Genomic DNA, 72,089 nt, shown 5'->3' with positions numbered 1-72,089 from the left:
TTGGTTGGTACATGGATGGGAGAGATGGACGGCTGTGGTCCGGGTGCAGGTTGATGGGACAAGGCAGTTTAAATGGTTCAGCATGGACTGGATGGGCCGAAGGGCCTGTTTCTGTGCTGTAGCTTTCTGTGACTCTCTGACCAGTAAGTCACACGTCAGTGGTAGGGAAGGCAGTGGAGAGGATTCTTATGGATGGGACTTCTGAGCATTGAGTGAGTGAATGAGGGACAGTCAACATCTCTTTCTGCAGGGCAGGTCATGACTTACTGCCGTGCTGGAGTTTGTTGAGGGGTTGACAGAGGTGACTGATGAAGGTAGAGCTGTGGATGTTGTCTTCATGGATTTTAGACCATAAGCTCATCAGAGAGAGGTGCAGAATTAGGCCATTCAGCCCATTGAGTCTGAAACACCATTACATCATGGCTGATTTACTATCCCACCCAGTCCCATTCTCATGTCTTCCCCTCATAACCTTTGACACCCTCATGAATGAAGAACCTATCAACTTCACTTTACATTTCTAAATGACGTGACCTCCACAGCCACTTGTGGCAATGAATTCCACAGATTCACCACCTTCTGTCTGTAGAAATTCTTCCTTATTTCTCTTCTAAAGGGAGGCTCCTGTGTTCTGAGGCTGTTCCCTCTGGTCCCAGACTCCCCCACTATAGGAAACATCCTCTCCATGTCCACTCTATCCAGGCCTTTCAATATTCGATAGGTTTCAGTGAGATCCCCCAGACGTTTGACAAGGTCCCTCATGGGAGGCTCATTCAGAAGATGAAGGTGCTGCTGTGGGGAGGGTGGGGTGGAGAGGGAGAGGGCAGCAGCTCAGTGCTGACTGAGGCCGGACCGGACCGTGGGTTGTGAACCACTGATTTACAGTGGGTCCTGATTCACATTCCCCGCTGTACTGTGGGACCGGGTACATTTTACAGTGTTTATAAATCTCATTCCAGGTCCCCATCCCAACGTGGGAGAGGGGGAGGTGACCAGGACCGTCTGCCTCACCTCTTATAACAACACCTATTTCTTGAGATGGGAGATCAGGGTGAAAAGCTGCTCCGGTTATTTTGTGTATTGGCTGAAGCCCACACCCTGGAGAAACGCTGTGTACTGTACAGGTAGGTAACCGTTCCCAGTGACACTGGGGCATTGGGGGTTTGGGGGAAATTCTGGAAGGTCCCGAGTCATTAACACACAGAGTGGGCTGTGTTTTCTAGTTTGCTGACCTGCTCGTGGTCAGTGATCACCTCCCTCATATTACCCCACCCCCGGTTCCAAGTGACGCTGCCCAGCTAGACCTGTGACGTAGAACATAGAACGGTAGAGGCCCTTCAGCCCACACTGCAGTGCTGGCCTTTTAAACGACTCTAAGATTAATCTAAACCCTCCTGCACACCTCTCAATTTTTCTATTGTCCATGTGCCTGTCTGAGAGTTTCTTAAATGCTGCTAATGTACCTGCGTTTACCGGCCGAGTGTTTCACACACAAATCACCCTCTGTGTAAAAACACCTTCCTCTCACATCCACTCGATACTTTCCTCCAAACACCTTAAAACTCTGCCCACCGGTATTAGTCACTTCCACCCTGAGAAAACAGTCTCTGTCTCTTCACTCGATCTATACCCCCTGGTATTTGTCACTTCTACCCTGGGAAAACAGTCTCTGTCTCTTCACTCAATCTATACCCCCGGTATTAGTCACTTCTACCCTGGAAAAACAGTCTCTGACTCTTCACTCGATCTGTACCCCCTGGTATTAGTCACTTCCACCCTGAGAAAACAGTCTCTGTCTCTTCACTCGATCTATACCCCCTGGTATTTGTCACTTCTACCCTGGGAAAACAGTCTCTGTCTCTTCACTCAATCTATACCCCCGGTATTAGTCACTTCTACCCTGGAAAAACGATCCCTGTCTCTTCACTCGATCTATACCCCCTGGTATTCGTCACTTCCACCCTGGGAAAACAGTCTCTGTCTCTTCACTCGATATATACCCCCTGGTATTAGTCACTTCCACCCTGGGAAAACAGTCTCTGTCTCTTCACTCGATCTGTACCCCCTGGTATTAGTCACTTCCACCCTGGGAAAACAGTCTCTGTCTCTTCACTCGATCTGTACCCCCTGGTATTAGTCACTTCCACCCTGGGAAAACAGTCTCTGTCTCTTCACTCGATCTGTACCCCCTGGTATTAGTCACTTCCACCCTGGGAAAACGGTCCCTGTCTCTTCACTCGATCTATACCCCCTGGTATTCGTCACTTCCATCCTGGGAAAACAGTCTCTGTCTCTTCACTCGATCTGTACCCCCTGGTATTCGTCACTTCCACCCTGGGAAAACAGTCTCTGTCTCTTCACTCCATTTACGTCTCTTATCAGCTTGTACTCCTGTCAATCACCTCTCATCCTCCATCGACCCAAAGAGGGAGACTCCAGCTCCCTTAAACATTCCTCATAAGACGTGCTCTCAGATCCAGGTATTGTCCTGGTAAATTTACTTTGTACCATTTCTAAAGCTTCCACAACCTTCCTAGACTGAAGTGACCAGAAACCACCACCGCCCCCCCCCCCCACGGACCTAATCTAGGACCACGTGAAGTTTTTAACGGAGGGGAGGGGATTGGAACATTGGAGAAGGGAGGGACAGAACGGGAGAGACTGGGGTGGAGGGAAGTAGGAAAGGGAGAGGAGGGGGAGTGTAGTTGGGGATGGGAGAGAGGTCTGGGATGTGGGATGAGAGTGGACAGCGGGGGAGGAGTGGTGCTGAGAGGGGTGATAGAGAGTTTGTAGGGGGGGTAACAGTAGATGTGGTGAAGAGGTATCCCGGACGTTCACAGGCCCACAACTAGACAGTGCTCGGGAATGAGAGGTAGGAATCATCGAAGGGAATGCTGCATCCCATGGTCAGTCCTAGAATTTCATCCCAATTCTGCTATTGGGAGTGTCCGGGAGTGACAGATTGTAGAGGAGAGACAGTGGAGGGAGAGAGGGACGGTGTTTCGGTGTTTCCCCCCTCCCATGTGTCTGTTCCTGTATCCACCCACATTGCAAAGACGTGCGGGTTAGTCGGCTAATTGGTCACATGGACAGCACGGGCTTGCTGGCCGGAAAGGGAGAGTGGAGGAGAGTGACAAGGGAAAGGTGAATGAGGAAGAGAGGAGGGAGTAGGGAAATGGGGCATATAGATGGACACCAGTGCAGGGGAGAGGAGAGAGTAATGAGCTGTGGGATGAAAAGAGGGGATTGGAGTGGAGGAGGGATGTTGAGAGGGGACTGGAGTGGAGGAGGGACGTTGAGAGGGGACTGGAGTGGAGGAGGGATGTTGAGAGGGGACTGGAGTGGAGGAGGGATGTTGAGAGGGGGCTATAGACAGCTGGATGTTTTCCTCCAAATTGCATATTGCCATGCCTTGGAAATACATTGCTGCTCCTTCAGTGTCACTGGGTCAAAACCCTGGAACTCCGGATCATCATTGTGGGTGTCCCCACACATCAAAGATTGCTACAGTTCAGGAAGTCAGCTCACCACATTCACCGCCACCTTCTCAGGGGCACCTCTGGTGGGACAGTTAAACACTGGCTCAGTCTCTGAAACTCTCATCCCTTTTGATGGATTAAAAATAATTATTTGTGCCCAGGTTGCTGAGAGTGTAAGTGCAGATGGGGGTTGTGGTTGGCAGAGAAAGAGGATGAGAATGTGAGCTGTACATTAACACTGAACATCGTTCTGTCCCTCAGTCACAGACTCCGCACTCGGTGATCCGTGTGTAAACCACACCGTCCTGGATCAGCCCTGGAGGAGCACGGATTGTTCCAACACTGAGTGTACCGGTGGACAATGGATGGGTGATGGAAATCTTGAAGTGGGATGGTACAGATTTAACAGGTAAAGTGAGGAGATAATCACTGAGAAACTGGACACAGATGGGGAATGTAAACAGGGGAACAAGGGGTGTGTGAATAGGAAATGAGGGAGACTGGGATCATCAGTGACTAGACTGAGATAGGGAGTAAATATAGGGAGAGGGGAGATCCCGCATTCTCAGGGTAGAGGCAAGTGGAGATACAAAAGAGAGAGAATTCCCAGGATTGGGGGGTTATTGACCAGAGACAGGGTACAGACAGGGTGACTGCAATTTCTCATCTCTCTGAGTGAATAAACTCCCTCAGATCAAGGACTGACTCTCTGATTGTTGTTTCAGTTCCGGAGGATGGAAGATACCTGAGACGGTCGTTCCACAGGGTCGCTGCTCCGGGGAGATCCCAGGCTGGTTAAACGGTAGGGTCAGAGTTTACATCAGTGGGGCTCGGTTATTTTTGGGGAGGGACAAACTGATGACCCGGATCTCTTCAGAGGGCCGTAGCATGGACACAGAATCCCATCTCCCCGAGAGGTCTCCCCACAGTCACTCAGGCCGCTCTACGGTCCTGTATCGTCATGGAGTCCGGTGGAGGAGTGACAACTTCCTGGAGTTGGGTTACAGAACTGATCTGCCCACTGACCGCATTCTGGATACGACCCAGAGGATTTTCAATGACCCCAGACTCATTTCAGTGGTGGGGCAATCTCCAGGGAGTTGGGGGAGTCTGCAGACATCATTGTTCACCAGTTAGTGGGATAAATTAATGGTTGCCTGGTAACGTAGCAGTTAGCACGTCACTATTACAGCTCGGGGTGTTGGAGTTCAGAGTTCAATTCCAGCCTCCTCTGTAAGGAGTCTCTGTCCGTCCTCCCCATGGAATGCATGGGTTTTCCCCGGGTTCTCCGGTTTCCTCCCACAGTCCAAAGACGTACCGGGTGGGTTCATTGGTCATTGTAAATTGTCCCAGGATTAGGTTTGGGTTAATTGGTGTTGTTGAGGGTCACTGGGCTATTGTGGCTCAAAGGGTCAAAAGGCCCTACACCACACTTGATTGCCAAATAGAGAAATAAATAGAATGGTCTGAACATTCAGTTCAAATGTGGAGAAAATGTTGGGAAACAGGAATTATCCTGGAAACTACACTGTGGATCGAGCTGCCTGAGCAAGTGGTAGATGCCATTTTGATTTCAATGTTTAGGAGAAGTTTGGTTGGTACATGGATGGGAGAGATGGACGGCTGTGGTCCGGGTGCAGGTTGATGGGACAAGGCAGTTTAAATGGTTCAGCATGGACTGGATGGGCAGAAGGGCCTGTTTCTGTGCTGTAGCTTTCTGTGACTCTCTGACCAGTAAGTCACACGTCAGTGGTAGGGAAGGCAGTGGAGAGGATTCTTATGGATGGGACTTATGAGCATTGAGTGAGTGAATGAGGGACAGTCAACATCTCTTTCTGCAGGGCAGGTCATGACTTACTGCCGTGCTGGAGTTTGTTGAGGGGTTGACAGAGGTGACTGATGAAGGTAGAGCTGTGGATGTTGTCTTCATGGATTTCAGACCATAAGCTCATCAGAGAGAGGTGCAGAATTAGGCCATTCAGCCCATTGAGTCTGAAACACCATTACATCATGGCTGATTTACTATCCCACCCAGTCCCATTCTCATGCCTTCCCCTCATAACCTTTGACACCCTCATGAATGAAGAACCTATCAACTTCACTTTACATTTCTAAATGACGTGACCTCCACAGCCACTTGTGGCAATGAATTCCACAGATTCACCACCTTCTGTCTGTAGAAATTCTTCCTTATTTCTCTTCTAAAGGGAGGCTCCTGTGTTCTGAGGCTGTTCCCTCTGGTCCCAGACTCCCCCACTATAGGAAACATCCTCTCCATGTCCACTCTATCCAGGCCTTTCAATATTCGATAGGTTTCAGTGAGATCCCCCAGACGTTTGACAAGGTCCCTCATGGGAGGCTCATTCAGAAGATGAAGGTGCTGCTGTGGGGAGGGTGGGGTGGAGAGGGAGAGGGCAGCAGCTCAGTGCTGACTGAGGCCGGACCGGACCGTGGGTTGTGAACCACTGATTTACAGTGGGTCCTGATTCACATTCCCTGCTGTACTGTGGGACCGGGTACATTTTACAGTGTTTATAAATCTCATTCCAGGTCCCCATCCCAACGTGGGAGAGGGGGAGGTGACCAGGACCGTCTGCTTCACCTCTTATAACAACACCTATTTCTTGAGATGGGAGATCAGGGTGAAAAGCTGCTCCGGTTATTTTGTGTATTGGTTGAAGCCGACACCCTGGAGTAACGCTGTGTACTGTACAGGTAGGTAACCGTTCCCAGTGACACTGGGGCATTGGGGGTTTGGGGGAAATTCTGGAAGGTCCCGAGTCATTAACACACAGAGTGGGCTGTGTTTTCTAGTTTGCTGACCTGCTCGTGGTCAGTGATCACCTCCCTCATATTACCCCACCCCCGGTTCCAAGTGACGCTGCCCAGCTAGACCTGTGACGTAGAACATAGAACGGTACAGGCCCTTCAGCCCACACTGCAGTGCTGGCCTTTTAAACGACTCTAAGATTAATCTAAACCCTCCTGCACACCTCTCAATTTTTCTATTGTCCATGTGCCTATCTGAGAGTTTCTTAAATGCTGCTAATGTACCTGCGTTTACCAGCCGAGTGTTTCACACACAAATCACCCTCTGTGTAAAAACACCTTCCTCTCACATCCACTCGATACTTTCCTCCAAACACCTTAAAACTCTGCCCACCGGTATTAGTCACTTCCACCCTGAGAAAACAGTCTCTGTCTCTTCACTCAATCTATACCCCCGGTATTAGTCACTTCTACCCTGGAAAAACGGTCCCTGTCTCTTCACTCGATCTATACCCCCTGGTATTCGTCACTTCCACCCTGGGAAAACAGTCTCTGTCTCTTCACTCGATCTATACCCCCGGTATTCGTCACTTCTACCCTAGAAAAACGATCCCTGTCTCTTCACTCGATCTATACCCCCTGGTATTCGTCACTTCCACACTGGGAAAACAGTCTCTGTCTCTTCACTCAATCTATACCCCCGGTATTAGTCACTTCTACCCTGGAAAAACGATCCCTGTCTCTTCACTCGATCTATACCCCCTGGTATTCGTCACTTCCACCCTGGGAAAACAGTCTCTGTCTCTTCACTCGATCTGTACCCCCTGGTATTCGTCACTTCCACCCTGGGAAAACAGTCTCTGTCTCTTCACTCGATCTGTACCCCCTGGTATTAGTCACTTCCACCCTGGGAAAACAGTCTCTGTCTCTTCACTCGATCTGTACCCCCTGGTATTAGTCACTTCCACCCTGGGAAAACAGTCTCTGTCTCTTCACTCGATCTGTACCCCCTGGTATTAGTCACTTCCACCCTGGGAAAACAGTCTCTGTCTCTTCACTCGATCTGTACCCCCTGGTATTAGTCACTTCCACCCTGGGAAAACAGTCTCTGTCTCTTCACTCAATCTATACCCCCGGTATTCGTCACTTCTACCCTGGAAAAACTGTCCCTGTCTCTTCACTTGATCTATACCCCCTGGTATTAGTCACTTCCACCCTGAGAAAACAGTCTCTGTCTCTTCACTCGATCTGTACCCCCTGGTATTCGTCACTTCCACCCTGGGAAAACAGTCTCTGTCTCTTCACTCGATCTGTACCCCCTGGTATTAGTCACTTCCACCCTGGGAAAACAGTCTCTGTCTCTTCTCTCGATCCGTACCCCCTGGTATTAGTCACTTCCACCCTGGGAAAACAGTCTCTGTCTCTTCACTCGATCTATCCCCCCTGGTATTTGTCACTTCCACCCTGGGAAAACAGTCTCTGTCTCTTCACTCGTTCTGTACCCCCTGGTATTAGTCACTTCCACCCTGGGAAAACGATCCCTGTCTCTTCACTCGATCTATACCCCCTGGTATTCGTCACTTCCACCCTGGGAATACAGTCTCTGTCTCTTCACTCGATTTACATCTCTTGTCAGCTTGTACACCTCTGTCAATCACCTCTCATCCTCCATCGACCCAAAGAGGTAGACTCCAGCTCCCTCAAACATTCCTCATAAGACGTGCTCCCAGATCCAGGTATTGTCCTGGTAAATCTACTTTGTACCATTTCTAAAGCTTCCACAACCTTCCTAGACTGAGGTGACCAGAAACCACCACCGCCCCCCCCCCACGCACCTAATCTAGGACCACGTGAAGTTTTTAACGGAGGGGAGGGGATTGGAACATTGGAGAAGGGAGGGACAGAATGGGAGAGACTGGGGTGGAGGGAAGTAGGAAAGGGAGAGGAGGGGGAGTGTAGTTGGGGATGGGAGAGAGGTCTGGGATGTGGGATGAGAGTGGACAGCGGGGGAGGAGTGGTGCTGAGAGGGGTGATAGAGAGTTTGTAGGGGGGGTAACAGTAGATGTGGTGAAGAGGTATCCCGGACGTTCACAGGCCCACAACTAGACAGTGCTCGGGAATGAGAGGTAGGAATCATCGAAGGGAATGCTGCATCCCATGGTCAGTCCTAGAATTTCATCCCAATTCTGCTATTGGGAGTGTCCGGGAGTGACAGATTGTAGAGGAGAGACAGTGGAGGGAGAGAGGGACGGTGTTTCGGTGTTTCCCCCCTCCCATGTCTCTGTTCCTGTATCCACCCACATTGCAAAGACGTACGGGTCTGTACCCCCTGGTATTAGTTCGGGTGAAAGGGGAGTGAGGAGGAGGAATGTGGACGATTGTGGGTAGGATTGGGAGAGAGGTCTGTGGTACAAGATGGGGACTGGAGGAAGGGGGTTGATCATAGGAAGCCACAAACAGATGGTGGGTGGAGACAATGGATGCTGGACAGTCCACAGCTCAGGAATTGGTGATGGGGATCATTGAAAGGAATGCTGATCCCCGTGGTCTGTCCCAGAATTTCATCCCAACTGCGAATGACGGGAGTCACCCGTAGTGATGAAGATTTTGGAGGAGACAGTGGTGGGAGAGAGGTATGATGTTCCGGTGATTTTCTTTTTCCCATGTCTCTGTTCCTTTATCCTAGACCTGGGGATTTCTCCAAGGGAACAGGCCAAAGGGTCGTCGACTGGAGGGGCCATCCAGGAACCACCCTCTGTCCCATCGGGAGACACGTCCTCAGGTAGCAAGTCCTGTGACAGTGGGGAGAGTGGGTCATTCCACAACTCTGTGGTCTACAGGCTCTCGTGAGCTGATTCAGTGGTTATCTGTGTCTCTCAGTGGGATGTGAATGATGGAGTCCGTTCTATCCCCACTGACAATCTCAGGAGTACATGAGCTCTCCGGAAAGGGTGATTCACTCATCCGGAATGACCTGCCTTGGATGGAAGCCGGTCTGGAAGACATGTGGAGACGGCTCAGTGACAGAGCAGGGGGGCTGAGACCTGGTGCTCAGGGGTGGAGGAAATGAAAGTGTCCGGTGGGTGAGGTTTGGAGTGACGTTCAGGCAGGATATTTTCACTATTTGTTTAATTGTTACCACCGCTGTCTGTAAGGAGATTGTACATTCACCCTGTGAACGTGTTGGTTCCCTCCCACATTACAGAGACATCTGGGTTAGTAGGTTAATTGGTCACATGGGTGGTGGGGCTCGTGGAGCCGGTTACTGTGCTGAATCTGTAAATAATTGAAGGCCCAGTCCATCACGGATAAAGCCCTCCCCACCATTGAGCATATCGACATGGAGCGTTGTCAGCATTCATCATCAGAACCTCCACCACCCAGGACATGCTCTCTTCGTGTTGTTGCCATCAGGAAGAAGGTACAGGAGCCTCAGGACCCACACCACCAGGGTCAGGGACAGTTATTACCCCTCAGACATCAGGCTCTTGAACCAGAGGGGATAACTTCACTCAACACTTATCCCATCCCTAAACTGTTCACACAACCTATGGACTCACTTCCAAGGACTCTCATCTCATGTTCTCAATATATATTGTTTATATTTTTTTTCCTCTTTTGTATTTGCACAGTTTGTTGTCTTTTACTCAATGTTTGCCCACATGGGTGTGATAGGGCAGCACGGACTTGTTGGGCCGAAAGGACCCGTTACCCTGCTGTACCTTCCTATAAATGAATAAATATTTTTAACAAATTTAAAGGAAAATTAAGTTTTGTACGGCACTACTGCTATAAAACAACAGATTTCCAGTGATGCCCGGTGGTGATAATTATTCTAATTCTGATTCTGATTCTGGGGATATATATGAACGTGTAGAAGATTACAAGAGGTGCAGATAGGGTTGACTCAGAGTCAAAGTAAGATTTATTATCAAAGTACTTATCTGTCACCAAACACTACCCTGAGATTAATTTTATTGCAGTCATTTACAGGAAAATAAAGAAATACAACAGAATTTATGAAAAACTATACAAAAACAAAGACTGACAAACAACCAATGTGCAAAAGAAGGCAAATTGTACAAATAAAATATTAAATAATACTGAGATGATGTGTTGTAGATTCCTTGAAAGTGAGTCTGTAGGTTGTGGAATCAGTTCAGAGTCTGATGGTTGTGGGTGATAAATGTTCCTGAAGCTGGTGGTGTGGGACGTCCTGCTGGAAATATTACCACTGATCAGGGTGAATATAACTAGAGGACATTGATTTATGGTCAGTGGTCAGAGATTCAGGATCAGAATTAGGTTTATTATCACTAACGTATCTTGTGAAATATGTTGTTTCTTTTGACAGCAGTACAGTGCAAGACATAAAAAAAATTCCTGTAGGTTCCAATCAAAAAACTGTGCAAAAAGAGGAATAGTGAGGTTGTGTTCATGAGTTCGTGGATCATTCAGAAATCTGATGGTGGAGGGGAAGAAACTGTTCCTAAAATGTTGAGTTTGTGTCTTCAGGCTCCTGTAACCCCTCCCTGATGGTAGCAACGAGAGGAGGGTGTGTCCTGGATGATGAGAGTCCTTAATGGTGGTTGCTGTTTTCTTCGGGCATCATCTTTCAGAGGCGATTCCAGCAGGGAGACTGAACATCAGAGGACACTCAGCAGGTCCTGATATGGGAGAGGATGTTGGCAGATTGACCATTAGAGTACACCAGATGTTAGCAATGTGACTGAGTGAGTGCTGGCCCTGGGCATCGGGGGCACGAGGAGGGTCAGGGTATTGCTGAGCAATTTAGCAGGGACTTCAGTGTGCCAGGAGGGTTGGACGCACTCCCGTGTCCCTGTTCCTTTATTCCCGATCTGAAAACTTACTCATGGGAACAGCCTAAGAGTTATCAACTGAAGAGCACACCCAGGAACTGTCCTCTGTCCCAGCAGGAGACACATCCTCAGGTACCAAGTCTCATGTCGGTCTGTGTTCATTCAGTCTCTGTCACTCTGTGAGGTTGAACCTCCCATGGACCAGTTCACCTACTGGATGTACAGTGCATTGTGGGTAGGTGTGTGAGTGGTTCCTCTCTCCTGTCTGTTGGGTTGGGTTTGGTGAGTCGTGAGGGATGAGGCTCTGTTGGGGATTGGAGAGAATGGGGTGGGAGGAATGAACAGAGGTGTGGAGAGACTGAGAGTGACACAGGAGGGAGGGGAGGAGTGGTGGAGGTGAGAGGGGAGGATGGTCACAGAGAGGAAGGGAGAAATGACTGTGAGGAGTTGCACTGACCTGTGACTGAGAGGAGGGCACGTCCTGAGTGATGGGGGAGTGACGTCAAATGAGGGATGCTGCTTTTAGGGGCATCACCTTTTGGAGGTGTCCTGGATGCTGGAGCCACTCGTGCCCATCATGGCAATGGCTGAATTGACAACTTTCTGCAGCCTTTTCCGATCCTGTACAGTGGCCCCTCCGTACCAGACCGTGATGCAAACAGTCAGAATGCTTCCCATTTCTGATCCCACACACACGGTTGTGTGTTCCCTTGACTTACCCTTCCTGAAGTCCATAATCATTTCCTTGGTCTCATTGATGTTGAGTGTAAGGCGGTTGCTGCAACACCACTCACCCAGCTGATCTCTCTCGCTCCTGTACGGCTCCTCGTCACCGTCTGAAATTGTGCCGTTGAGTAGTTGTGTCGTCAGCAGATTTACAGATGGCACTGAGCTGTGGCTAGCCACACAGTCGTGGGTGTAGAGAGAGTGGACCAGTGGGCTAAGTATGCATCCATGAGTTGTGTCAGTGTTGATCATCAGTGAGGAGGACACGTTATTACGGATCTGCGCAGACTGTGGTCTCCCAGTGTGAGGAAACCAAGGATCCAGTTGCACAGGGAGCTACAGATTCTGGAGCTTCCTGATTGTGTTGAATGCTGAGCTGTAGTTGATAAACAGCAGCCTGAGGTAAGTATTACCACTGCCTAAGTGAAGCAAGGCTGAGTGAAAAGCCAGGGAGATTGCACCTTCAGTACTCCTATTGTGGGGATAGGTAAATTGCAGCTGGTCCAGGTCAGGAGTTGATTCTAGCCATGAGTGATTAAGTATGTGGACAGAAGAAAGTGAGTAAAAACACGGAAGGAGAGAGGGAGGTGGTATGCTTGACTGGGAGGAATGGGGCAAGTGGAGATTGAGTGATGACTGTGTGAGGAGAGATGGTCAGAGAGATCAGTGAGAGTGATGCTCCAACTGCAGAGAAGGAAGGAGTGATTGACAGAGTGATTCAGATGGAGTGAACGCAGAGAGAGAGATGAGTCATGAGGCGGATTCGGGAGGCAAGGATTAGAGATATTAAAGAGGTAGGAGAGGAGGGTGTGGGTATTGCAAAGGGCAGATTTGACCAGGAATTGAGACTCCTGTTCCCAGCCACTGACTTCCTCTCTGATCTGATGTAGGATGTGTTTACTATTTTACTTCTTATTACAGGTTCCCAGTTGGACACAATTCAGGAACAACAGCAATCAGTGATGGGAGAACCTGGTTCAAGGCTGACCACTGGCCTAACAGGGTCTGCGAGCTCAGTGACAGATTCCCAGTCAGACACAACTCAGAAAACACATAGATCAGTGATGGGAGTGACTGGGCCGGGTTTGACCACCATCCCAGGGATGTCTGTGAGCTCAGGCACAGATTCCAAGTCAAACACAACTCGAGAAGCCCAAGGATCAGTGACAACACAACATAATCCAGATTTGGCCAATAGCCCAGAAATGTCTGTGAGCTCAGATACACAGACCCAGTCAAAGACAACTCGGGAATCCCAGGGATCAATGAGAGGAGAATCCGGTCTGGCTTTTTCCACCACCCCGGCAGGGTCTGTGAGCTCGGGTTCAGATTCCCAGTCACACACACCTCGTAAAACTCACAGATCAGCGACGGGGATGTCTAGGCCGAGTCTGACCTCCCCCACAACAGGGTCTTCGAGCTCAATGACAGGTCCCCAGTCAGTCACAACTCAGGAAACAAACAGATCAGTGACTGGAGAACCTGGTCCGGGTTTGACCACCACCCCAACAGGGACTGCGAACTCAGTGACTGATCTCCAGTCAGACACAACTCATAAAACCCAGATAACAGTGACTGGAGAACCTGGTTTGAGTTTGACCACCACCCCAACAGGGACTGCGAACTCAGTGACTGATCTCCAGTCAGACACAACTCATAAAACCCAGATAACAGTGACTGGAGAACCTGGTCCGGGTTTGACCACCACCCCAACAGGGACTGCGAACTCAGTGACTGATCTCCAGTCGGACACAACTCATAAAATCCAGATAACAGTGACTGGAGAACCTGGTCTGGGTTTGACCACCACCCCAGCAGGGACTGCGAGTTCAGGTACAGATTCCCAGCCTCACACGACTCAGGAAACGCAAGGAGCAATGACCAAGGAACCTGGTCCGGGTTTGACCACCAGCCCAGCAGGATCTGCGAACTCAGTGACTGATCTCCAGTCAGACACAACTCATAAAACCCAGATAACAGCGACTGGAGAACCTGGTCCGAGTTTGACCACCAGCCCAGCAGGATCTGCGAACTCAGTGACTGATCTCCAGTCAGACACAACTCATAAAACCCAAATAACAGCGACTGGAGAACCTGGTCCGGGTTTGACCACCAGCCCAGCAGGGACTGCGAGCTCAGTGACTGATCTCCAGTCAGACACAACTCATAAAATCCAGATAACAGTGACTGGAGAACCTGGTCCGGGTTTGACCACCAGCCCAGCAGGGACTGCGAGCTCAGTGACAGATCTCCAGTCAGACACAACTCATAAAATCCAGATAACAGCGACTGGAGAACCTGGTCCGGGTTTGACCACCAGCCCAGCAGGATCTTCGAGCTCAGTGACTGATCTCCAGTCAGACACAACTCATAAAATCCAGATAACAGCGACTGGAGAACCTGGTCCAGGTTTGACCACCAGCCCAGCAGGGACTGCGAGCACAGTGACAGATCTCCAGTCAGACACAACTCATAAAATCCAGATAACAGCGACTGGAGAACCTGGTCCGGGTTTGACCACCAGCCCAGCAGGGACTGCGAGCACAGTGACAGATCTCCAGTCAGACACAAGTCATAAAATCCAGATAACAGCGACTGGAGAACCTGGTCCGGGTTTGACCACCAGCCCAGCAGGGACTGCGAGCACAGTGACAGATCTCCAGTCAGACACAACTCATAAAACCCAGATAACAGTGACTGGAGAACCTGGTTTGAGTTTGACCACCACCAGAGAAGGGTCAGCCAGCTCTGGTACGTTTTCCCCGTCATACAAAACCGGGGAGGCCCAGGGATCAACAACTAGAGAACCTGGTCCAGGTTTGACCACCAGCCGAGCTGGGTCTACAGATTCACAGTCACGTACCACTCGGTTACCCCAGGGATCAGTGACCAGAGAACTTAGTCCAGGTTTGACTATCAAAGAAGCTGGCTCTGTGACATCAGGTACAGATTCCCAGTTGGAGACGACTTGGAAAGTCCAAGGATCAGCGACAGGAAAACCTGGTCCGGGTTTGACCACCACCCAAGAAGGGTCTTCGAGCTCAGTGACTGATCTCCAGTCGGACACAACTCATAAAACCCAGATAACAGTGACTGGAGAACCTGGTTTGAGTTTGACCACTACCCCAGCAGGATCTTCGAAGTCAAGTACAGATTCCCAGTCAGACACAACTCGTAAAACCCACAGATCCGCGACGGGAATGTCTAGGCCGAATCTGACCTCACCGACAGCAGAGTCTTCGAGCACAATGACAGGTCCCCAGTCAGTCACAACTCAGGAAACAAACAGATCAGCGACAGGAAAACCTGGTCCGGGTTTGACCACCACCCCAACAGGGTCTGCGAACTCAGTGACTGATCTCCAGTCGGACACAACTCATAAAACCCAGATAACAGCGACTGAAGAACCTGGTTTGAGTTTGACCACCAACTCAGCAGGATCTTCAAGCTCAGTGACAGATCTCCAGTCAGACACAAGTCATAAAATCCAGATAACAGTGACTGGAGAACCTGGTCTGGGTTTGACCACCAGCCCAGCAGGATCTTCGAGCTCAGTGACAGGTCCCCAGTCAGGCACAACTCAGGAAACTCACAGATCAGCGGCGGGAGTATCTGGTCCAGTATTGACCACCACCAGAGAAGGGTCAGCCAGCTCTGGTACGTTTTCCCCGTCATACAAAACTGGGGAGGCCCAGGGATCAACAACTAGAGAACCTGGTCCGGGTTTGACCACCAGCCGAACTGTGTCTGCGGGCTCAGGTACAGAATCCCAGTCAGATCCAACTCGGTTACCCCAGGGATCAGTGAGCAGTGAACCTGCTCCAAGTTTGACTACCACCGAAACCGAGTCTCCGACATCAGGCTCAGATTCCCAGGCAAACACAACTCGGGAAGCTCAGGAATCAGTGACGGGAAAGCCTAATCTGGGTTTGACCACCACCCCAACTGGAACTGTGGGTTCAGGCACAGTTTCCCAGTCGGACACAACGCAGGAAGCCCAGGGATCAGCGTCGGAAGAACCTGGTCGGGGTTTGACTACAAATGCAACAGGGTCTTCGAGCTCAGGTGACGATTCCCGGTCACAATCATCTCGGGAACCCCACGGGACAGCGATGGGAGAGTCTGCTCTGGGTACGAATATCACCACAGGCACGTCTGTGAGCTCAGGTACAGATACCGTGTCGAACACAACTCGGAAAAGCCAGGGATCAATGAGAGGAGAGTCTGGACGGGGTTTGACTTCCACCACAGCAGGGTCTTCGAGCTCAGGTACAGAACCCCAGTCGGACACAACTGTGGAGCTTCAGGAATCAGCAACGAGAGAAGATGATCCAGGTTTGACCACCAACCCCACAGGACTGGCGAGCTCAGGTACAGTTTCCCCGTCATACAAAACTGGGGAGGGCCAGGGATCAGCAACCAGAGAACTTAGTCCAGGTTTGACCAGCAGCCGAGCTGGGTCTACAGACTCACGTACAGACTCACAGTCACGTACCACTCAGTTACCCCAGGGATCAGTGACCAGAGAACTTAGTCCAGGTTTGACCACCAGCCGAGCTGGGTCTGCGACATCAGGTGCAGATTCCCAGACAAACTTAACTCGAGAACCTCAGGGATCAGTGACAGCAAAGCATAATCGGGATTTGACCAGCAGCCCAGAAGCGTCTGTGAGCTCAGGTACACAGACCCAGACAAAGACAACTTGGAAAGTCCAAGGATCAGCGACAGGAAAACCTGGACCGGGTTTGACCACCACCCAAGAAGGGTCTGCGAGCTCAGTGACTGATCTCCAGTCGGACACAACTCATAAAACCCAGATAACAGTGACTGGAGAACCTGGTTTGAATTTGACCACCTCCCCAGCAGGGTCTGCGAGCTCAGGTACAGATTCCCAGCCTCACACGACTCAGGAAACGCAAGGAGCAATGACCAAGGAACCTGGTCCGGGTTTGACCACCAGCCCAGCAGGATCTGCGAGCTCAGGTACAGATTCCCAGTTGGAGACGACTTGGAAAGTCCAAGGATCAGCGACAGGAAAACCTGGTCCGGGTTTGACCACCACCCCAACAGGGACTGCGAACTCAGTGACTGATCTCCAGTCGGACACAACTCATAAAACCCAGATAACAGCGACTGGAGAACCTGGTCCAGGTTTGACCACCAGCCGAACTGTGTCTGCGGGCTCAGGTACAGAATCCCAGTCAGATCCAACTCGGTTACCCCAGGACTCAGTGAGCAGTGAACCTGCTCCAAGTTTGACTACCACCGAAACCGAGTCTCCGACATCAGGCTCAGATTCCCAGGCAAACACAACTCGGGAAGCTCAGGAATCAGTGATGTTAAAGCCTAATCTGGGTTTGACCACCACCCCATCTGGATCTGTGGGTTCAGGTACAGTTTCCCAGTCGGACACAACGCAGGAAGCCCAGGGATTAGCGTCGGAAGAACCTGATCGGGGTTTGACCACAAATGCAACAAGGTCTTCGAGCTCAGGTGACGATTCCCGGTCACAATCATCTCGGGAACCCCACCGGACAGCGATGGGAGAGTCTGCTCTGGGTACGAATATCACCACAGGCACGTCTGTGAGCTCAGGTACAGATACCGTGTCGAACACAACTCGGGAAAGCCAGGGATCAATGAGAGGAGAGTCTGGACGGGGTTTGACTTCCACCACAGCAGGGTCTTCGAGCTCCGGTACAGAACCCCAGTCGGACACAACTGTGGAGCTTCAGGAATCAGCAGCGAGAGAAGGTGATCCAGGTTTGACCACCAACCCCACAGGACTGGCGAGCTCAGGTACAGTTTCCCCGTCATACAAAACTGGGGAGGGCCAGGGATCAGCAACCAGAGAACTTAGTCCAGGTTTGACCAGCAGCCGAGCTGGGTCTACAGACTCACGTACAGACTCACAGTCACGTACCACTCAGTTACCCCAGGGATCAGTGACCAGAGAACTTAGTCCAGGTTTGACCACCAGCCGAGCTGGGTCTGCGACAACAGGTGCAGATTCCCAGACAAACTTAACTCGAGAACCCCAGGGATCAGTGACAGCAAAGCATAATCAGGATTTGATCAGCAGCCCAGAAGCGTCTGTGAGCTCAGGTACACAGACCCAGACAAAGACAACTCCGGAAGCCCAGGGGACAGCGTCAGGAGATCTTGATCTGAGTTTGACCACCACCCCAGCAGGCTCTGCGATCTCAGGTACAGATTCCCATTTGGAGACGACTTGGAAAGTCCAAGGATCAGCAACAGGAAAACCTGGTCTGGGTTTGACCACCACCCAAGAAGGGTCTTTGAGCTCAGTGACTGATCTCCAGTCCGACACAACTCGTAAAACCCACAGATCCGCGACGGGAATGTCTAGGCCAAATCTGACCTCACCGACAGCAGAGTCTTCGAGCACAATGACAGGTCCCCAGTCAGTCACAACTCAGGAAACTCACAGATCAGTGACTGGAGAACCTGGTTTGAGTTTGACCACCACCCCAACAGGGTCTGCGAACTCAGTGACTGATCTCCAGTCGGACACAACTCATAAAATCCAGATAACAGCGACTGGAGAACCTGGTCCGGGTTTGACCACCAGCCCAGCAGGGACTGCGAGCTCAGTGACAGATCTCCAGTCAGACAAAACTCATAAAATCCAGATAACAGCGACTGGAGAACCTGGTCCGGGTTTGACCACCAGCCCAGCAGGGACTGCGAGCACAGTGACAGATCTCCAGTCAGACACAACTCATAAAATCCAGATAACAGCGACTGAAGAACCTGGTTTGAGTTTGACCACCACCAGAGAAGGGTCAGCCAGCTCTGGTACGTTTTCCCCGTCATACAAAACCGGGGAGGCCCAGGGATCAACAACTAGAGAACCTGGTCCAGGTTTGACCACCAGCCGAGCTGGGTCTACAGACTCACAGTCACGTACCACTCGGTTACCCCAGGGATCAGTGACCAGAGAACTTAGTCCAGGTTTGACTATCAAAGAAGCTGGCTCTGTGACATCAGGTACAGATTCCCAGTTGGAGACGACTTGGAAAGTCCAAGGATCAGCGACAGGAAAACCTGGTCCGGGTTTGACCACCACCCAAGAAGGGTCTTCGAGCTCAGTGACTGATCTCCAGTCGGACACAACTCATAAAATCCAGATAACAGTGACTGGAGAACCTGGTTTGAGTTTGACCACCACCCCAGCAGGATCTTCGAGCTCAGTGACAGATCCCCAGTCAGACACAACTCAGGAAACTCACAGATCAACGGCGGGAGTATCTGGTCCAGTATTGACCACCACCAGAGAAGGGTCAGCCAGCTCTGGTACGTTTTCCCCGTCATACAAAACTGGGGAGGCCCAGGTATCAACAACTAGAGAACCTGGTCCGGGTTTGAACACCAGCCCAACAGGGTCTGTGAGTTCAGTGACAGATCTCCAGTCACACACACCTCGTAAAACCCAGATAACAGTGACTGGAGAACCTGATTTGAGTTTGACCACCAGCCCAGCAGGGACTGCGAGCACAGTGACAGATCTCCAGTCAGACACAACTCATAAAACCCAGATAACATTGACTGGAGAACCTGGTCTGGGTTTGACCACCAGCCCAGCAGGATCTTCGAGCTCAGTGACAGGTCCCCAGTCAGACACAACTCAGGAAACCCACAGATCAGCAGCGGGAGTATCTGGGCCAGTATTGACCACCACCAGAGAAGGGTCAGCCAGCTCTGGTACGTTTTCCCCGTCATACAAAACTGGGGAGGCCCAGGGATCAACAACTAGAGAACCTGGTCTGGGTTTGACCACCAGCCGAACTGTGTCTGCGGGCTCAGGTACAGAATCCCAGTCAGATCCAACTCGGTTACCCCAGGGATCAGTGAGCAGTGAACCTGCTCCAAGTTTGACTACCACCGAAACCGAGTCTCCGACATCAGGCTCAGATTCCCAGGCAAACACAACTCGGGAAGCTCAGGAATCAGTGACGGGAAAGCCTAATCTGGGTTTGACCACCACCCCAACTGGAACTGTGGGTTCAGGCACAGTTTCCCAGTCGGACACAACGCAGGAAGCCCAGGGATCAGCGTTGGAAGAACCTGATCGGGGTTTGACCACAAATGCAACAGGGTCTTCGAGCTTAGGTGACGATTCCCGGTCACAATCATCTTGGATACCTCACGGGACAGCGATGGGAGAGTCTGCTCTGGGTACGAATATCACCACAGGCGCGTCTGTGAGCTCAGGTACAGATACCGTGTCGAACACAACTCGGGAAAGCCAGGGATCAATGAGAGGAGAGTCTGGACGGGGTTTGACTTCCACCACAGCAGGGTCTTCGAGCTCCGGTACAGAACCCCAGTCGGACACAACTGTGGAGCTTCAGGTATCAGCAGCGAGAGAAGGTGATCCAGGTTTGACCACCAACCCCACAGGACTGGCGAGCTCAGGTACAGTTTCCCCGTCATACAAAACTGGGGAGGGCCATGGATCAGCAACCAGAGAACTTAGTCCAGGTTTGACCAGCAGCCGAGCTGGGTCTGCGACAACAGGTGCAGATTCCCAGACAAACTTAACTCGAGAACCCCAGGGATCAGTGACAGCAAAGCATAATCGGGATTTGATCAGCAGCCCAGAAGCGTCTGTGAGCTCAGGTACACAGACCCAGACAAAGACAACTCCGGAAGCCCAGGGGACAGCGACAGGAGATCTTGATCTGAGTTTGACCACCACCCCAGCAGGCTCTGCGATCTCAGGTACAGATTCCCAGTTGGAGACGACTTGGAAAGTCCAAGGATCAGCAACAGGAAAACCTGGTCTGGGTTTGACCACCACCCAAGAAGGGTCTTCGAGCTCAGTGACTGATCTCCAGTCGGACACAACTCATAAAACCCAGATAACAGCAACTAGAGAACCTGATTTGAATTTGACCACTACCCCAGCAGGAACTGCGAGGTCAAGTACAGATTCCCAGTCCGACACAACTCGTAAAACCCACAGATCCGCGACGGGAATGTCTAGGCCAAATCTGACCTCACCGACAGCAGAGTCTTCGAGCACAATGACAGGTCCCCAGTCAGTCACAACTCAGGAAACAAACAGATCAGTGACTGGAGAACCTGGTCCGGGTTTGACCACCACCCCAACAGGGTCTGCGAACTCAGTGACTGATCTCCAGTCGGACACAACTCATAAAATCCAGATAACAGTGACTGGAGAACCTGGTCCGGGTTTGACCACCAGCCCAGCAGGGTCTGCGAACTCAGTGACAGATCTCCAGTCAGACACAACTCATAAAACCCAGATAACAGTGACTGGAGAACCTGGTCCGGGTTTGACCACCAGCCCAGCAGGGACTGCGAGCTCAGTGACAGATCTCCAGTCAGACACAACTCAGGAAACCCACAGATCAGCAGCGGGAGTATCTGGGCCAGTATTGACCACCACCAGAGAAGGGTCAGCCAGCTCTGGTACGTTTTCCCCGTCATACAAAACTGGGGAGGCCCAGGGATCAACAACTAGAGAACCTGGTCCGGGTTTGACCACCAGCCGAACTGTGTCTGCGGGCTCAGGTACAGAATCCCAGTCAGATCCAACTTGGTTACCCCAGGGATCAGTGAGCAGTGAACCTGCTCCAAGTTTGACTACCACCGAAACCGAGTCTCCGACATCAGGCTCAGATTCCCAGGCAAACACAACTCGGGAAGCTCAGGAATCAGTGACGGGAAAGCCTAATCTGGGTTTGACCACCACCCCAACTGGAACTGTGGGTTCAGGCACAGTTTCCCAGTCGGACACAACGCAGGAAGCCCAGGGATCAGCGTCGGAAGAACCTGATCGGGGTTTGACCACAAATGCAACAGGGTCTTCGAGCTTAGGTGACGATTCCCGGTCACAATCATCTTGGGTACCTCACGGGACAGCGATGGGAGAGTCTGCTCTGGGTACGAATATCACCACAGGCACGTCTGTGAGCTCAGGTACAGATACCGTGTCGAACACAACTCGGGAAAGCCAGGGATCAATGAGAGGAGAGTCTGGACGGGGTTTGACTTCCACCACAGCAGGGTCTTCGAGCTCCGGTACAGAACCCCAGTCGGACACAACTGTGGAGCTTCAGGAATCAGCAACGAGAGAAGGTGATCCAGGTTTGACCACCAACCCCACAGGACTGGCGAGCTCAGGTACAGTTTCCCCGTCATACAAAACTGGGGAGGGCCAGGGATCAGCAACCAGAGAACTTAGTCCAGGTTTGACCAGCAGCCGAGCTGGGTCTGCAGACTCAGGTACAGATTCACAGTCACGTACCACTCAGTTACCCCAGGGATCAGTGACCAGAGAACTTAGTCCAGGTTTGACCACCAGCCGAGCTGGGTCTGCGACAACAGGTGCAGATTCCCAGACAAACTTAACTCGAGAACCCCAGGGATCAGTGACAGCAAAGCATAATCGGGATTTGATCAGCAGCCCAGAAGCGTCTGTGAGCTCAGGTACACAGACCCAGACAAAGACAACTCCGGAAGCCCAGGGGACAGCGACAGGAGATCATGATCTGAGTTTGACCACCACCCCAGCAGGCTCTGCGATCTCAGGTACAGATTCCCAGTTGGAGACGACTTGGAAAGTCCAAGGATCAGCAACAGGAAAACCTGGTCTGGGTTTGACCACCACCCAAGAAGGGTCTTCGAGCTCAGTGACTGATCTCCAGTCGGACACAACTCATAAAATCCAGATAACAGCGACTGAAGAACCTGGTTTGACTTTGACCACCAACTCAGCAGGATCTTCGAGCTCAGTGACAGGTCCCCAGTCAGACACAACTCAGGAAACTCACAGATCAACGGCGGGAGTGTCTGGGCCAGTACTGACCACCACCAGAGAAGGGTCAGCCAGTTCTGGTACGGATTTCCAGTCATACAAAACCGGGGAGGCCCAGGGATCAACAACTAGAGAACCTGGTCCAGGTTTGACCACCAGCCGAACTGTGTCTGTGGGCTCAGGTACAGAATCCCAGTCAGATCCAACTTGGTTACCCCAGGGATCAGTGAGCAGTGAACCTGCTGCAAGTTTGACTACCACCGAAACCGAGTCTCCGACATCAGGCTCAGATTCCCAGGCAAACACAACTCGGGAAGCTCAGGAATCAGTGACGGGAAAGCCTAATCTGGGTTTGACCACCACCCCAACTGGAACTGTGGGTTCAGGCACAGTTTCCCAGTCGGACACAACGCAGGAAGCCCAGGGATCAGCGTCGGAAGAACCTGGTCGGGGTTTGACTACAAATGCAACAGGGTCTTCGAGCTCAGGTGACGATTCCCGGTCACAATCATCTCGGGAACCTCACGGGACAGCGATGGGAGAGTCTGCTCTGGGTACGAACACCACCACAGGCACGTCTGTGAGCTCAGGTACGGATACCTTGTCGAACACAACTCGGGAAAGCCAGGGATCAATGAGAGGAGAATCCGGTCTGGCTTTTTCCACCACCCCGGCAGGGTCTGCGAGCTCGGGTTCAGATTCCCAGTCACACACACCTCGTAAAACTCACAGATCAGCGACGGGGATGTCTAGGCCGAGTCTGACCTCCCCCACAACAGGGTCTTCGAGCTCAATGACAGGTCCCCAGTCAGTCACAACTCAGGAAACAAACAGATCAGCGACTGGAGAACCTGGTCCGGGTTTGACCACCACCCCAACAGGGACTGCGAACTCAGTGACTGATCTCCAGTCAGACACAACTCATAAAACCCAGATAACAGTGACTGGAGAACCTGGTCCGGGTTTGACCACCACCCCAACAGGGACTGCGAACTCAGTGACTGATCTCCAGTCGGACACAACTCATAAAACCCAGATAACAGCGACTGAAGAACCTGGTCTGGGTTTGACCACCAACTCAGCAGGATCTTCGAGCTCAGTGATAGATCCCCAGTCAGACAGAACTCAGGAAACCCACAGATCAGCGGCGGGAGTATCTGGTCCAGTATTGACCACCACCAGAGAAGGGTCAGCCAGCTCTGGTACGTTTTCCCCGTCATACAAAACCAGGGAGGCCCAGGTATCAACAACTAGAGAACCTGGTCCGGGTTTGACCACCACCCCAGAAGGGTCTGCGAACTCAGTGACTGATCTCCAGTCGGACACAACTCATAAAACCCAAATAACAGCAACTAGAGAACCTGGTCCGGGTTTGACCACCACCCCAGCAGAGACTGCGAGTTCAAGTACAGATTCCCAGCCTCACACGACTCAGGAAACGCATGGATCAATGACCAAGGAACCTGGTCTGGGTTTGACCACCCGCCCAGCAGGATCTGCGAGCTCAGGTACAGATTCCCAGTCAGACACAACTCATAAACCCCAGGTAACAGCGACTGGAGAACCTGGTTTGAGTTTGACCACCACCAGAGAATGGTCAGCCAGCTCTGGTACGGATTTCCAGTCATACAAAACTGGAGAGGCCCAGGGATTAACAACTAGAGAACCTGGTCCAGGTTTGACCACCAGCCGAGCTGGGTCTGCAGGCTCAGATACAGACTCACAACCACTTACAACTCGTTTACCACAGGGATCAGTGACCAGAGAACTTAGTCCAGGTTTGACTGCCAAAGAAGCTGGCTCTGCGATATCAGGTGCAGATTCCCATTCGGACACAGCTCAGGAAACCCACAGATTAGCAACGGGTGTATCTGGGCCGGGTTTGACCACCATCACAGCAGGGTCTTTGAGCTCAGGGGCAGATGCCCGGTCAGACTCAACTACGAGAGTACAGAGATCAGTGACAGGAGAATCTGGTCCTGGTTTGACTACCACCCAAGCGACCACCAACCCAGCAGTGCTGGTGAATTCAGGTACTGATTCCCAGTCATACAAAACTGGGGAGGCCCAGGGATCAGCAACTAGAGAACCTAATCTGGGTTTGGCCACCAGTCGAGGTGGGTCTGCGGGCTCAGATACAGTTTCCCAGTCATATAGAACTCCCTTACCCCAGGGATCAGTGAGCAGAGAACTTGGTCCAGGTTTCACTACCACAGTTGCTGGGTCTGTGTCTTCAGCTGCTGATTCCCAGTCGAACACAACTGGGAAAGCCCAGGGATCAGTGACGGGAGAGCCTGGTCTGGGTTTGACCTCCAGCTCTGCATGGCTTGCGCTCTCAGATACACATTCCCAGACAAATGCAACTCAGGAAGCCCAGGGGTCTGCACTGGGAGAACCTGGTGTGGATTTGACCACAAGCCCTGTGGGGTCTGCGGTTTCAGGCACAGCTTCCCAGTCGGACACAACGCGGGAACCCCAGGGATCAAAGACAGGAGACAGCGGTTGGGTGTTGACCACCAGCCAAGCAGGGTCTTGGATTTCGACTACAGATCCCCAGTCGAACACAACTCGGGAACTCCAGGGATCAGCGACGGGAGAAGATGATCCAGGTTTGACCGCCACCCCCCCGGGGTTGGCAAGCTCGGCTACATATTCCTTGCTGGACACAAATCAGGAAGCCCACAGAACAGTGACTGAAGAACAAAATCTGGATTTGAACAACAGACCAGAAGGTATACATACCCAGTCAGACACAGCTCAGGAAGCCCAGCGATCAGCGACAGGAGAGCCAGGTCCGGCTTTGACCACCACCCCAGCAAGATCTGCGAGCTCAGGTATGTATTTCCAGTCTGATGCAGGTTGGGAAGCCCAGGGGTCAGTGATGGGAGAATGTGGTCTGGGTTTGACCACCACCACAGCAGGGTCGGTGACGTCAGGTACAGATTCCCTGTCAGACACATTTCGAGAACCCCTGGCATCAGTGTCGGGTGAATCTGGTCCAGGGTTGTTCACCACCCAACCAGGGTCTGTGAGCTCTGGTATCCGTGGTGGGGTCATGTTTCCCTCCTTCTGTCCTCAATATGCATCTGGGCTCTGACTGAGAGTAGTGACTGGTCACAGACATTCACGAGGGAGAGTTGCTGGACAGGGACTGGATGGTTTTGGTATCTCTTCAGATCAGAGACCTCCTTTCCAAATTGTTGCCCCAGTGGCTACCCGTTTCAATTCAACTCCCCATTCCCATTCCCACGTGTCTGTCCAAGGACTCCGCCACTGACATGATGAGGCCAAAATCAGATTGGAGGGGCAACATCTCATATTCCATCTGGGTAGCCTCCAAACTGATGGCATGAACATTGGTTTCTTCAACTTCCTGTAATTCCTCTCCCCTTCCACTTCACTCTACTGTATTTCCATTCCCATCCCAGCTCACCTCTTCGCCCTTCTCTTCTCTCCACCTGCCTGTCACCTCCCTCTGGACCCCTCCTCCATTCCTTTATTCTCTGGTCCTCTGTCCTTTCCAATTGGATTAGTCCTTCTTCAGCCCTTTACCTCTTCCACATATCACCTCCCAGCTTCTCAAATCACCCCCTCCCTCACCCACCCACCTTCCCACTCACCTGGCTTCACCTATCACCTGCCAGCTGTACTCCCCACTTCTTTATTCTGGCTTCTGCCCCCTTCCTCTCCAATGCTGATGAAGGGTCTCAGCGCAAAACATTCACTGTTTATTCCCCTCCAGAGATGCAGCCTGACCTGCTGAGATCTTCCAGCATTTTGTGTGTGATGCTACGGATTTTTGTCTTTGTGAATTATTGTCCATGTTGTGTTGTTTAATCTCTGCCACTCTCCCATGTCTCTGTTACTTTGTTCCAGATCTGAAGGTTTCCACAATGAATCAGACCGAAGGATTGTCTACAGGACAACCCACCCCATCACCATCCTCTGTCTCAGCGGGAGAGAGATCCTCAGGTATCAGGTCTCGTGTCCATTGGGGTTTTTCAGTTTCTCACTCTGTGACATCGAACCTCTCATAGACTGACTCACCTGCTGGATGTGCGTCCTGGTGAGGTGATAGTGTTTGTTCAGCTGATCCTTCTCTCCATCTTGCATCAAATTCCACCAACATCCACCGGCTCTCCAAAGGCAGTGAGTGTTGTTGTGGAGAACAGTCCATGGGGTTGGTTGCTATAAGATGATAGCCAGAGATCTGTCGAGATCTTAGCCCCCCCCCCCCATGATCAGGGTCACGGGAAGGTGTGGGAGCAGGTACTGGATGGTTGTATGAACAACTGGTGCATATCACATATGGTTAAAGTCAGAAGTTTACATATACCTCAGTCAAATACATTTAAACTCAGTTTTTCACAATTCCTGACATTTATTCCGAGAAAACATCCCCTGTCTTAGGTCAGTTAGGATCACAACTTTATTTTAAGAATGTGAAATGTCAGAATAATAGCAGAAAGAATGATTTATTTCAGCTTTTGTTTCTTTCATCATATCCCCAATGGGTTAGAAGTTTACATACACTTTGTTAGTATTTGGCCTTTAAATTGTTTAACTTGGGTCAAATGTTTTGGGTAGCCTTCCACAAGCTTCTCACAGTAAGTTGCTGGAATTTTGTTCCATTTCTCCAGACAGAACTGGTGTAACTGAGTCAGGTTTGTAGGCCTCCTTGCTCGCACACGCTTTTTCAGTTCTGCCCACAAATTTTCTATCGGATTGAAGTCAGGGCTTTGTGATGGCCACTCCAATGCCTTGACTTTGTTGTCCTTAAGCAATTTTGCCACAACTTTGGAGGTATGCTTGGGGTCATTGTCCATTTAGAAGACTCATTTGTAACCGAGCTTTAACTTCCTGGCTGATGTCTTGGGATGTTGCTTCAATATATCCACATAATTTTCCTTCCTCATGATGCCATCTATTTTGTGAAGTGCACCAGTCCCTCCTGCAGCAAAGCACCCCCACAACATGATGCTGCCACCCCCATGCTTCATGGTTGGGATGGTGTTCTTCGGCTTGCGAGCCTCACCCTTTTTCCTCCAAACATAACGATGGTCATTATGGCCAAACTGTTCAATTTTTGTTTCATCAGACCAGAGGACATTTCCCCAAAAAGTAAGATCTTTGTCCTCATGTGCACTTGCAAACTGTAGTCTGGCTTTTTTATGGTGGTTTTGGAGCAGTGGCTTCTTCCTTGCTGAGCAGCCTTTCAGGTTATGTCGATACAGGACTTGTTTTACTGTGGATATAGATACTTGTCAACCTGTTTCCTCCAGCATCTTCACAAGGTCCTTCGCTGTTATTCTGGTATTGATTTGCACTTTTCGTGCCAAAGTACGTTCATCTCTAGGAGACAGAATGTGTCTCCTTCCTGAGCAGTATGATGGCTGCGCGGTCCCATGATGTTTATACTTGCGTAGTATTGTTTGTACAGAAGAACGCGGTACCTTCAAGTGTTTGGAAATTGCTCCCAAGGGTGAACCAGACTTGTGGAGGTCCACAATTTTTTTCTGAGGTTTTGGCTGATTTCTTTTGATTTTGTTTGTAAACATCTGACTCACTGGAATTGTGAAACAGTATTGTCAATTAAAAGTGAAATAATCTGTCTGTAAACAATTGTTGGAAAAATTATTTGTGTTGTGCACAAAGTAGATGTCCTCAACGTCTTGTGAAAACTATAGTTTGCTAATATGAAATTTAAAAGCAATGCTACCAAATGCTAGCAAAGTGTGTGTAAACTTCTAATGGCTGGAGCCACCCATCCTGTGAAGACACTGCGCAGATGAAGGCAATGGCAAACAGCTTCTGTCTCACCACCCAGAACAATCAGGGTGATGGACAGACCCTGATCGCCCACGTGATATGATACAGCACGCAATGATAATGATGTCGGAGAACAAGGACTGAGAGGTGCAGTTTGGTGGGTGAGAGGTTTTCCATACAAAATGCTGGAGGAACTCAGCAGGCCAGGCAGATAAAGATGGTCAATATGGTGTCTAGGGAGTGTTGTACAATCAATGGTGAAGATAGTGTCTGGGTAGTGTTGTACAATCGATGGTCAAGATGGTGTCTGGGGAGTGTTGTACAATAGATGGTCGAGATGGTGTCTGGGGAGTGTTGTACAATCGATGGTCGAGATGGTGTCTGGGGAGTGTTGTACAATAGATGGTCGAGATGGTGTCTGGGGAGTGTTGTACAATCGATGGTCAAGATGGTGTCTGGGGAGTGTTGTACAATCGACGGTCAAGATGGTGTCTGGGGAGTGTTGTACAATAGATGGTCGAGATGGTGTCTGGGGAGTGTTGTACAATAGATGGTCAAGATGGTGTCTGGGGAGTGTTGTACAATAGATGGTCAAGATGGTGTCTGGAGAGTGTTGTAGAATAAATGGACAAGATGGTGTCTGGAGAGTGTTTGTACAATAGATGGTCAAGATGGTGTCTGGAGAGTGTTGTAGAATAAATGGACAAGATGGTGTCTGGGGAGTGTTGTACAATAGATGGTCAAGATGATGTCTGGGGAGTGTTGTACAATAGATGGTCAAGATGGTGTCTGGGGAGTGTTGTACAATCGATGGTCAAGATGGCTTCTGGTGAGTGTTGTACAAACGATGGTCAAGATGGTGTCTGGGGAATGTTGTACAATCGATGGTCAAAATGGTGTCTGGGGAGTGTTGTACAATCAATGGTCAAGATGGTGTCTGGAGAGTGTTGTAGAATAAATGGACAAGATGGTGTCTGGAGAGTGTACAATAGATGGTCAAGATGGTGTCTGGGGAGTGTTGTACGATAGAACCAGTGTGGATAATGTCAATATTTATCTCAGTATTTCTTAAATACCACTACCCCTGGCAGGACGTTCCATGCATCCATCACTCTCTGTATGTTAAAAAAAATAAAGAAAAAAACTTAGCTTTGAAAATTATGGCCCCTGGTATTAGCCACATCCATCCTGGGAAATAAATAGCTGGCTGTCCATTCGATCCATTCCTCTTCCCATCCTTTACACCTTTATCAAGTCCCCTCTCATCCTCCTTCACTCCAGTGATAAAAGCCTGAGCACACTCTCGAAAGCTTCCACATCCTTCCCATAATGAGGTGAGCAGAACCACCCAACCCAGTCTGCCCTGACACACATGGGGAGCAGGGAAACATTGTAAAGGCCACGGTGGGGAGGAAGGGAATGGGGAAGAGTGGAGGGGTAGGAGGGGAAAGACTGGGGTGGAGGGAATGGGGAAGAGTGAAGGAGAACAGAGGGGTAGGAGGGGAAAGAGTTGGGTGGAGTGAAGACCATGGGGAGAGGAAGGAGAGTGGGGAGGAGACATCAGGGGAAGGGAAAGTTGAGGGAGACCGGAGGTGGGGAATAGGATTAAGGTCTGGGGTGTGGGATGAAGCGAGGTGATTGGAGGTGGGGGGGGGGGTCATCCCCCTCTTACCCCTCCCTTCTTCTCAATGTCCCCTCCCCTCTTCCCTTTACGATCTTCACATGCTCATTATGTGTGACAGGGTCACAGGTCACCTCATTGTAGGAAGGATGTGGAAGCTTCAGAGAGAGTGCAGAATAGATTTACCGGGAAGATGTCTGGATTAGAGAGCAGGTCTTGTGAGGAGAGGTTGAGTGGGCAATGGCATTTCTCTTTCGAGTTAAGGAGGATGAGAGGTGATTGGTGGAGATGTACAAGATGGTAAGAGGCATAGATCAAGTGGACAGCCAGACTTTTCCCCAGGGAGGAAGTGGCTAATACCAGGGGGTGTAATTTTAAAGTGACTGGAGGAAAGTATAGGGTGGATGACAGAGGTAAAGTTCTTTACCCAGAGAGTGGTGGGTGTGTGGAACACCCTGCAAGGGGAGCTGGTACAGACAGATACATTAGGGGCATTTAAGAAACTCATAGGTACATGGATGACAGAAACATGGAGTGTTATGTAGGAGGGAAGGGTTAGACAGACAGAAATACTTTATTAATCTCGAGGGAAATTGGGTTTCATTACAGCCGCACCACCAAGAATAGTGAAGAAATATTGCAATATAAAACTATAAATAATTAAATAGTAATAAGTTAATCATGCCAAGTGGAAAAATTAAATCCAGGACCAGCCTATTGGCTCAGTGTGTCTGACACTCCGAGGGAGGAGTTGTAAAGATTGATGGCCACAGGTAGAAATGACTTCCTATGACGTTCAGTGTTACATCTCGGTGGAATGAGTCTCTGGCTGAATGTACTCCTGTGCCTAACCAGTACATTATGGAGTGGATGGGGGTCATTGTCCAAGATGGCATGCAACTTGGACAGCATCGTCTTTTCAGACACCACCGTCAGAGAGTCCAGTTCCACCCCCACAACATCACTGGCCTTACAAATGAGTTTGTTGATTCTGTTGGTGTCTGCTACCCTCAGCCTGCTGCCCCAGCACACAACAGCAAACATGATAGCACTGGCCACCACAGACTCGTAGAACATCCTCAGCATCGTCCGGCAGATGTTAAAAGACCTCAGTCTCCTCAGGAAATAGAGACAGCTCTGACCCTTCTTGTAGACAGCCTCAGTGTTCTTTGACCAGTCCAGTTTATTGTCCACTCGTATCCCCAGGTATTTGTAATCCTCCACCATGTTCACACTGACCCCTTGGATGGAAACAGGGTTAGATTGATCTCAGAGTAGGTCTGCACAGCATTGTGGGCCGAAGGGCCTGTGCTGTGCTGTACTGTTCTGTGTTCTATGATCTCTGTCACAGGTCAGACTGGGCAGTTTCATTCTGACCCTGGTGTGAAGGAGGATACGGGAAAGGTGATCACAGACCACGGGCAGGACAGCCGACTGGAAAACTCAGCCCATGGTGTGTGTTGGTGACTCAGGACGTCCCAGAATTTCCCCACAACTACCACACTGCTGTGTCACTGGAGAACGGTGACCTACCTGTACAGTACACAGCATGTCGCCAAGGTGTCGGCCTCAGTTGATACACAAAGTAACCGGAGCAGTTTTTCACCCTGATCTCTTGGCTCCCGGAACAGGTGTCTTCACCCACAGTGAAGCAGACGGTCCTGGTCACCTCCCCCTCTGCCACGTTGGGATGGGGACCTGGAATGAGATTTATAAACACTGTAAAATGTACCCGGTCCCACTGTACAGTGGGCACCTCCGGTGGGGCAGTTAAAGCCTCTGAAACTTAACGTCCCTTTGATGTGTAGAAATAACTAATGTTGCCCAGCGGTAGCTGAGGGTGGAAGTGCAGATGGGGGTTGTGGTTGGCAGAGAAAGAGGATGGGGAATGTGAGCTGTACATTAACACTGAACATCGTTCTGTCCCTCAGCCACAGACTCTGCACTCAGTGATCCGTGTGTAAACCACACCGTCCTGGATCAGCCCTGGAGGAGCACGAATTGTTCTAACACTGAGTGTACCGGTGGACAACGGATGGATGATGTAAATCTTGCAGTGGGATGGTACAGATTTAACAGGTAAAGTGAGGAGATTATCACTGAGAAACTGGACACAGAAGGGAAATGTAAACAGGGGAACAAGGGGTGTGTGAATGGGAAATACAGGGAGACCAGGATCATCAGTGACTACACTGAGATGGGGAGTAAATACAGGGAGAGGGGAGATCCCACATTCTCAGGGTAGAGACAAGGGGGAGGTACAACAGAGAGGGAATTCCCAGGATTGGTGGGGTTATTGACCAGAGACAGGGTACAGACAGGGTGAGTGTAATTTCCCAAGTCTCTCTGAGTGAATAAACTCCCTCAGATCAGTGACTGACTCTCTGATTGTTGTTTCAGTTCCGGAGGATGGAAGATTCCTGAGACGGTCGTTCCACAGCATCGCTGCTCTGGGAAGGCCCCAGGCTGGTTAAACGGTAGAGTCAGAGTTTACAACAGTGGGTCTTGGTTATTTTTAGGGAGAGATAAACTGACAACCTAAATCTCTTCAGAGGGCCCTAGCATGGACACAGAACCCCATCTCCCTGAGAGGTCTCCCCACAGTCGCTCAGACCGCTCTACGGTCCTGTATCGTCATGGAGTCCGGTGGAGGAGTGACAACTTCCTGGAGTTGGGTTACAGAACTGATCTGCCCACTGACCTCATTCTGGATACGACCCGGAGGAGTTTCAACGACCCCAGACTCATTTCAGTGGTGGGGCAACCTCCAGGGAGTTGGGGGAGTCTGCAGACATCATTGTTCACCAACTAGTGAGATAAATTAATGGTTGCCATGGTAACATAGCGGTTAGCACATCGCTATTACAGCTCGGGGTGTCGGAGTTCAGAGTTCAATTCCAGCCTCATCTGTAAGGAGTCTCTGTCCGTCCTCCCCATGGAATGCATGGGTTTTCCCCGGGTTCTCCGGTTTCCTCCCACTGTCCAAAGACGTACCGGGTGGATTTTCCCCGGTTGCCTTCCACTCCCACTGAGTTAATTGGGCATTGTAAATTGTCCCATGATTAGGTTTGGGTCAATAATATGGTTGTCGAGGGTTACTGGGGTGGTGTGGCTCAAAGTGTCAGTAGCTCCTACTTCACGCTTGATTGCCAAATATATAAGTAAATAAGAATGCAAAATGGACTGAACGTTCAGTTCAAATGTGGAGAAAATGACAGGAAACTGGAATAATCCTGGAAGCTACAGTGTGGATCGAGCTGCCTGAGCAAGTGGTGGATGCCATTTCGATTTCAATGTTGAAGAGAAGTTTGAATAGGTACATGGATGGGAGGGGTATGGAGTGATGTGTCACCAGGTGCAAGTTGATGGGACTAGGCAGTGTAAATGGGTCAGCACGAACTGGATGGGCCGAGGGACCTTTTTCTGTATTCCAGTTTTTTATGACTCTATAATTCTGTGACAACAAGTCTCATGTCAGTGGTAGGGAAGCTAGTGAAGAGGATTCTGAGGGACTGGACTTATGAACTTTTGGAAGTCCCTGGGTGAATTAGTGACAGTCAACATTTCTTCTTGAGGGACCAGTTGTGACTCATTGACTTGTTTGATTTTTTTGAGGGGTTAACAGAGGCGATTGATGAAGTTAGAGCTGAGGTTGTTGTCCTCAAAGACTTTCAACCATTAGTTCATCAGACAGAGGAACAGAATTAGTCCACTTGGCCCATTGAGTCTCAACGCCATTCAATCATGGCTGATTTACTATCACTCTCAGTCCCATTCTCATGCCTTCCCCTCATAACATGTTTGACAAGGCCCCTCATGGGAGGCTCATTCAGAAGATGAAGGTGCTGCTGTGGGGAGGGTGGGGTGGAGAGGGAGAGGGCAGCAGCTCAGTGCTGACTGAGGCCGGACCGGACCGTGGGTTGTGAAGCACTGATTTACAGTGTGTCCTGATTCACATTCCCCGCTGTACTGTGGGACCGGGTACATTTTACAGTGTTTATAAATCTCATTCCAGGTCCCCATCCCAACGTGGGAGAGGGGGAGGTGACCAGGACCGTCTGCTTCACTGTGGGTGAAAACACCTGTTCCTGGAGCCTGGAGATCAGGGTGAAAAACTGCTCCAGTTACTTCGTGTATCGGCTGGGGCTGACACCCTGGCAACATGGTGTGTACTGTACAGGTAGGTCACCGTTCCCCAGTGACACAGCAGTGTGGTAGTTGTGGGGAAATTCTGGGACGTCCTGAGTCACCAACACACACCACGGGCTGAGTTTTCCAGTCGGCTGCCCTGCCCGTGGTCTGTGATCACCTTTCCCGTATCCCCCTTCACACCGGGGTCAGAATGAAACTGCCCAGTCTGGCTTGTGACAGAGATCATAGAACACAGAACAGTACAGCACAGCACAGGCCCTTCGGCCCATAATGATGTGCATACCTACTCTGAGATCAATCTAACCCTTCCCTCCTACATAACCCTCCATGTTTCTGTCATCCATGTGTCTATGAGTTTGTTAAATGTCCCTAAGGTATCTGTCTGTACCAGCTCCCCTTGCAAGGTGTTCCACACACCCACCACACTCTGTGTAAAGAACTTTACCTCTGACATCCACCCTATAGTTTCCTCCAGTCACTTTAAAATTACACCCCCTGGTATCAGCCACTTCCTCCCTGGGAAAAAGTCTCTGGCTGTCTACTTGATCTATGCCTTGTACCATCTTGTACACCTCCATCAATCACCTCTCATCCTCCTTCATTCCAAAGAGAAAAGCCCTCACTCACTCAACTCTCCTCACAAGACCTGCTTTCTAATCCAGACATTGTCCTGGTAAATCTATTCTGCACTCTCTCTAAAGCTTCCACATCCTTCCTACAATGAGGTGACCTGAGACTCTCGGGCTGCCCTGTCACACATAGGGACCATGTGAAGATTGTTGGGGGGAAGAGGGGAGGGCACATTGAGGAGAATGGAGGGGTCAGAGGGGAATGACTGTGTGGAGGGAGTGGGAAAGTGGAGAGGAGGGAGAGTGGTGGGGAGAGAGGAGGAATGAGGACAATGGAGGGAGATTGTGGCTGTGGATGGGAGAGAGTTCTGGGGCATGAGATGGGGACTGGAGGAAGGAGGGGTGCTGAGAGGGACTGTAGACAGTTGTGGGGGTGGTGGGGGGGAGAGACAATGGATGCTGGACAGTCCACAGCTCAGGAATTGGTGGTGGGGATCATCGAAGGGAACGCTGATCCCTGTGGTCAGTCCCAGAATTTCATCCCGACTGCGAATGACGGGAGTCACCCGTAGTGATGAAGATTTTAGGTGAGATTCAGTGGCAGGAGAGAGGTACGATGTTCCGGTGATTTTCTGTCTCCCATGTTTCTGTTCCTTTATCCTAGACCTGGGGATTTCTCCAAGGGAGCAGGTCAAAGGGTCATCGACTGGAGGGGCCACCCAGGAAGCACCCTCTGTCCCATCGGGAGACACATCCTCAGGTAGCAAGTCCTGTGACAGTGGGGAGAGTGGGTCATTCCACAACTCTGTGGTCGACAGGCTCTCGTGAGCTGATTCAGTGGTTATCTGTGTTTCTCAGTGGGATGTGAACGATGGAGTCCGTTCTATCCCCACTGACAATCTCAGGAGTACATGAGCTCTCCGGAAAGGGTGATTCACTCATCGGGAATGACCTGCCTTGGATGGAGGCTGGTCTGGAAGAGATGTGGAGACGGCTCAGTGACAGAGCAGGGGGGCTGAGACCTGGTGCTCAGGGGTGGGGGAAATGAAAGTGTCCGGTGGGTGAGGTTTGGAGTGACTTTCAGGCAGGATATTTTCACTATTTGTTTAATTGTTACCGTCGCTGTCTGTAAGGAGATTGTACACTCTCCCTGTGACTGTGTCGGTTTCCTCCCACATTACAGAGACGTCTGGGTTAGTAGGTTAATTGGTCACATGGGTGGTGGGGCTCGTTGGGCCGGTTACTGTGCTGAATCTGTAAATAATTGATGGCCCAGTCCATCACGGATAAAGCCCTCCCCACCACTGAGCATATCGACATGGAGCGTTGTCAGCATTCATCATCAGGAACCTCCACCACCCAGGACATGCTCTCTTCATGTTGTTGCCATCAGGGAGAAGGTACAGGAGCCTCAGGAAGAGTTATTACCCCTCAGACATCAGACTCTTGAACCAGAGGGGTAATCTTCACTCAACACTCACCCCATTACTGAACTGTTCCCACAACCTATGGACTCACTTCCAAGGGCTTTTCACCTCATGTTCCCGATATTTATTGTTTATTCATATTACTGTAATTTTTTTTGTATTTGCACAGTTTGTTGTCTTTTGCACAATGTTTGCCCACATGGGTGTAATAGGACAGCATGGACTTGTTGGGCCGAAAGGACCCGTTACCCTGCTGTACCTTCCAATAAATGAGTAAATATTTTTAACAAATTTAAAGGAAATTCAAGTTTTCCACTGCATTGTTGCTGTAAAAAATTAGATTTCCAGTGATGCCCAGTGGTGATAATTGGTCTGATTCTGATTCTGAGGATATATAAAAATGTATAGAAGATTACGAGGGGTACAGATAGGGTCGACTCAGAGTGAAAGTAAGATTTATTATCCAAGTACTTATTTGTCACCATATACTACCCTGAGATTCATTTTATTGCAGTCATTGACAGGAAAATAAAGAAATACAGCAGAATTTATGAAAAACTATACAAAAACAAAGACTGACAAACAACCAACATGCAAAAGAAGGCAAACTGTGTAAATAAAATATTAAATAATACTGAGCTGATGTGTTGTAGATTCCTTGAACATGATTCTGTAGGTTGAGGAATCAGTTCAGAGTTGATGTGAGTGAAGTTATCCACGCCGGTCAGGAGTCTGATGGTTGTGGGGTGATAAATGTTCCTGAAGCTGGTGGTGTGGGACGTCCTGCTGGAAATATTACCACTGATCAGGGTGAATATAACTAGAGGACATTGATTTATGGTCAGTGGTCAGAGATTCAGGATCAGAATCAGGATTATTATCACTAACGTCTCTTGTGAAATCTGTTGTTTTTTGGCAGCAGTACAGTGCAAGACATAAAAAAAATTCCTGTACGTTCCAATCAAAAAAATAAATAACTAGTGCAAAAGGAGGAATAGTGAGGTCGTATTCAAGAGTTCATGGATCGTCCAGAAATCTGATGTAAGGGAAGAAACTTCTAAAAGTGTTGAGTTTGTGTCTTCAGGCTCCTGTACCCCCTCCCTGATGGTAGCAACGAGAGGAGGGTGGGTGTGTCCTGGGTGGTGAGAGTCCTTAATGACGGATGCCTTCTTGGGTCATCATCTTTCAGAGGCGATTCCAGCAGGGAGACTGAACATCAGAGGACACTCAGCAGGTCCTGATATGGGAGAGGATGTTGGCAGATTGACCATTAGAGTACACCAGATGTTAGCAATGTGAGTGAGTGAGTGCTGGCCCTGGGCATCGGGGGCACGAGGAGGGTCAGGGTATTGCTGAGCAATTTAGCAGGGACTTCAGTGTGCCAGGAGGGTTGGACGCACTCCTGTGTCCCTGTTCCTTTATTCCCGATCTGAAAACTTACTCATGGGAACAGCCTAAAGAGTTATCAACTGGAGAGCACACCCAGGAACTGTCCTCTGTCCCAGCGGGAGACACATCCTCAGGTACCAAGTCTCATGTCGGTCTGTGTTCGTTCAGACTCTGTCACTCTGTGAGGTTGAACCTCCCACGGACCAGTTCACCTACTGGATGTACAGTGCATTGTGGGTAGGGGTGTAAATGATGGAGTCAGTGGTTCCTCTCTCCTGTCTGTTAGGTTGCGTTTGGTGAGTCGTGAGGGATGAGGCTCTGTTGGGGGTTGGAGAGGGTGGGGTGGGAGGATTGAACAGAGAGGGGTGGAGTGACTGAGTGACACAGGAGGGAGGGGAGGAGTGATGGAGCTGAGAGGGGAGGATGGTCACAGAGAGGAAGGGAGGATTGACTGTGAGGAGTTACACGGTGACTGATGAGACATAGATACGACCAGAGTGGGATTTGAGTAATTCAGTACATGGACAGAAGGAAATAGGTGAAAACACACAGGAGAGAGGGATGGAGAGAGAGGTGGGATGGTGGAGTGGGAGGAATGAGGCGAGTGATGACTGTGTGAGGAGAGTTGGGCAGAGAGATCAGTGAGAGTGACACTCCAACTGGAGGGAGGGATGGAGAGACTGAAAAGAGAGTGATGCAGACAGAGTGAATGCCGAGAGAAGGAGATGTGAGGAGAGGGATTGATTAAAGAGCCAAGCGGGGGGAGTGTGTGTATTTCAGAGGAAAGATTTGACCTGGACTAGAGCCTCCTGTTCCTACCATTGAATTCCTTCCTGATCGAAGGTAAAACTTGTTACTACTTTACCCTTCCTTTGAATATCTTCTTATCACAGATTCCCAGTCAGACACAACTCGGGAACCCCAGGGATCAGTGACAGATCAACCTGGACTGGATTTGACCACCACCCCAGCAGGGTCTTCGAGCTTACGTACAGATTCCCAGTTGGACACAACTCAGGAACCCCAGAGATCAGCAACTGGAGAATCTGGACCGGGTTTAACCACAACTCCACCAGGGTCTGTGAACTCAGGTATCTGCATTGGGGAGGGGGTCATTGAAGGGAACGATCTTTCCTTTCTGTAATCCTCTATTCATCTGGGCTTTGACTGAGAGTAGTGACTGGTCACAGACATTCACGAGGGAGAGTTGCTGAACAGGGACTGGATGGTTTTGGTATCTCTTCAGATCAGAGACCTCCTTTTCTAATTGTTGTGCCAGTGGCTACCCATTTCAATTCAACTTCCCATTCCCGTTCCCACGTGTCTGTCCAAGGATGCCACTGACATGATGAGGCCAATCTCAGAATGGAGGGGCAACACCTCATACTGTATCTGGGTAGCCTCCAGACTAACAGCATAAACTTTGATTTCTCTAACTTCTGGTAATTTCTCCCCCTTTCCACTTCTCTCTTTATCCATTCCCACTCTGTTCTCCTCACCTGCCCATCACCTCCCTCTGGTCCCCCTCCTTCATTGCTTTATTCTGTTGTCTCCAATTGGATTAGTCCTCCTTCAGCCCTTTACCTCTTCCACATATCACCTCCCAACTTCTCAAATCACCCCGTCCCTCACCCACCCACCTTCCCACTCACCTGGCTTCACCTATCACCTCCCAGCTTCTCAAATAACCCCCTCCCTCACCCACCCACCTTCCCACTAACCTGGCTTCACCTATCACCTGCCAGCTGTACTCCTCCCCACTTCTTTATTCTGGCTTCTTCCCCCTTCCTCTCTAGTGCGGATGAAGGGTCTCAGCCCAAAACATTCACTGTTTATTCCCCTCCAGAGATGCAGCCTGACCTGCTGAGTTCTTCCAGCATTGCTCTGTGTGTTGCTCTGGATTTTCAGCATCTGCAGAATCGCTCATCTTTATGAATTATTGTCCCTGTTTAACCTCTGTCACTCTGCCATGTCTCTGTTACTTTGTTCCAGACCTGGAGGCTTCCACAATGGATCAGCCCGATGGATCGTCTACAGGACAACCCACCCCATCACCATCCTCTGTCTCACCGGGAGAGAGATCCTCAGGTATCAGGTCTCGTGTCCATTGGGGTTTTTCAGTTTCTCGCTCTGTGACATCGAACCTCTCATAGACTGACTCACCTGCTGGATGTGCGTCCTGGTGAGGTGATAGTGATTGTTCAGCTGATCCTTCTCTCCATCTTGCATCAAATTCCACCAACATCCACCGTCACTCCAAAGGCAGTGAGCGTTGTTGTGGTGAACAGTCCACGGGGTTGGTTGCTATAAGATGACAGAGAACTGGTGGGGTGGATATACATCTCTACCAAAGGGGGTGTAAGGTGCTCCTTCCTTCTGTTACCCTGCTAGTCAAGTGTGGCTGAAGTGTAGCAGCCCTCCTTACCCGCTCCCCATCTACCCGATCAGGGTCACGGGAAGGCATGGGAGCAGGTACTGGCTGGTTGTTGAACAACTGGTGCATATCACATGCCCCGGGTCTGCAACCACTGACACCAGACTGACAATCTCTGAAGAGTATTGATAATGGCTGGAGCAGCCATTTTCTAAAGGTATTGCCAAGTAGAAGGCAATAGCAAACTGCTTCTGTTATGGTCAATCAGGAACAATCATGGTCATCGATAGATCTTGGTCATCCATGTCGTACAACACATGATGATGATGTTGTCAGAGAACAAGGACGAAGAGGAGCGGTTTGCTGGGTGAGAGGATTTAAGTGGATGAGAAAGATCGTTGTAGGGTGAGGAAGGGTGGGAGATGGAGGAGCGAGGGATGAGTGGGGGGAGAAGTGAGGAATGGGCACTGAGTTGAGAGGAGAGGATTGAGTGAAGAGGGAGGTGCGTAGTGCCTGAGAGGATTATGTTGTGTCTGATCCAGAGGTTTGACCAGTTTCACACTGGTAGATTATAGATGTTTCTGTTCGTGATGACCACTCCCCATCTCATTTACTCTCTCCACCCTGATCCGCTGCTCGCCTGTCCCCACCCACCCTGTTTCTCTCTTTGCAGATTCCCAGTCGGACACAACTCAGGAACCCCAGGGGTCTGCGACTGAAGGACCTGGTCCAGGTTTGTCCACCACCCCAGCAGGGTCTGCAAGCTCAGGTATCCATCGTTGGGTTCACCAAAGGGAATGATTCTCCTCGGTTTCAGTCCTGGAAATTCCTCCTCACTCCCACTGAGGGGAGTCACGTGGAGTGACGGAGGTTTGAGAGAGCGAATCGGTGAAGGCACACCAAATGGTTTTGGTTTCTCCCCCTCTGTCCTGGATTGATCACCAAGTTTGGTGTCTCCTCTCCATCTCCCTCCCACGTCTGTGGTCCTTTATTCCAGTTCACTGGAATTCCACAGAGGAACAAGCCAAAGGATCATCTACTGGTGAACTCAGCCGGGAACTGCCCCCTGTCCCAGCAGGAGATACATCCTCAGGTACCAAGACCTTGTTTCTGTGGGGAATGGACAACCTCTCTCACTGGATGTCCTTGTAGCTCGTGTCTATCGCCTCCCCTGTTGGATGTGGTTTCCCGTGGGGTGGGGATCACCGGTGTCAGTGGCTCGTCCCCTGTCTGGACAATTCTCAGTCGTCCATCGTCTCCCCTGTTGGATGTGGTTTCCCGTGGGGTGGGGAGCACCGGTGTCAGTGGCTCGTCCCCTGTCTGGACAATTCTCAGTCCTGCATCGTCTCCTCTGTTGGATGTGATTTCCCGTGGGGTGGGGATCACCGGTGTCAGTGGCTCGTCCCCTGTCTGGACAATTCTCAGTCGTGCATCGTCTCCCCTGTTGGATGTGGTTTCCCGTGGGGTGGGGATCATCGGTGTCAGTGGCTCGTCCCCTGTCTGGACAATTCTCAGTCGTGCATCGTCTCCCCTGTTGGATGTGGTTTCCCGTGGGGTGGGGATCATCAGTGTCAGTGGCTCGTCCCCTGTCTGGACAATTCTCAGTCGTGCATCGTCTCCCCTGTTGGATGTGGTTTCCCGTGGGGTGGGGATCATCGGTGTCAGTGGCTCGTCCCCTGTCTGGACAATTCTTAGTCGTGCATTGAGGTCCCTTTTCCGAAAGTGGGGAGATGGACACAAATGGAAAGGGAAAAGACCATCAGATCCATGAGCAGCATTAGGCCATTCAGTCCATTGGGTCTACTCCGCCATTCCATCACATTGCATGTACTATTCCTCTCGTCTCCGTTCTCCTGCCTTCTGTAACTTTTGATGCCTTTACTGACCAAGAACCCAATGACTTGGCCTCCACAGCCGCCTGTGGCAATAAATTCCATAGATTCACCACTCTTTGGTAATAAAATTCCTGCTCACTTGTGTTCTAAAGGAACGTCCTTCTATTCTGAGGCGGTGCCCACTCTGGTCCCAGACTCCCCCACTATAGAAAACATTGTCTCCATGTCCACTCCATATCGATCTTTCAGTATTCGATAGGCTTCAATGAGACCTGCACTCATTCTCTAAACTCCAGTGAGTACAGGCCCAGAGACATCAAACACTCCTCATACAATGAGATCCCCCCCCTCATTGTTCTAAACTCCAGCGAGTACAGGCCCAGAGACATCAAACACTCCTCATACAATGAGATCCCCCCTCATTCTTCTAAACTCCAGTGGGTACAGGCCCAGAGACATCAAATACTCCTCATACAATGAGATCCCCCCTCATTCTTCTAAACTCCAGTGGGTACAGGCCCAGAGACATCAAACACTCCTCATACAATGAGATCCCCCCTCATTCTTCTAAACTCCAGTGGGTACAGGCCCAGAGACATCAAACACTCCTCATACAATGAGATCCCCCCTCATTCTTCTAAACTCCAGCGAGTACAGACCCAGAGACATCAAACACTCCTCATATACAATGAGATCCCCCCTCATTCTTCTAAACTCCAGTGAGTACAGGCCCAGAGCCACCAAACACTCCTAATACTTTTACCTTTTCAATCCCGGGATCATTCTCATCAACCTCCTCTGGACCACCTGCAATGCCAGCACATCCTTTCTCAAATAAGGGTCCGATAAACGCTCTTGACCACAAAGCCATCTATTCTGTCATCCATAGCATTGACATATAATGTGGAAAGGAGTTGTCACAGCCAAATCAAACCAAATCAAAAGCAATTGCTGCTGCCAGTGACCCTACACATTTGTTATACTTCCATGACACATCCTCACTCCAATAATTATTGCTTCAAATGTTGAGGATGTGTATTCAATCCTTTATTAGCAATTAGCAAACATGCAGTCTTGAGGCAATTAAACTTAAGTGTACCTAAGTGTAAGCTCAGCGTGATTGAGCTTTATCGAGTGATCAACAAAAGATGCGACAAACTGCAATGAACAAACCATGCAGGCGGAACTTATTCCCTTCACTTTTACCCCATCCCCACTCATGTGACTAGTTACCATAATAAACACGAAACTAAGAATAGAATGCAGATAGAGAACAGGTACATGGCTTGTAGAGAAGCCGTCCCAATATCGAACCCTATGGAACACCAGCAGTCATCGACAGCCAACCAGAAAAGGCCTTGAATCCCACTCTTTCCTTCTGTCAGTCAGCCAATCTTCTAACTACTCGTATCTTTCCTGTACTATCATGGGCTCTTGTTTAGTGGCATCATGTGCAGCAACTTGTCAAAGGTCTTCTGAAGATCCAAATACACAACATCCACTAATTCTCATTTGTCTATCCTGCTTGTTATTTCCTCAAAGAATTCCAACAGAAACGATGCTGACTATGGCCTATTTTATCATGTGCCTCCAAGTATCCTGAGACCTCATTTTTAATCATGGACTCCAACATTTTCCCTGACAATGAAGTCAGGCTACCTGGCCTATAATTTAGATAGATAGATAGATAGATACTTTATTCATCCCCATGGGGAAATTCAACATTTTTTCCAATGTCCCATACACTTGTTGTAGCAAAAACTCATTACATACAATACTTAACTCAGTAATAATATGATATGCATCTAAATCACTAACTCAAAAAGCATTAATAATAGCTTTAAAAAAAAAGTTCTTAAGTCCTGGCAGTTGAATTGTAAAGCCTAATGGCATTGGGGAGTATTGACCTCTTCATCCTGTCTGAGGAGCATTGCATCGACAGTAACCTGTCGCTGAAACTGCTTCTCTGTCTCTGGATGGTGCTATGTAGAGGATGTTCAGGGTTTTCCATAATTGACCGTAGCCTACTCAGCGCCCTTCGCTCAGCTACCGATGTTAAACTCTCCAGTACTTTGCCCACGACAGAGCCCGCCTTCCTTATCAGCTTATTAAGACGTGAGGCGTCCTTCTTCTTAATGCTTCCTCCCCAACACGCCACCACAAAGAAGAGGGCGCTCTCAACAACTGACCTATAGAACATCTTCAGCATCTCACTGCAGACATTGAATGACGCCAACCTTCTAAGGAAGTACAGTCGACTCTGTGCCTTCCTGCACAAGGCATCTGTGTTGGCAGTCCAGTCTAGCTTCTCGATCCCGATCACGATCCCGTCCCATGATCCTCTCCCTTCTCCAGCTCAGTATCCCTTTTGCCAATCACCTTTTCAGCTCTCATCTTCATCCCACCCCCTCCGGTCTTCTCTTATCAATTCGCATTTCCCCCTCCCCCCACTACTTTCAAATCTCTTACTATCTTTCCTTTCAGTTAGTCCCGATGAAAGGTCTCGGCCCGAAACGTCGACAGTGCTTCTCCTTGTGGATGCTGCCTGGCCTGCTGTGTTCCACCAGCATTTTGTGTGTGTTGTATATTAATTTGTATTATAGACCACCCAATAGTCAGCGAGAATTGGAGGAGCAAATCTGCAGAGAGATGGCAGACAACTGCAGGAAACATAAGTTGTGATAGTAGGGGATTTTAATTTTCCACATATTGATTGGGACTCCCATATTGTTAAAGGTCTAGATGGGTTAGAGTTTGAAAAATGTGTTCAGTGAAGTTTTCTCAATCAATATATAGAGTTACCAACTAGAGAGGGTGCAATACTAGATCACCTATTAGGAAACGAGTTAGGACAGGTAACGGAAGTATGTATAGGGGAACGCTTTGGTTCCAGTGATCATAACACCATTAGTTTCAACTTGATCATGGATAAAGGTAGATCTGGTCCTCGGGTTGAGGTTCTAAACTGGAAAAAGGCCAAATTTGAAGAAATGAGAAAGGATCTAAAAAGCGTAGATTGGGACAGGTTGTTCTCTGGCAAGGATGTCGTTGGGAAGTGGGAGGCCTTCAAAGGAGAAATTTTGAGAGTGTATGTTCCTGTCAGGATGAAAGGCAAAGTGAATAAGAATAAGGAACCTTGGTTCTCTAGGGATATTAGAACTCTGATAAAGAAGAAGAGAGATGTGTGACATGTATCGGAAACAGGGAGCAAATAAGGTACTTGAGGAGTACAAAAAGTGCAAAAAAATACTTAAGAAAGAAATCAGGAGGGCTAAAAGAAGACATGAGGTAGCTTTGGCAGTCAAGGTGAAGGATAATCCAAAGAGCTTCTAGAGGTATATTAAGAGCAAAAGAATAATAAGGGATAAAATTGGTCCTCTTGAAGATCAGAGTGGTCGGCTATGTATGGAACCAAAAGAAATGGGGGAGATCTTAGAAGCTTTTTTTTGCGTCTGTATTTACTAAGGAAACTGGCATAGAGTCAATGGAAATAAGGCAAACAAGTAGTGAGGTCATGGAACCTATACAGATCGAAGAGGAGGAGGTGCTTGCTATCTTGAGGCAAATCGGAGTAGATAAATCCCCAGGACCTGACAGATTAAATCCCTTGGACCTTGAGGGAGACTAGTGTTGAAATTGCAGGGGCCCTGGCAGATATATTTAAAATGTCGGTATCTGTGGGTGAGGTGCCGGAGGAGGATAGCTCATGTTGTTCCGTTGTTTAAAAAAGGCTCTAAAAGTAATCTGGGAAATTATAGGCTGGTAAGTTTGACGTCAGTATTAGGTAAATTATTGGAAGGAGTACTAAGAGATAGGATCTACAAGTATTTGGATGGACAAGGACTTATTAGGGAGAGTCAACACAGCTTTGTGCGTGGTAGGTCATGTTTAACAAATCTATTGGAGTTTTTCGAGTTGGTAGCCAGGAAAGTGGATGAAGGGAAGGCAGTGGATGTTGTCTACATGGACGTCAGTAAGGCCTTTGACAAGGTCCCACATGGGAGGTTAGTTAGGAAGATTCAGTCGCTAGGTATACATGGTGAGGTAGTAAATTGGATTAGACATTGGCTCAATGGAAGAAGCCAGAGAGTGGTAGTGGAGGATTGCTACTCTGAGTGGAGGCCTGTGACTAGTGGTGCGCCACAGGGATCAGTGCTGGTTTCTTTGTTATTTGTCATCTATATCAATGATCTGGATGATAATGTGGTAAATTGGATCAGCAAATTTGCTGATGATACAAAGATTGGAGGTGTAGTGGACAGTGAGCAAGGTTTTCAAAGCTTGTATTTGGACCAGCTGGAAAAATGGGCTAAAAAATGGCAGATGGAGTTTAATACAGACAAGTGTGAGGTATTGCATTTTGGAAGGAAAAACCAAGGTAGAACATACAAGGTAAATGGTAGGACACTGAGGACTGCAGTAGAACAGAGGGATCTGGGAATACAGATACAAAATACCCTAAAAGTGGCGTCACAGGTAGATAGGATATTAAAGAGAGCTTTTGGTACATTGGCCTTTATTAATCAAAGTATTGAGTATAAGAGTTGGAATGTAATGGTGAGGTTGTATAAGACATTGGTGAGGAAGAATTAGGAGTATTGTGTGCAGTTTTGGTCACCGAATTACAGGAAGGATATTAATAAGGTTGAAAGAGTGCAGAGAAGGTTTACAAGGATGTTGCCAGGACTTGAGAAACTGAGTTACAGGGAAAGGTTGAATAGGTTAGGACTTTATTCCCTGGAGTGTAGAAGAATGAGGAGAGATTTGATAGAAGTATATAAAATTATGATGGGTATCGATAGAGTGAATGCAAGCAGGCTTTTTCCACTGAGGCTAGGGGAGAAAAAAACAGAGGACATGGGATGAAGGGGCGAAAGTTTAAAGGGAAACATTGGGTGGGGGCTTCTTCACACAGAGAGTGGTGGGAGTGTGGAATGAGTTGCCAGACGAAGTGGTAAATGCGGGCTCACTTTTAACATTTAAGAAAAACTTGGGCAGGTACATGGATGAGAGGTGTATGGAGGGATATGGTCCAGGTGCAGGTCAGTGGGACTAGGCAGAAAAATGGTTCGGCACAGCCAAGAAGGGCCAAAAGGCCTGTTTCTGTGCTGTAATGTTCTATGGCTCTATGATGTGTGTGTTTTATATGTACTGTGTTTCGTTTGGTGCTAAATGTGTACTGTTGAATGACAATAAACTGAACTAGAACGTAAACTTGAAGACATTTACTAAATTTATCCACCATTTTTTGCCCCCCATTACTACTTCTCCAGTATCATTTTCCATCGATCCGATATCTACTATCACCTCTCTTTTACTCTTGATATATCTGAAAAAACTTTTTTGCATTCTCTTTTATATTATTGGCTGGCTTACTTTCATATTTCATCTTTTCTCTGCATATTGTTTTTTCAGTCACCTGCTATTGATTTTTAAGAGCTTCTTAATCCTCTAACCTCCCACTAATTCTTGCTCTATTATGTACCCTCTGTTTTGCTTTTATGCTGACTTTGACTTCCCTTGTCATCATAGTTGCATCATCCTCCATTTAAAAGACTACTTTTTCTTTGGGATTTATCTATCCTGCACCTTCTGAATTTCTCCAGAAATTCCAACCATTGCTGTTCTACTGTCATCCCTGCTAGTATTCCCTTTCAATCAACTTTGGCGAGCTCCACTCTCATGCCTTCTCTTGGAATCCAGCACCAATCTGAGTTTCCTAATCTGCTGCATATTGAAATCCCCCATGACTATCGTAACTTTGCTCTTTTTTCCTGCCTTTTCTATCTCCTGTTGTAAACTCTACCCCACATCCTGGCTACTGTTGAGAATCCTGTATATAACTCCCAGCAGGGTCTTTTTATCCTTGCATTTCCTAAACTCAACCCACAAGGATTCACCATCTTCCAATATTATTCACCTGTTTCTAAAGATTTGATTTTAGTTTTTACCAAGAGAGCCACTCCACTTCCTCTGCCTACGAGCCTGTCCTTCTGAATGACGGAGGAGGTTGGGGATGAGCAAATGGGGGAATTGGGAAGGAGTCTGTGTGTGCAGTGTGTCAGAGCGATGGAACTGAGCCTGGTGGAGAGACTGGGGGAGTGTGGTAGAAGAACAGAACTGGCTGGTGTGTGGATGTAGCAGGAAGAATCAGTCTCAGCCCTGGACCTATCCTCAAAACTCCATTTCTCACCTGGACCTTCTCTCGTCCCAGATCCGGATAGGAGGACAAGCCCCGACGCTGGGCAGGAGAAGCCGACGGATGCCACATGTGAAGCCTCTGAGATGGTCCCAGGTAACCACTGAGTTCTGATAGGGGACCGTCAGGTACTCCTGATCACAGGGACCCTTTCTGATGCATCTGGCCTTTGGGTGATTGGAGACTGCATGGAGCGACTGGCATTCCCCTCTCCCAAACCCCACCACTTTCAGCCCGGGGGGTGGGGGGGGGGGTGCGGGAGGAGTCCTTACTCTGTCTTGGTGTTTCCCAGGGCAGAAATATCTGATACCAGAGTGCATGCATTGAAGGCAAGAGGGGGTAGATTCAAGGGGGATGTGAGGGGTAACGTTTTTTTACTCAGAATGGTGGATGCCTGGAATGCACTGTCTGGTATAGTGGTAGAGGCAAATACGTTAGAGGCTTTTAGGGGACATTTAGATTGACAGATGGATGTGAGGAAGATGGAGGGATTTGGACATTGTGTGGGAAGGAGGGATTGGATTTTGTGTGTTTTTGATTTACTTTTTAGCTGGTCCAGCACAACATTGTGGGCCGAATGGCCTGTTCCTGTGCTGTACTGATCTCTGTTCTGTATGAGACCAAGGTAAACTGACTCGGCCAGTGTGTGGAAGACACCAACACTGGGGGCATAGTGGGCGTGAGGAAGGCTATCAATATCTGCAGCAGGATCTGGATGAGCTGGGGAAATGGCAGATGGAATTTAATGCAGACAAGCATGATCGCACTTTGGGAATGTAAAGCAGGCTCAGACTCACACAGGGAACGGTGCGGTAGAACAGAGGAATCTGGGAATACAGATCCAGAACACTTTGAAAGTGGTGCCACAGGTAGATAGGGTTGTAAAGCGAGCTTTTGGCACATTGGCCTTCATAAATAAAAGTCCTGACTGCATGTGTTGAGATGCTATGCTGAAGTTGTATAAGAAGTTGTTGAGGATTAATTTGGAGATTGCATGCAGTTCTGGTCACCTACCTACAGGAAAGATATCAATGAGATTGAAAGAGAGCAGAGAAAATTTACAAGCATGTAGCCAAGACTTGAGGACTAGAGTTTTGGGGAAAGGTTGGATAGGTTAGGAGTTTATTCCCGGGGATGTAGGAGACAGAGGGGAGATTTGATAGAGGTATACAAAATTGTGAGGGGTACAGAGAGGGTAAATGCAAACAATCTTTTTCCACTGAGGTTGGGTGGGACTGGAACTAGAGTTCATGGGTTAAGGGTGAAAGGTGAAATATTTGAGGGAAACCTGAGTGGGACCTTCTTCACTCGGAGGGTAGTGAGAGTCTACAACGAGCTGCCAGCAGAAGTGGTGGATCTGGGTTTGATTTCAACATGTAACACAAGTTTGGATAAGTACATGGATGGGAGGGATTTGGAGGGACACAGTCCCAGTGCTGGTAGATGGGACGAAGCAAAATAATAGTTTGGCAAGGACTAGATGGACTGAAGAGCTTGTTTCTGTACTGTAGTGCTCTATCACCCAAAGATCTAGATCCCTCTCTAGGTGTCATTACTCTCCCTGCCTGTGAGAGTAGAAGCCCCCCCACAGTATCCAACTTTCAATGAGGACTTCGGGTCAAATTTCTCTTCAATCCATTCCACTAGATGTGGTTAGTTTTACCCCTTGGGGTCAGCCTAAGTCCCCGTGCTTACACAGAGAGGCTGGTGGTGGATGGGGGAGAGACTGGTTACTGGAACGATGGGCAGGAGGGGAACCTGGGGTCAGCCTGGGTCCCCGTGCTTACACAGAGAGGCTGGTGGTGGATGGGGGAGGGACTGGTTACTGGAACGATGGGCAGGAGGGGAACCTGGGGTCAGCCTGGGTCCCCGTGCTTACACAGAGAGGCTGGTGGTGGATGGGGGAGGGACTGGTTACTGGAACGATGGGCAGGAGGGGAACCTGGGGTCAGCCTGGGTCCCCGTACTTACACAGGGAGGCTGGTGGTGGATGGGGGAGGGACTGGTTACTGGAACGATGGGCAGGAGGGGAACCTGGGGTCAGCCTGGGTCCCCGTGCTTACACAGAGAGGCTGGTGGTGGGTGGGGGGAGGGACTGGTTACTGGAACGATGGGCGGTAGGGGAACCTGGGGTCAGCCTGGGTCCCCGTGCTTACACAGAGAGGCTGGTGGTGGATGGGGGAGGGACTGGTTACTAGAACGATGGGCAGGAGGGGAACCTGGGGTCAGCCTAGGTCCCCGTGCTTACACAGGGAGGCTGGTGGTGGATGGGGGAGGGACTGGTTACTGGAACGATGGGCAGGAGGGGAACCTGGGGTCAGCCTGGGTCCCCGTGCTTACACAGGGAGGCTGGTGGTGGATGGGGGAGGGACTGGTTACTGGAACGATGGGCAGGAGGGGAACCTGGGGTCAGCCTGGGTCCCCGTGCTTACACAGAGAGGCTGGTGGTGGATGGGGGAGGGACTGGTTACTGGAACGATGGGCAGGAGGGGAACCTGGGGTCAGCCTGGGTTCCCGTGCTTACACAGAGAGGCTGGTGGTGGATGGGGGAGGGACTGGTTACTGGAACGATGGGCAGGAGGGGAACCTGGGGTCAGCCTGGGTCCCCGTGCTTACACAGAGAGGCTGGTGGTGGGTGGGGGGAGGGACTGGTTACTGGAACGATGGGCGGTAGGGGAACCTGGGGTCAGCCTGGGTCCCCGTGCTTACACAGAGAGGCTGGTGGTGGATGGGGGAGGGACTGGTTACTAGAACGATGGGCAGGAGGGGAACCTGGGGTCAGCCTAGGTCCCCGTGCTTACACAGAGAGGCTGGTGGTGGATGGGGGGAAGGGACTGGTTACTGGAACGATGGGCAGGAGGGGAACCTGGGGTCAGCCTGGGTCCCCGTGCTTACACAGAGAGTCTGGTGGTGGATGGGGGAGGGACTGGTTACTGGAACGATGGGCAGGAGGGGAACCTGGGGTCAGCCTGGGTCCCCGTGCTTACCATCACCAACACTCCAGCCCAACCACCCATCACACCGTGTGAGTCTGCTGTCTCTGGATCTGCTCTGACTGAACACTTCTCTCAATCTTCCAGTGAACGGGCTCCTTTCAGATGAGGAGTGTGAGGAGATGATCAACAGTGCCCAAGTACTGTTCATTGGGCAGAACAACCTGGGAGACCCCCGAGAGCGAGAGGCCTACCTCAATCAGGTGAGAGATGTTGTCCACATTCATTCCCAGAGGTGGAGATTCTGATTCATGTGCCTTTGGTCAGTCCAGGTCAATAATCAGTGACTCTCCCTTCCCGATGAACGGTGAAACACCCAACCCTGAAATGGTTACATCTGAGTCACCAGAGACTCCCTGTCCTCAGTCACCACCCAATGTAGGAGATAAGAACAGATTGCAGCCATTGGGCCCATCAGTCTGCTGCACTAATATTTTACTAAAATTGCACTTTCGTCCCATCATCCAAACCCTCTGACTGATCAAGAATCTATCAATCTCTGCCCTAAATATGCCCAACAACAGTGTGGTGCCTGGGGACTGCCCCACCAGCTGACAAACACCATCTCCCCCACCCTGGTGGATATCGGGCGACTCCACCCCAGTCTGTTCATGTCCCTTTCAGTTTCCTCACTGTCCCTGACTCCCTTTCACGGTCAGTATTCAGTTCAAATCGGTGACTAACCTTCTCCAGCACGCACTGTCACTGACCACCACTCCACCCCTCAGTCACAGACCACCCAACGTGCGTGACATCCTCGTAACTGACCACACCCCCGTATCACTGACCACAACCCCCTCACTGAACACATCCCTGTATCACTGACTGCAACCCCCTCACTGACCACACCCCCGTATCACTGACTGCAACCCCCTCACTGACCACACCCCTGTATCACTGACCGCAACCCCCTCACTGACCACATCCCCGTATCATCGACACCCCGTCACTGACCGCGTGCCCGTATCACTGACACCTCCGTCACTGACCGCGTGCCCGTATCACTGACACCTCCGTCACTGACCCCCCCGTGTCACCGACACCATGTCACTGACCCCCCCGTCCTTGTTCCCTTCATCACTGACAATCTCGTCCTGTTCCCCTCATCAGTGACCACCCCCCCCCCATCACTGTCCAGCACCCCACACCATTGTCCCTGACTGATGTTGGATCTTTTGTTTCTGTTTCCATTACGATTTGTTTGACCTGTCGGGGCTTTTAGCTCTGAGCTACACACCCAAATCTAAAGGACTCGTAGACCACTCTTATCTGGTCTCTACCCTTTGTCCTGTTTGGCATGGTCGACCCTACCATGAGCGAAGGCACAAGGCCCTGACTCCAAGCAAACATGGACACTGAGGCACGCAAGTCTTCAAACCACGACCAGGTTCCGGTCCTCTTGGTGGTATTTTTCGATAGACATGCGTTAAGTCCATCAGTTGTAATATAGCAACACACTTTTATACAACTATAATTGTACGCTATTATACAACACTTCGAAAGATTTACCGTTATCATTGTCCCCTCGTGGTTCCACCATTCCTCTAAATGGCTTGTTCCTGAGTACATTGGTCAGTCTCAGTGGGTGAGGAGAGTCCCCTGATCTGAGAGGGCTGAGAGGTATTTCCTGGTCTTGGGGTAAGGGTTATTCCCTGTCCAGGGACTGGGGTGTGAGAGTCATTTCCTGGTATCAGGGGATAAGGACAATCCCCTGTTTGAGGGGGTGAGCGGCATTCTCTGGTCTGAGTGTGAGGGGAAGGTTTTTTTCCCTTCGGTCCGAGGGAAAAGCTGATTCCTTTTCAGGGAAGGTCTGTCCCCAGTTTGGAGCTCTGATCCCAAGAGAACGTGGATCCTTGTTGTGGGATGTTTGGAGGAGCAGATTGTCCTGGTGAAGGGATGGGGTTTGTGGAGGGGTTGATGGTGATTTCTGAGGAATTGAATTTTCCTGGTGTATAGGGAATGTAGTTCTTGGTGTGAAGAAGGGAATCTCCTGGTGGTAAGTGATGGATTTTGTGGGTGATGAGAGGAGGGTCTCTCTGCTGTCCTGATCCCTCACACAGTGCGGTCTAACCGTGTTTCTTCACCTGTCACTCACCGTCGACATCCCTGGTCCACAGATACGTGAGATACTGAGGGAACAGCTCCCCTGCAAGCACAACCTGTCCAAGAGCAAACGCGACAAGGGAAGGAAATGAGAAGGAAGATCTCAGATTGTGTTTGTCCAACGTATCGCAGGGTGATGGACGATGTGTGAGGTGTCCATGGGTTGTGGTGGGGAGTGTGAGGTTTCAGTGGGTTGTGTGATGGCGGTGGGGAATCCAAGATTAAATTATCAATGAAATATGATTCATGAAACCCGCGGTTTCCTTGGCTGCATGAGTCTAGGGAAAACACTGTCCTGTTCCACCAAACTCATGAGATTGAGATGGCTCTCCCACCCCAAACCCCGGTGGATGCTGTGTCATCTGCTACCCTGTTACAAACTAGCGCCACAAAATAACAGACAGTACACTGCATAGGATTAAAGGAATTATATTCATGAATCTTAACTCGAGGGTTAGTAAATAAAACCAAAAAGAAGTGGGCCCGTTTTAATTAAACAGTCAAATGTGCACAAGTTGGAGCTCAAAGTTTCAGCACGTTCACTGTTCCCCGATTGATCGCGCCCCTGGCTCTGTCGAACCACGGTGCCCTCCGGGTCGAATCCTACGTTCTGTTCTCTCCAGTGGCTTCTCTCTTCACCTCCTGCCGAACAAAAGCCTCAAGGCCAATCTCAGTGTCCTTCACCAGAGAAACCTCCCCTTGGCTCTACCGTCCTAATTGGAAGGCACACATTTTTCCTCATCCCTTATCTTCAACAGTAACCCAAACAAGCTGAAAACAGAACAGACTGCTCGTACAGAACTGTTAAATGAAATACATACAGCATAACAGTAAAAATATGAACCAGAGCACGGTATTAGAATCAATCAGACTGTGTATCTGTCAATGAGAATCAAGTTTATTATCACTAACATATTACTCTTTCATCTTTCATTATTTCTCATCAATTGAATGTAATAATGGGTTTAATCCAAGCAATGAAAGACACATTCAGGTTCCTGGGATGTCTCTGTAATTGTTTCTGTATTTCCAATAGTCCACGGTTACTTTAATTAAGAATGTATTTCTGTTTTACTTCAGTTGTGATGTTAAATTCATTTATCACTGTTATTAAAAGTAATATCATAAAGACACAAAATAAATGAACATTCCCAAACAGCTTGTGGAGAAAGGAGACCATTTCTGCACAATTGGTCTTTTTTTGCACGTCAGCTGTTTGTCGGTGTTTATTTACATGTAGATTTTTTGTAAGTTGTATCATGCTTTATTTTCATGTGAATGCTTGTAAGAAAATGAGTCTCAGGGTAGTATATGGTGATGTATACGTACTCTGTTAATAAATTTACTTTGAACTTTGATTGCAAAGCTGTTCTTTTCAGAATCGGGTTTAGTAACTCTACATATAGCCAAAAGGTTCAGGAGTAGGCCATTCTGCCCTTCTAGCCAGCACCACCATTCAGTGTGATCATGGCTGATCATCCACAATCAGTACCCTGTTCCTGCCTTCTCCCCATATCCCTTGACTCCGCTATCTTTAAGAGTTCTGTCTAACTCTTTCTTGAAAGCATCAGAGAATTGGCCTCCACTGCCTTCTGAGGCAGAGCATTCCACAGATCTACAACTCTCTGGGTGAAAAAGTTTTTCCTGAACTCCATTCTGAATGGCCTACCCCTTATTCTTAAACTGTGGCCTCTGGTTCTGGACTCCCCCAACATCGGGAACATGTTTCCTGCCTCTAGCGTGTCCAATCCCTTAATAATCTTGTATGTTTCAATCAGATCCCCTCTCATCCTTCTAAATTCCAGTGTATACCAGCCCAGTCGCTCCAATCTTTCAACATATGACAGTCCTGCCATCCTGGGAATCAACCTCGTGAACCTATGCTGCACTCTCTCAATAGCAAGAATGTCCTTCCTCAAATTTGGAGACCAAAACTGCACACAATACTCCAGGTGGGGTCTCACCAGGGCCCTGTACAGCTGCAGAAGGACCTCTTTACTCCTATACTCAACTCCCCTTGTTATGAAGGCCAACATGCCATTAGCTTTCTTCACTGCCTGCTGTACCTGCATGCTTACTTTGAGTGACTGATGAACAAGGACACCTAGATCTCGTTGTACTTCCCCTTTTCCTAACTTTCCTTAATATGTCATGAAATTTGTTGTTTTGTGTCAGCAGTACAGTGTAAGGCAGAAAATACTATAAATTACAATAAGAAATGTACAGAATATAAAAGTAAGTCATGCAAAAAGAGAGCAAAACTATGTTCAAGCTGATTATCTTGCCTGCAATTTCCATTAAACACTGAAGACTGGTTCTGGATTGAATTAATATCTGCTACACTCACATAATTCCACAATTCCTGAATCATTCTGAACAGAAGCTATGTACTCTGTGTGAGTCTGAGCCTGCTTTACATTCCCAAAGTGCGATCATGCTTGTCTGCATTAAATTCCATCTGCCATTTCCCCAGCTCATCCAGATCCTGCTACAGATATTGATAGCCTTCCTCACGCCCACTATGCCCCCAGTGTTGGTGTCTTCCACACACTGGCCGAGTCAGTTTACCTTGGTCTCTCACAGAACATAGGACAGTACAGCACAGGAACAGGCCATTTGGCCCACAATGTTGTGCCTAACCAGCTGAAAATATAAATCAAAAACTACTACAGCACAAGAGGCTATGGATCAACAGCAGGTAAGAGGGATGAGTGGAGATGGGTACCTGCTGTGTTTTGTAACTACAAAACACTAAACTAATGAAAAGAATGACACGGGAGCGGGAATGTGAGTCTAACTTTTTTTTTACTTTAAGCGAGGCACACACGTATCACGTGGTAGCTTCATGACGTATGCAATGCTTTAATTTTTACAGATAATCTGTAATTATTTAAACAAAGGAGAATGTTTAAGCAATATATTTACAGAATTACTGAAATATTAAATGCACACTATTTCTACCTGCTTAGCTATAAACGCCGATTCAATGGAGAATGCATCTCAACTCTCTAATCACAGTATACTATATAATACAACTACTATAGACAGACATCCACAGCACAGTAAATTTTAAAGTGGCCTAAATTTTAATTACTAAAGATTAAAAGGCCTAAAGATTGAGACAGTATGGATGGAGGTTTTCTTACTCTGATGGGATAATGTCTTTCCTGACTGAGGGATCACTACACTTAGCAGGTGAGACTTGTGGCTGTGAAACAATCTCAGGTTCGGGGGCGCTCTCCCTGATAGTTGTAAGAGTTGACTCTGCCCAACAGATTGATGTGTTGTCTCCCGATGATATCAGACGCAATCTCCACTGCGTAGGAGAGTGGTCCCGTTCTGTCCTTCATCCTCTCGATACTCACTTTTGAAACATCAAAACTCCTTGTTTGAGGAGCCTTCAATCCGTCTCATCTGTTTGTCCTGCATACACCTTCTGAGATTGAGCTTGAGGAAATCCTAGAGTGAACGCAAAGGACGGCCCAGGGGCAGCATAGCTGCTGGGTCGTTGGTTGTGCATTGCGATAAGCAAGGAGGAAATTGGCGATATCTGGTTCAGTGTTAGTACAGTGTGTTCGCTGTGCGTTCTTCAGACTTTGGATGAACCTTCCCAGCAAGTCATTTGTAGCTGGGTTGTATCATGTCTACTCCATCCATTTTTAGGGATGACTGACACTGCCCCTCCACAATCTGTGGTCCACTGCCACTGACTGTTCTGGAATACCGGCCCCTGTAAAGAGGCTTCCCAATGCTGTTGTGGGGGCTATTGGGAACTCTTCCGGCCACTCTGTAGCTGCATCCACTAACACCAAGAAATTTGTGCCCATGAATGGGTGGGCAAAATCCACATGAATCCTCAGCCAGGGCAATGCAGGCCCTTCCCAGGGATGGAGAGGCGCTGCTCTCGGCATCCTTTGGACATACTGGCATCCTGCACAGTCCGTGGCAAGCTGCTAATCTGTTCCAGGCCACCAGACAAAGCTCTGAGCCAACCTGTTTATCTTCACCATGCCCAGATGACTGGAATAGATGATCTAGGCCTCATATGGAGCCAGTGATCATTAATGGAGAATGTGTGGAGCAGGTTAAGACCTACAAGTATCTGGGAGTACAGTTAGATGAGAACCTAGACTGGACTGCCAACACAGATGCCTTGTGCAGGAAGGCACAGAGTCGACTGTACTTCCTAAGAAGGTTGGCGTCATTCAATGTCTGTAGTGAGATGCTGAAGATGTTCTATAGGTCAGTTGTGGAGAGCGCCCTCTTCTTTGTGGTGGCGTGTTGGGGAGGAAGCATTAAGAAGAGGGACGCCTCACGTCTTAATAAGCTGGTAAGGAAGGCGGGCTCTGTCGTGGGCAAAGTACTGGAGAGTTTAACATCGGTAGCTGAGCGAAGGGCGCTGAGTAGGCTACGGTCAATTATGGATAACTCTGAACATCCTCTACATAGCACCATCCAGAGACAGAGAAGCAGTTTCAGCGACAGGTTACTATCGATGCACTGCTCCTCAGACAGGATGAAGAGGTCAATACTCCCCAATGCCATTAGGCTTTACAATTCTACCGCCAGGACTTAAGAACTTTTTAAAAGCTATTATTAATGCTTTTTGAGATAGTGATTTAGATGCATATCATATTTTTTACTGAGTTAAGTATTGTATGTAATTAGTTTTGCTATAACAAGTGTATGGGACATTGGAAAAAAGTTGAATTTCCCCATGGGGATGAATAAAGTATCTATCTATCTATCTATCTATCTATCTGAATGTAGCTCCTACAACACTTTAACTTAGCTGGGTTGCTACAATGCTGAATCCCCACATAAGGCAACCTCCATCAACGTCAAGTTCATCTCAGAGGATTGAAAACGGACCGTAGTGGTCTGAACCCATAGATCACAGCTGTCCTTTTCCATAACTACTAGGAAGCTAGTGGCATTATGATCACTAGACGCAAAGTTTTTCCCTGCTCAAACTGTACCGTCCCATTCCCTTATAGATCCTGTAATGCACACTATCTGATTGGGACTTTGATGTAGTTAAGGAAACTTTCCTGAATGCGTGATGAACTCTGTTCCATTTGGTCCTTTTACAGTATGGGAGACCCAGTAAATATGTGGAAAGTTAAAATCGTCAAACTTATGTTTCTTGCAACAGTCAGCGATCTCGCTAGAAATTTGTTCCTCTAAATCTTGCAGACCGTTGGGTGGTCTATAATGTAGTCCCTTATTGTCAGTTCCACCCATAAAACCTCACCAGATGAGCTCTCAAGTCCGTCCTGACGGAACAGTGCTGTGACATTTTCCCTGACTAGTAAGGCTGGTTTCTGGCAAAGCTGCGCTTGGTAAGTGGGAGGCCTTTGAAAATTAATATCTGAGTACAAAGCTTGTCAGAATAAAAGACAAGGGTATCAGTTTAAGGGAACCTTGGTTTTTGAGAGAAACGGAGGCCCTGATGAAGAACAGGAAGAGGAGGTGCGTAGGCAGATCGGAGCAAACGAGGTACTTGAGGATTACAAGAAATGGAAGAGAAATCAGGAGGGCTAAACGAAGGCTTGAGGTTGCTCCAACTGACAAAGTGACCAGAGAATCCTAGGGGCTTCTACAGGTATGTTAAGAGCAAAAGGGTTGCAAGGGACAAAATTGGTGCTCTGAAAGTTTAGGCTGGTAATGCATACGTGGAGACAAAAGAGATGGGGGAGATCTTAAATTGATTTTTTGCATCAGGAGACGGACTTCTGTGGACGTGAAGCAAGGCAGCTGCGAGGTCATGAACCCTGTACAGATTACAGATGTGTAGGTGTTTGCTGGCCTGAGGCAAATGAGGATGGACAAATCACTCAGGGCCCCAAGAAGTTGCACCCTCGGACCAGCTGGGACCAAGTGCAGAAACTGCAGGGGCTAAAGCGAAGGTATTTAGCTCATCCTTCGGGACAGGTGCGGCACCAGAGGATTGAAGGATGGCTAATGTTGTTCCCAGAGGCTCCAAGAATAAAAACAGAAATTATAGGCTGGTGAGTCCAACATCAGCAGTGGGAAAGTTATTGGAAGGTATTCTAAGAGAACAGAGATATGAATATTTGGTTGGACAGGGACTGATTATGGATAGTTAGCATGGCTTCAAGCATGGTAGGTTGTGTCCAGTCAATCTTACAGAGTTTTTTGAGGAAGTTACCAGGAAAGTGGATGAGGGTAAGGCAGTGGATATTGTCTACATGGACTTCAGCAAGGCTCCTGACATTGTCCTACAGTGAAGGTTGATCAGGACTGTTCAATCGCTTGGCATTCAAGATCAGGTAGCAAATTAGATTAGACATTCACTTCGTGGGAGAAGCCAGAGAGTGGCGGTAGTTAGTTGCCTCTCTGACTGGAGGCCTGTGACTTGTGGACTGATGCAAAGATCAGAGCTGGGTTGGTTGTTGTTTCTCATCTATATCAATGATCTAGATGATAATGCGGTTAACTGCATCAGCAAATCAGTGGATGACACCAAGATTAGGGGTGCAGTGGACAGCAAGGAAGACTAGCAAATCTTTCAGCAGGATCTGGACTAGCTGGAAAAATGGGCTAGAAGGTGGCAAGTGTCATTTAATGCAGACAAGTGTGAGGTGTGACCTACCATCCAGGGTAGGTCTTGAGCAGCGAGCGGGAGGGCACTGAAGAGTGTGGTAGAAAAAAGGGATCTGGGAATATGGGTCCATAATTTGTTGAAAATGGCGTCAAAGGTAGAGAGGGCCGTTAAGTAAGCTTTTGGCCCATTGGCCTTCATCGATCAAAGTACTGAGTACGGGTGATGAGATATTAAGTTGAAGTTGTTTGAGAGTTTGGTGTGATCTAACTCTGTGCGGTTTTGGTCACCTACCCACAGGAAAGATTGAAAGAGTACGGAGAAAACTAGCAAGGATCTGAATTACAATAGGTTAGAAATTTATTCCCGAGAACGTGGAAGATCAAGGTGAGATTTGATAGAGGCATCCAAAATTATGCTGGGGTGAGTGCAAGCAGGCTTTTCACAGTGGGGCTGAGTGGGACAATGAGGAGAGGTCATGGGTTAAGGGTGAAAGGTGAAGTGTTGAAGTGGAACGTCACTTCCTCTCTGAGGAAGGGTTTGTGTGTGAGCGAGAGGGAAATAGAAATGTGGTGTTCATAGACTGTTTAGAAATCTGCTGGCAGAGGAGAAGAAGCCGTTCCTGAATTGTTGAGTGTGTGCCTTCAGGCTCCTACATCTCCTCCTCGGAATACTAACATTAAACTTAAATGTATTGTATAGTTTTCTCAGATAGATCAGTCTAAAGCAAAGTAGATGTCATAACAAGGCATGATGCATCTAGTAGAATACTTTCTCTGGGTCATTGGGAAAAAACACTGAGGGTCAGAGGAGACATGCAGAATCTCCTGAGGAAGTAGAGGCGCTGGTCAGCTGTCTTAGCTCTGGTGTCCATGTGGCTGGATAGGTACGGGCTACTTGGGGAGGCTGAAGTGGTGGTCTCCAAACAACACTTGTGCCTGTGCATGGGTCTGAACTGCATGGATTTAGACCAGGCGCCACATTTCAAAGTGGTATGTTTCACTCCGTACCCCTTATGATAGCCATATCTGTTATATTAAGGCGGGTGTCTCCATCTGGGACAGGTTTGACACCATCCCATCACACACTCCAGGGGTCAGACGTGCTCCAGCTCTTCTCTGGAACCCAGAACGTTAGGGAGGCCAGGCCAGCAGGATCTGCAGATGCTGCAGGAGTGGGCAAACTGCAGGAAGCTCCAAACATTTGCACCCAGGGAAGCTACTCTCTCCAGGATTTTATCAGTGGGCCTGCATTGTTGCAATGACTATTCTATTCGCTTCTCGTTTCGGACTGCAGTACCACCGCTGCGGGTTGTCTCCCTGGAGTTGCAGACCTCCGGGGAACTACACAAAGGCGGCTGCTTCCCCCGCCCTTGAACAATGCCCTGTTTTAGTCGGTGGAGGCTGAACGCAGGCTGCAATGCCCTGTTTTAGTCAGTGGAGGCTGAACGCAGGCTGCAATGCCCTGTTTTAGTCGGTGGAGGCTGAACGCAGGCTGCAATGCCCTGTTTTAGTCGGTGGAGGCTGAACGCAGGCTGCAATGCCCTGTTTTAGTCGGTGGAGGCTGAACGCAGGCTGCAATGCCCTGTTTTAGTCGGTGGAGGCTGAACGCAGGGTGCAATGCCCTGTTTTAGTCGGTGGAGGCTGAACGCAGGCTGCAATGCCCTGTTTTAGTCGGTGGAGGCTGAACGCAGGCTGCAATGCCCTGTTTTAGTCGGTGGAGGCTGAACGCAGGCTGCAATGCCCTGTTTTAGTCGGTGGAGGCTGAACGCAGGCTGCAATGCCCTGTTTTAGTCGGTGGAGGCTGAACGCAGGCTGCAATGCCCTGTTTTAGTCGGTGGAGGCTGAACGCAGGCTGCAATGCCCTGTTTTAGTCGGTGGAGGCTGAACGCAGGCTGCAATGCCCTGTTTTAGTCAGTGGAGGCTGAACGCAGGCTGCAATGCCCTGTTTTAGTCGGTGGAGGCTGAACGCAGGCTGCAATGCCCTGTTTTAGTCGGTGGAGGCTGAACGCAGGCTGCAATGCCCTGTTTTAGTCGGTGGAGGCTAAACGCAGGCTGCAATGCCCTGTTTTAGTCGGTGGAGGCTGAACGCAGGGTGCAATGCCCTGTTTTAGTCGGTGGAGGCTGAACGCAGGCTGCAATGCCCTGTTTTAGTCGGTGGAGGCTGAACGCAGGGTACAATGCCCTGTTTTAGTCGGTGGAGGCTGAACGCAGGGTACAATGCCCTGTTTTAGTCGGTGGAGGCTGAACGCAGGCTGCAATGTGTTTTGCGCCCTGGATTCACTCCGGAGCAGTGCTCGGAGGCCGTGGAGGACCCGGTCGGAGGAGGCATTGTTTGGGCCTCTGAGAAAGAGTTTGGGAAGGCGGTGTGTTCTTCCTAAGGACTGACTGATGAGATGGTACACTGGACTCTCTGAAGGGGCCTGGTTTTTGCAGATGGAGCTGGTGATGGTTCCCACACAATGGATCGCTCTCAGGCAGACCGAACCGTTTGTTCCCAGTGAGGCCCTCCCTCTTGAGACAAGTAAGATCAGAGGCCACTGCCATCAGGCATAAGTTTAAGGGTCAGATGCTCCACAGCCTAATCTCCTTCCGGCACCAACTGCCCTGGGAGGAGGATTTCATGGGCTGGCTTACTGTCCAGTACAGAGCAGTAAACTACCAGGCGTGCTGAAGCTCCGTTTCAGTTTAAAATCCTTTTTATTAATTATTATTGACGATTAACAAAAAAAATACATGAAGTCAATATATCATTATGTACAAGAAGGAATTAAATTAGCGAATAACTGATTAACAAAGCTAAGCAACATAATAATAATGAGAAAATAAAGTGTTAAGAGTTTTTTTTTGAAAGAAGTAGGAGGGGGAAAAAAAGAACCCCTACTAACTGAAAAAAAAACAAAGAAAAAAACCCCATTGGGAGCACAACCCCGGAGCTATGCATCATACAAGCTTCCATAAAATGAAACATCAATCCGCCAACTCAAATCCACTTAAAGAAAAATCAGAAGGAAACCATATTAATTAACTCAAATCAGATGATAGTAGCGGGTGAATGAATGCCACCTTTTCTCAAAATCGAACCGAGGATCAAAAGTTCGACTTCTGATTTTCTCCAAACTAAGACATAGCATCACCTGGGAAAACCAGTGTATCAAAGTAGGAGCAGAAACATCTTTCCATTTCAACAAAATAGCCCTTCTGGCCAATAATGTAACAAATGCAATTACATTTTGGTCTGATGGAGAAATACCATTAATATATTGAGGGATTATACCAAATAAAACTGTCAACTTATTAGGTTGTAAATTAATTTTTAAAACTTTAGAAATTGTAGAAAAACCTTTTTTGATTCCTTAGACTATTATTTTGTCATATCTGTGGAAGAATAAGCGTTCTAGAATTAATAAAGTTTATCTTCAAAAATCTAAAAAAGAGGGTGGCATGGCCTTACCTAACTTTCGTTTATATTACTGGGCAGCTAACATACGTTGCACTACCTTTTGGTCTTTTTTTCTTTTTTTCAAAACTTTTATTGTGTTTTCAAGTCATTACAGAATAAAAGTGTATGAAAAAGAAAATGTATGTTATCCATCCCCCCTCCCCTTAACCCCTCCCCCCTAACATCCCTATAGAAAAAAAAGAAGAAAGAAAGAAAAAAAAAGGAATGCCTGGATATTGGAAGATCCCCACATGCTCCATGGAGTTCGTAATAACTTTAGTATATATATTTATTTCTTTCCCCAAGTAACCAATTATTTCATCTTTGGAGCACCTATATACTTAATCCTATCTTTTGTAAATAAGGGCGCCATATTTTCAAAAATGTTTCATATTTATCTCTTAAATTATAAGTAATTTTTTCAAGTGGAATACAGCCATAAATTTCTTTCTTCCAACGATCTATACTTAAATATGTATCCGATTTCCAAGTAACTGCAATAGCCTTTTTGGCTACTGCCAATGCAATTTTTATAAATTCTTTCTGATATTTATTCAATTTGGATATCGGTTTTATCCCTTCAATATCACCTAGTAAAAGTAATATTGGATTATGTGGAAGTTGTATTCCAATAATTTGTTCCAATAAAACTCTTAAATTTGTCCAAAAAGGTTGAATTTTAGAACAAGACCAAGTAGAATGTAAAAAAGTACCAATTTCTTGGTTACATCGGAAACACTGATCAGATAAATTTGGGTTTAATTTATTTATTTTTTGTGGTGTAATATATAATTGATGTAAAAAAATTGTATTGCACTAATCTTAATCGGACATTTATTGTATTTGTCATACTCTCAAGACATAGTCTTGACCAATTTTTTTCTTCAATTTTAATATTCAAGTCACTTTCCCATTTTTGTCTTGACTTATGGACTCCTTTTTTAATTGCCTGTTTTTGAATCAAATTATACATACAAGAGATAAATTTTTTAATCTTTCCTTTTTGAATTAAAGTTTCTATTTCATTGGATTTCGGTAATAACATTGTTTGGCCTAATTTTTCTCTTAAATAAGCCCTTAGTTGAAAGTAACAAAAAAGAGTGTTGTTTGATACTTTATATTTATTCTTTAATTGATCGAATGACATTAATATACCTCCTTCAAAACAATCTCCTATATATCTAATCCCTTTTTGAAACCAATTATATAAAAGTTGATTATCCATTGTAAAAGGAATGTCTATTTTGAATTAAAGATCTCTTTGCTAATAAGGATTTCTTTGTCTCATCGTCAACATTTATCTTATTCCATAAGTCAATCAAATGTTTTAATATAGGAGATTCTTTCTTTTCCCGTATCCATTTAGATTCCCATTTATATATAAAATCTTCTGGTGTGTTTTCTCCTATTTTATCTAGTTCTATTCTAATCCATGCTGGTTTATCTTTCTCAAAAAAAGATGCAATAAATCTAAGTTGATTTGCTTTATAATAATTCTTAAAATTTGGAAGTTGTAACCCTCCTAGCTCAAATTTCCATGTCAATTTTTCCAACGATATTCTTGACATCTTACCTTTCCAAAGAAACTTCCTCACATATTTATTTAGCTCTTGAAAAAACTTCTGGGGTAACTGTATTGGTAGTGATTGAAATAAATATTGTAATCTAGGGAATATATTCATTTTTATGGTATTTACTCTACCTACTAATGTTATTGGTAATACCATCCATTTATCAAGATCTTCTTGAATTTTTTTCAATAGTGGTAAATAATTTAATTTGTATAAGTTCTTTATGTCATTATCAACTCTTATACCTAAATATTTTATACCATTTGCCAGCCATCTAAATTGGGTTATTAATCGACATTGACTATAATCTCCTTTAGTAAGGGGTAAAATTTCACTTTTATCCCAATTTATTTTATAACCTGATATTTTCCCATATTCTTCTAATCTATAGGATAATTTACGCAACGAGTGCAATGGGTTTGTTAGATAAAGCAGAACATCATCAGCAAATAAGTTAATCTTGTATTCTTCCTGATTAACTCTGAAACCCTTAATATCTGGGTCCATTCTAATCAATTCAGCTAATGGCTCTATCGCCAACACAAATAAAGCAGGTGATAATGGACAACCTTGCCTAGTTGACCTTGTTAACTGAAATGGTGTTGAAATTTGACCATTTGTCACTACTTTAGTTTTGGGATTAGTATTTAAGGTTTTAATCCATTTTATAAAAGATGCTCCCAATCCATATTTTTCCAATACCTTAAATAAAAAATTCCATTCCAATCTATCAAATACTTTTTCTGCATCTAAAGCAACTGCCACGCTCATTTCCTCCCTCTTCTGCACTAAATGAATTATACTAAATAACCGAGTTACATTATCTGTCGATTGTCTATTTTTAATAAATCCTGTTTGATCCATATGTACTAATTTTGGTAAGCATTTAGATAATCTATTAGATAAGATTTTTGCTATTATTTTATAATCAGTGTTTAATAAAGAAATAGGTCTATATGATGCTGGCTTTAAAAGATCTCTATCTTTTTTTGGCAATACTATTAAAATAGCTGTCGAAAAAGATTCTGGAAGTTTATGTGTTCTTTCCGCTTGGTGTATTAACTCCATAAAAGGAGGAATTAATAAATCTTTAAACTTTTTATAGAATTCAGGCGGAAAACCATCTTCTCCTGGAGATTTATTACTTTGAAATGATCCTAGGGCTTCTTCGACCTCTTTCAATGTAAAAGGCATATCTAATCCCTTCTGTTCTTCCGTATTTAATTTTGGAAGAATTATTTGTGATAAAAACCTTTCTATCTTGACATTGTCATTTTGTGATTCTGATTTATACAACTCAGAATAAAAATACTTAAAAGCTTCATTAATTTCTAAATGTTTATAAGTAATTTTATTTACTCTTGTTCGAATTGCATTTATTGTTTTAGAAATCTGGTCTGTTTTTAACTGCCATGCAAGAACCTTATGTGATCTTTCACCTAGTTCATAATATCTCTGTTTAGTTCTCATAATTGCTTTTTCTGTTCGATATGTTTGGAGTGTATTATATTGTAACTTCTTATTAATAAGTTGTCTTCGTTTTTCTTCTGTCATATTTCTTTGGGATTCTTTTTCTAATTTTGTAATCTCTTTTTCCAATTGATCTATTTCTATCATATATTCCTTCTTAATTTTATAAGTATAACTTATTATCTGACCTCTCAAATATGCCTTCATTGCTTCCCACACTATAAATTTATCATCAACTGAATGTGAATTTATATCTAAAAAAAAACTGATCTGTTTTCTCATAAAATCACAAAAATCTTAACGTTTTAATAATATTGAATTAAATCTCCACCTATAAATTGATTCCTCTTTATCTATCATTATCATTGTCATTATTAAAGGAGAATGATCTGACAATATTCTTGCTTTATATTCCACGTTTTTCACTCTATCTTGAATATTCGTTGATAATAGGAAAAAATCTATCCTTGAATATGTTTTATGTCTATTTGAATAAAATGAATAATCTCTTTCTTTTGGATTAATTCTTCTCCATATATCAATCAAATTTAAGTCTTTCATCAATGATAGAGTTAATTTTACTGCTTTTGATTTTGTGACAACCTTTGTTGATCTATCTAAAACTGGATCTAGACAAAAGTTAAAATCTCCACCTATTAATATTTTATCATGTGCGTTAGCCAAATTCAAAAAGACCTCCTGTATAAATTTTACATCATTTTCATTTGGTGCATAAATGTTCATAAGGGTCCATAGTTCTGAAAAAAATTGACAATATATAATTAGATATCTCCCCACCGAATCAATTAATACGTTTTGTATTTTAATTGGTAAATTTTTGTTAACCAAAATTGCAACTCCTCTCGCCTTTGAATTAAATGAAGCTGCAATAACATTTCCAACCCAGTCTCTTTTTAATTTCTGATGTTCTATGTCTGTTAAATGAGTTTCTTGTAAAAAAGCTATATCTGTTTTCATTTTTTTAATGTATGTTAAAATTCTTTTTCTTTTTACTGGCCCATTAAGCCCATTAACATTAAAACTTAAAAAATTCAGTAGATTAGTCATTATTTTTTAAATCATATTACTCCAATCTATAATAATACCTAATCTTTCAACTTTTGTGGTATCCTGGGAAATCTTTATAAAAGTCTCCATGTTGCTATGTGTGTCCCCACCAATCATCCAGGCAAAAAGATAGAAGAAAAATAGAATATAAAGAAAAAAACAAAATACCCCCCTACTAATGTTGTGAAAAAAAACACAACATTACCCCTCTCTGTTGTATGGGTCATGGCAATCGCCATGATTACACACGTGAATCCCGTAGTAACCGATCCAAAGCTCCCCAGCCCCCCCACAACATAAAAAAGTATATATATATATAAGAAGAAAAAAAATACTATTCTCAATTAGTATTTCTAAAATTTTTCTTTTCTCTATAATATCCATAAATGTCCATCACTTCTGTTCGTTGACTCTATCTTCATCTTTAATCCATTACGTTTGAAAGCCTCTATGTGTAATTAGTCAATAGATGAAAGTTTTTGTGCGAACTCCTCCACTTTTCGATAATCGGAAAAAAATCTTTTTCCCTCCTCCAAAAAAATTATCAGTGTTGCTGGGTGACGCATTATAAATTTATAACCCTTTTCCCATAAGGCTTTTTTCACTGGGTTAAATTCCTTCTTTCTCTTCAACAGGTTGTAACTTATATCAGGATAAAAACGAACTGGTTTCCCTTCTATCATCAATGGCCCATTTCTATTTTTGGCACTTTGGACAGCCGCCTTCAGGATCTTTTCTTTATCTTGGTATCTTAAGCATTTTATCAAAATTGATCGTGGATTTTGATCAGCTTGAGGTCTTGACCTTAAGGATCTATGAGCCCTTTCAATCTCAATTGGAGTTTCTCTTTCCATTTCCAAATTTTCAGGGATCCACTTTTGAAAAAAATTTATTGGATCTTCTCCTTCTATATCTTCTTTAAGTCCAACAATTTTAATATTATTTCGTCTACTAAAATTTTCAAGCTTATCAATTTTTTCCATAAATTGTTTTCTTTCTGATGTCCAAGCAGTATTTTCATTTTCCATTTTGTCCATTCTTTCAACCATGTCTTCCGTTTTAGTTTCCAAGTCCATAATTCTCTTTTCCATTTTTTCCTGTCTCTTTGTCATTTTATCAAGCATAATCTCCATATTTATCATTTTTTGGAGTACTTTTTGATTACTTTTAATTACTTTTAATGCGTTTAATTTACGCATTATTTGCCTCAAAGTCTTTTCTATATTTCCAGAAGAACTTTTATCTCCCTCTTCGTCTGATCTTTCCAGAGAATCTGACTCTCCCTCAGAGTCACTTTCACTTTCAGTTGCAGTCGTAACTGGGCTTTGTAGTTCTGGTTGCTCCCGTTTGCGCATGCTCCTTCCTTCACGTTGGCGCAGTTCTCGTTGGTCTTTTCCTTTAGAAATGGCCGATGTTGCTGCAGTTTCCTGTTCTGTATCACCGGTGGTATAATGTACCTGAGTCCGCGGTTCTTTGGTAGACGTGGGCCTTGCTCCTGCTCCAACTTGCGTTGTCTTCCCAGTATTAGTTTTCTTCATCTTCTGTTTTTGAGGCATAGCTTGAAACAATCCGGAGTAGTTTATAAGTAACTTTTAGAAAGTATTGACTAACTTTTCTTCACTTAAACATTAATTTATTAACTTTTTACGGGAGAGCTGGGTTCCAGCCTCTCGATCCTACGTCATCACGTGATGTTCCCCCCCAGGTCTTTTTTTCATAGCCAACCCGAATGCCCTAATTGGGTGGCAATGGAGTTGAATTCCACTAAAGATCTATTTCTGCACTTCTTGGCTCTGCACTCCCTAGTAGTTTGTCTAGACTAATTGTTAATCTCTTGTTAGACACACTTTGTGAATATGGGCCCAGTTTAGGAAATTTTATGGTTTCTATGGTTTTTCCTTTTCTAGTCCTATCTTACATAATCATCTTTTTTTACCTACTATGTATGACTCAACATTCTATGATTGGTATAGGAAGGGCATTAGACATTTTGAAGATCTTTTTATCGATAATCGCTTCACATCCTTTCAACAGCTCTCTGCTAAGTTCAATCTGCCTAATGCCCATTTTTTTTTAGATATCTCCAAATTAGACACTTTATCAATCCTTTAATTCTTAACTTCCCTGAAATGCCCGAGAAAAATGTTATGGATTTATTTCTTTCTATTAATCCACTGGGTAAAGGTTTAATATCATTTATTCGTGATAAATTAGCATTCTTACAGCGTGCCCCTGTGGATAAAATTAGAATGGCTTGGGAGCATGACTTAAATATCTCTTTATCTGATGAGATTTGGGACTCGATTCTCAAATCGGTTAATTCAACCTCTCTTTGTGCTCGCCATTGCCTTTTACAGTTTAAGATTGTTCATAGAGCCCATATGTCCAAATCTAAATTATCTCGATTTTACCCTAATATTAGTCCTCTTTGTGATAAATGCAAAAGGGGCGAGGCTTCTCTTATTCATATGTACTGGTCCTGTCCTAGTTTAGAGAAATTTTGGAAAGATGTTTTTATAACTTTATTCTGTATTCTGAATCACCACTTAGAACCTAACCCTTTAATTGCTGTTTGGTTTTTTGGGTGAGACAGATATACGTTTGAGTTCGACTAAGTGTCGAATATTATCTTTTGCTTCTCGCCTGGCTAGACGTCTAATCCTCCTTAGATGGAGAGATGTTGCCCCGCCCACGCATGCTCAATGGCTTAATGATATTATGTCCTGTTTAGACCTTGAAAAAATCCATTATTCAATTCTTAATTTGGATATAAAGTTTCATAAGGTCTGGGGACCTTTTATTGAGTATTTTCATAACTTTCCTCTTAATTAAGTTTATTTTTCAGTCCCTTGCTTTCAGCTCTTTTTTTTGGTAGTAGTCATTATTATCTTCTGTTTTCAAGTGTATTTACAGTTTTGGGGGTTTGAATGTCCTGATTTATATTCTCTACATTTTGTCGTGGTTGGTCTGGAGTTTTTTTTTGTTGTGGGGCTTGGGGAGGATACTAACTTTACATGACTTCAATTTGGGTGCTTTCTCAATTATCTTTTTTGTATTATATTATTATTGTATGTTTATTTTGCACTGTATCAATTTTCTACTTTGTTTTGGGTTTTTTTTATTTGTAGTGTTGTAGAAAATGCATTAAAAATCAATTAAAAAAAAGAAATTGTAAAAAAAATAGACTTCCAAAAATATTTCAGTACAGAACACGACCAAAACATATGTGCCAATGTGGCTGTCTTAGTCTTACATCTGTCACACTGACTATCAACATTAGGAAACATTTTAGACAATCTGTCCTTTGTCAGATAGTAACGATGTACAATTTTAAATTGAATTGAAGAGTGATTGGCACAGATCGAAGAAGAGTTAACCAACTTCAAAATCCACAACCAATCTTCTGTTATCCAGGTCATGTTAAGTTCTCTCCCCCAATCTTGCTTAATCTTAAGTGAAGGGTAATTATCCTGTTGTAACAATAGATTATAAATTGTCCCAATAAAACCCTTCACTAAAGGATTCATTTTTAAAATAATATCTAACAGGTCAGAATCTTGTATATATGGAAAATTACTTAAGTATTTTTGTAAGAAGTGTCTGATCTGAAGATATTGCAGGAAATGTGAATACGAGAGAGAGTATTTATTTACTAATTTCTCAAAAGACATCAATCAGCCATCTTGAAACAGATCCGTGAAGGAATAATCTCCTTTATTCCTCCAGAGAAGAAAGGTAGGATCACTCAATGAAGGTTTAAATAAATAATTTCAATAAATTAAACTAAAAAGTTTACATTTTTTGAGATTAAAAAAATTATGAAACTGGAACCAAATTCATAATGACTGCTTAATCACTGGATATAAATTTAAAAGAGTAATTTTGGCCAGTTGTACAGGTAGAGAAGCTTCTAATAATGAGGTTAAATGAAATTGTTTCACAGCATTCAATTCCAAATCAGCCCATGGAGGTCATTCATTTTTATCAGCCCAATATAACCAAAAACACATATAACGTATATTAACAGCCCAATAATACATTCTTAAATTAGGCAAAGCAAGACCTCCATCTTTTTTAAATTTTTGTACATGATATTTACCAATTCTTGGTCTTTTATTATTCCAAACAAAGATGAAATAATAGTCAACCTGATCAAAGAACTTCTTAGTTAAAAAATAGGGATATTTTGAAATACATATAAAAATTTTGGTAAAATCATCATTTTAACTGCATGAATTCGGCCGACTAACAAAAGTGTAAGTGGATTCCCTCTACAAAATAATTGCTTCATAAGATCCACTAAAGGAACCATAATTTTAGCTTTATAAAGGTCTTTATGATTTTTAGTAATAATACTTACATAAGTATTTAAATGAGTCTGTAACTCTAAAAGGAATGTTATCATATATAGAAGCAGAATCATTTAGGGGAAATTCACTTTTATGAAGGTTAAGCTTGTATCCCGAAAACTTTCCAAAATCATTTAATACTTTCAATAAACTAGGAATAGATTCTTCAGGATTCGAAATATAAACTAAATGATCATCAGCATAAAGTGACATATTATGAACAGTCCCATTTATGAAAATGCCATGAATATCTTTAGCTTCACGAAGTGCAATAGCCAAGGGTTCCAGCAGCAAATTAAATAACAAAGGACTTAATGGACATCCTTGTCTCATACCCCATGAAAGCTGAAAAAGGAGATCTGGAATTGTTAGTAATAACGGTAGCAATAGGCCTTTTATATATCATTCTGATCCACTTATTAAAATTAATACCAAAGCCGAATTTCTCTGAAACATTAAATAAGTATGTCCATTCAACTCTGTCAAATGCCTTTTCAGCATCAAGAGAGATAACACATTGGGGAGTCTTGGAAAAAGATGAATATATAACATTTAAGAGTCTCCCAACATTAGAGAAGGAATAACGACCCTTT

General features: G+C 46.9%; 1 protein-coding gene across 1 annotated transcript; it reads left to right on the top strand.

The window, feature by feature from the left end:
- Positions 1-20,393: 20,393 nt before the first annotated feature.
- Positions 20,394-54,390, top strand: LOC140723398 (uncharacterized). Its single transcript, XM_073037977.1, has 6 exons — positions 20,394-25,435; positions 39,521-39,616; positions 40,576-40,671; positions 47,952-48,032; positions 51,017-51,132; positions 53,047-54,390. Exons 1-6 carry the CDS (start codon positions 20,797-20,799, stop codon positions 53,122-53,124), a joined length of 5,106 nt encoding a protein of 1,701 aa, XP_072894078.1. The 5' UTR covers positions 20,394-20,796; the 3' UTR covers positions 53,125-54,390.
- The last annotated feature ends 17,699 nt before the right edge of the window (positions 54,391-72,089 follow it).

This window comes from Hemitrygon akajei, unplaced genomic scaffold (genome assembly GCF_048418815.1).
Source record: "Hemitrygon akajei unplaced genomic scaffold, sHemAka1.3 Scf000112, whole genome shotgun sequence".
In the NCBI taxonomy this organism is placed as follows: Eukaryota; Metazoa; Chordata; class Chondrichthyes; order Myliobatiformes; family Dasyatidae; genus Hemitrygon; species Hemitrygon akajei.
This window is presented reverse-complemented; position numbering and strand designations above follow the sequence as displayed.

What these genes read in the sequence shown, in the direction of transcription:
- LOC140723398 (XM_073037977.1), top strand. Translation starts at nt 20,797, where the DNA reads ATGTCTAGGCCAAATCTGACCTCACCGACAGCAGAGTCTTCGAGCACA. An exon ending in AGCCTCTGAGATGGTCCCAG is followed by an intron (nt 48,033 to 51,016) that starts GTAACCACTGAG and finishes TCAATCTTCCAG; the next exon opens with TGAACGGGCTCCTTTCAGAT. An exon ending in GAGAGGCCTACCTCAATCAG is followed by an intron (nt 51,133 to 53,046) that starts GTGAGAGATGTT and finishes CCTGGTCCACAG; the next exon opens with ATACGTGAGATACTGAGGGA.